At 37.6% G+C, this 71,768-nt stretch overlaps 5 protein-coding genes and 1 long non-coding RNA gene across 11 annotated transcripts; all 6 read left to right on the top strand.

The window, feature by feature from the left end:
• The first annotated feature begins 5,064 nt into the window (after window positions 1-5,064).
• LOC113354477 lies at window positions 5,065-8,559 on the top strand. 3 transcript variants are annotated; one of them, XR_003361900.1, is made up of 6 exons: window positions 5,065-6,145; window positions 6,242-6,501; window positions 6,608-6,820; window positions 6,965-7,126; window positions 7,670-7,769; window positions 8,036-8,559. XR_003361900.1 is itself a non-coding variant. In XM_026597801.1 (4 exons), exons 2-4 carry the CDS (start codon window positions 6,470-6,472, stop codon window positions 8,244-8,246), a joined length of 456 nt encoding a protein of 151 aa, XP_026453586.1. In that variant the 5' UTR covers window positions 5,065-6,145; window positions 6,242-6,469; the 3' UTR covers window positions 8,247-8,559. The 3 variants fall into 3 exon arrangements, 1 of the variants encoding a protein (XP_026453586.1); XR_003361899.1 differs by lacking the exon at window positions 7,670-7,769; XM_026597801.1 differs by lacking the exons at window positions 6,965-7,126; window positions 7,670-7,769.
• Window positions 8,560-9,922: 1,363 nt separating this feature from the next.
• LOC113350384 (probable fatty acyl-CoA reductase 5) lies at window positions 9,923-13,080 on the top strand. 2 transcript variants are annotated; one of them, XM_026594507.1, is made up of 10 exons: window positions 9,923-10,039; window positions 10,166-10,269; window positions 10,394-10,596; window positions 10,689-10,789; window positions 11,049-11,247; window positions 11,332-11,496; window positions 11,837-11,918; window positions 12,050-12,334; window positions 12,495-12,562; window positions 12,637-13,080. In XM_026594507.1, the coding sequence occupies exons 1-10, from the start codon at window positions 9,961-9,963 to the stop codon at window positions 12,812-12,814; spliced, it is 1,464 nt and encodes a 487-aa protein (XP_026450292.1). In that variant the 5' UTR covers window positions 9,923-9,960; the 3' UTR covers window positions 12,815-13,080. The 2 variants fall into 2 exon arrangements, with proteins under 2 accessions (XP_026450292.1, XP_026450293.1); XM_026594508.1 differs by lacking the exon at window positions 11,332-11,496.
• Window positions 13,081-23,885: 10,805 nt separating this feature from the next.
• LOC113354475 lies at window positions 23,886-26,422 on the top strand. Of its 3 annotated transcripts, none has more exons than XR_003361898.1 (6): window positions 23,886-24,324; window positions 24,429-24,515; window positions 24,706-24,738; window positions 24,900-24,961; window positions 25,062-25,147; window positions 26,127-26,422. It is a non-coding gene; the product is annotated as an uncharacterized LOC113354475 (long non-coding RNA). The 3 variants fall into 3 exon arrangements; XR_003361896.1 differs by having other exon boundaries at window positions 24,706-24,813; XR_003361897.1 differs by lacking the exon at window positions 24,706-24,738.
• Window positions 26,423-51,914: 25,492 nt separating this feature from the next.
• Window positions 51,915-54,812, top strand: LOC113354474 (phosphoenolpyruvate carboxylase 2-like). The gene has a single exon (XM_026597800.1). The coding sequence runs from the start codon at window positions 51,915-51,917 to the stop codon at window positions 54,810-54,812; it is 2,898 nt and encodes a 965-aa protein (XP_026453585.1).
• Window positions 54,813-55,666: 854 nt separating this feature from the next.
• LOC113354473 (endo-1,3;1,4-beta-D-glucanase-like) lies at window positions 55,667-57,926 on the top strand. The gene is made up of 7 exons (XM_026597799.1): window positions 55,667-55,969; window positions 56,529-56,550; window positions 56,649-56,766; window positions 56,841-56,931; window positions 57,097-57,186; window positions 57,365-57,465; window positions 57,605-57,926. The coding sequence occupies exons 1-7, from the start codon at window positions 55,762-55,764 to the stop codon at window positions 57,746-57,748; spliced, it is 774 nt and encodes a 257-aa protein (XP_026453584.1). The 5' UTR covers window positions 55,667-55,761; the 3' UTR covers window positions 57,749-57,926.
• Window positions 57,927-58,808: 882 nt separating this feature from the next.
• Window positions 58,809-59,800, top strand: LOC113354472 (putative germin-like protein 2-1). Its single transcript, XM_026597798.1, has 2 exons — window positions 58,809-59,007; window positions 59,133-59,800. Exons 1-2 carry the CDS (start codon window positions 58,878-58,880, stop codon window positions 59,681-59,683), a joined length of 681 nt encoding a protein of 226 aa, XP_026453583.1. The 5' UTR covers window positions 58,809-58,877; the 3' UTR covers window positions 59,684-59,800.
• Window positions 59,801-71,768: the final 11,968 nt, after the last annotated feature.

Raw genomic sequence — 71,768 nt, 5'->3', positions numbered from 1 at the left:
TTTTTATTTTAATTTTTTAGGGTTTTATCCTTTAACAGAAACCACCACCACCACCAGAATATAGGTCTGGGTTTGTGTTTTTGTTCCCTCAAAATTGATTTATTTGGGGTGTTTTTCTTCAGTAGATGCTATCACCATCATCTCCATAATGTAGTTGTATAAAAGTTAATCAGGTAATATTTTTCCCAATTGCAGAATTAGTTCTTTTGTATAAAGGTAATTTTGATTTTTTTCATCTGATTTCTCTGATTTTTTTTCGTCAGATTTATCTGATTTGTTTTTTTTTTCGTGATTGATGGTCAATAATTATAAACTGGTAAAACTTGTTTTTGCATAGTGTTAAGCATACTGCAGAGAGTCTTCCTCAAGACTCTCAACTCAGTCAGTCAGTAACCAAAAGTGACAGCACTAGTCAATAGGCTTTTAAGCCGGTCTTCTTGTTAGCTAGAAACTAGTTCAAGTCTTTCAGTTTGTAAAACAACTTTTGATTTATTCTGTAACTGTATTTGAGTTTATCTCTAAATATAAATAAGAGTTTTATCTCCACAAGTATTCTTGGAAGATATTCACCAAACATCATTCTGACTTGGTATCAGCCTTCGATCCAGTCGCTTCCGTACATATCAATCACCTACCAAAACCAAACAAAAAAAAAAAAGAAAGCTGCGATCCACACTCCATAAATGGCAGATACAACAACTACTCTCAGAAATGTTCAGATACATCATCTTGTCACCTTGAAGCACACAGAGACTAATCATCATCTGTGGAAGGCACAATTTAGACCCATCCTTAAAGGGTATGATCTGTCAGGTTTTGTTGATGGCACAAAACCAAGACCACCACCTACTCTTCCTGAATCTGAAGATGTAAATCCAGCATTCACAGCTTATGAATCCCAAGATTCATTGATCGTTGGTTGGATGAATTCAACTCTTACACCTGAAGTTCTTAGTGTTGTCTCAGAACTAACTACTGCCAAGGAAATCTGGAATAAACTTGAAGCTGAATATGCACCAAAAACATTTTCTCATCAGAGTTGTCTCAAGAAGCAACTCCACTGCATGACCAAAGGTAACAAATCCTTAAAAACTTATCTCAATGATGCAAAACATTTGTTTGACCAGCTAGCTGCTTCTGGCTATATTGTGTCAACTGAAGAAAAGAAACAGTGCATAAGCAATGGCTTGAATCAAACCTATGATCCAATCGTCACTGCTCTTAGCACTGTTGAAGGGATGGACATCCAGGCCTACACCTCACATCTGCTCTCCTTTGAAATGCGGGTTGAACAACAACTTGCACAAATTCAAGCTCCGATTGCAAACTTTGTTGCTTCTAGTTCCACCATGACTACTAAGAATGAACCACGACGGTTCAACAACCAGAATCGTGGACCACCTCCTCCAAATAACAATCGTCGCCAAATGCAGCCCAACAGAAATCCAGCTAATGGAGAAGTCACCTGTCAGATCTGTAAAAAGAGAAATCACACTGCAGATCGTTGTTGGTTTCGTTATGACCAACAAAAAGTTACTCAACATAAGCCTCCAACAACATACCTTGCTTTTCCTGGTGACTCTTCAAGCGCTCAATGGGTCACAGACTCTGGTGCAACTCATCACTTGACTGCTGATTTCAAGAGCTTATGTATTCCACATGAGTATGATGGCACTGATACAGTTAAAGTTGGTAATGGTAATACTTTGCAGATTGCTCATATTGGCAATGCTGTCTTTACTTCTAACAATAGGAAGTTCTGTCTGAATAATGTTTATCATGTGCCGAAAATAAAAACAAATCTATTATCTGTTCATCAATTTTGTAAGGATAATAATGTTTGTTTTGAGTTTCACACAGATTTCTTTGTTGTGAAGGACAATACCACGGGAGCTTTGCTGCTAAAGGGGAGGAATGAGAATGGACTGTACGTGTTAGATGGAGTGGGGGACTTAAATAAACAAGCAACTTCCTTTTTCTCCTGCAAGTATCCCTATCTGGCATCAGCGGGTTGGCCATCCTATGTTGAGCACAGTTTCTAAGATAGTTAATAAATTTTCCCTACCCTATTTGAATAAACATTTTGGTTTCTGTCACTCCTGTCACATGAGCAAGAGTAAGCGTTTACCTTTTTCTCGTAGTGCAGCTGAATATGCACCACTAAGTCTTGTAGTTTCAGACATATGGGTTTCTCCAAAATTTTCAAGAACTGGATATCGTTATTATTTGTTAATTATGGATGCTTTCTCTCATTATACCTGGGTTTTTCCAATGATAAAAAGATCTGATGTGTCTCTTATTTTCACTCTGTTTCATAAGCAAGTTGAGAATTTAACTGGTATAAAATCAAAGTTTTTCAGTCTGATAATGCTCTTGAATACCGAAAACTCACTTCCTACCTAAACAATTCAGGTATACAACATCGATTTTCTTGTCCTCATACTTCTCCTCAGAATGGTCTTGCTGAGCGTAGAATAAGACATGTTACTGAAAGTGGTTTAGCACTATTGTTTCATGCTAAACTTCCATCAGAATTTTGGTCTGACGCCTTCACCACAGCTTGTTATTTAATTAATAGATTACCAAAGTCGTCTGAAGAAGGAAAAACTCCTCTAGAGCTTCTCTACAACAAAAAGCCAGATTATTCTTTCCTTAGAGTCTTTGGTTGCTTAGCCTACCCATGTCTCAGACCTTATAATTCCCACAAACTAGAGCCTAGGTCTTTACCATGCATTTTCTTGGGGTATAGCCCATCTCATAAAGGTTATACGTGCCTTCACGTTCCTACAAATAAGGTGTATATTTCTAGACATGTTAGGTTTGAGGAATCGACATTTCCATTCTCTCCTTCTCCACGACAATCTCCTGAGGTGAGTTCTCCAACTCAATTTACTAGCACTGAGATTTTAAGTTCTCCTGTGTTTCGGTCATCCCCTGCTGTTACTGTGCAGCAGCCGCAGACGTTGGAGCCTATTTTACAAGCATCTGCATCTTCAGAAGCATGTTCTCCTGGTCACAACAGTGTGTCTCCGCTGCCTTCAGATCTTTCATCTAATATGCAGACGTCTATGTCTACTGCATCACCTGATATGCTGTCCCAAAATTTAACGCAGCAGCAAGGCCATCAGATGATTACTAGAGCAAAGGCAGGAATAACTAAACCAATACAAAAACTGTGTCTCTCTGCTTCAAAACACCCGCTGTGTGCTGCTGACTTCATGGAACCGACATGCTACTCCAAGGCTTGTACAATTCCGGAGTGGAAAATGGCCATGGACACTCAGATTAATGCATTACTCAAGAATGGCACATACTCTCTGGTGCCATATGAAGCTGGTATGAACGTAGTTGGCTCTAAGTGGGTTTTTCGTGTTAAACATAATCCTGATGGCTCTATTCAACGTTATAAGGCTCGTTTGGTTGCTAAGGGTTTCAACCAGCAGGAGGGTTTAGATTATGGAGAAACTTTCTCACCTGTCATTAAACCTTGCACTATACGTATAGTCCTCTCTATTGCAGTTAATAACAAGTGGAACCTACGTCAGTTAGATGTTGAAAATGCATTTCTGCATGGTGTTCTTGATGAGGACGTGTATATGAAGCAGCCTTATGGATATGTTGATCCAAACTACCCAACTCAAGTCTGTAAGTTGCATAAGTACTTGTATGGACTTAAACAGGCTCCACGTGCGTGGTTTTCACGTCTCAGCAATCATCTTCTCAAAATGGGGTTTACTGCGTCCATTGCAGACTCCTCATTGTTTATAAAAAAATCTGGAGCTTCTGTTGCTTATGTGCTGATCTATGTGGATGATATCATTGTTACGGGCTCGGACTCGACGATGGTGGATAATTTGATTTCAGATTTGGGCTCTGAGTTTGCTGTAAAGGATATGGGAGATTTATCTTATTTTCTGGGTGTTGAAGTCTTACACCAGGGGAAATCCTTAGTCTTTTCACAAAGGAAATATGTCTCTGATCTACTGCGGCGCACAAATCTAGATGGCATCAAACCAGTGAACACTCCTCTGGCAGCCAACGTTAAGATACAGAAGGTTGGTTCTGAAAAGTTTTCAGATCCTACACTCTATCGCAGTGTTGTTGGTGCACTGCAGTATCTTCATATTACACGTCCAGACATCTCTGTAGCTGTCAATAAAGCTTGTCAGTATATGCATGAGCCTTATATAGAACATTGGGAGCTGGTTAAACGTATCTTGCTCTATCTGAAGCACTCCATAGACTATGGGCTGTTTTTTACACCTGGTGGTGATTATACACTACATGCATACAGTGATGCAGACTGGGCAGGAAGTTTAGATGACAGGAGATCCACTTCTGGCTACTGTATCTACTTTGGAGGAAATCTTGTTTCTTGGAATGCACGGAAGCAGAAAACTGTTTCAAAATCATCCACTGAGGCGGAATATCGAGGTGTTGCAATAGCTACCTCTGAGCTTATATGGATTCAGTCTTTACTTGTTGGGTTAGGTGTAGCAACTCCAACACCTTCTCTCTGGTGTGACAACATTGGAGCAACGTATCTTGCTGCTAATCCTATTTTCCATGCTCGTACGAAGCACATTGAGATTGACTATCAATTTTTCCGAGAAAGAGTTGCCCGCAAGCAATTACATGTTATGTTTGTCAGCAGTCGTGATCAACTAGCTGATATCTTCACTAAAGGGTTATCCTCTCCAAGATTTCAGTTCATCAGACACAAGTTGCACATTCGTCAACTCCAGTACAACTTGAGGGACGGTGTTAAGCATACTGCAGAGAGTCTTCCTCAAGACTCTCAACTCAGTCAGTCAGTAACCAAAAGTGACAGCACTAGTCAATAGGCTTTTAAGCCGGTCTTCTTGTTAGCTAGAAACTAGTTCAAGTCTTTCATTTTGTAAAACAACTTTTGATTTATTCTGTAACTGTATTTGAGTTTATCTCTAAATATAAATAAGAGTTTTATCTCCACAAGTATTCTGTGGAAGATATTCACCAAACATCATTCTGACTTTTTTCATCTGAAATCTCTGATTTTTTTTCGTCAGATTTATCTGATTTGTTTTTTTTTTCGTGATTGATGGTCAATAATTATAAACTGGTAAAACTTGTTTTTGCATAGATCGAATGAATTTGTTTGATTCGATTCACGATTAGAGATCAAATGAGGTTGTTTAATTTGATTCACGATTTTAAATTTATTTATGACTACGGAGCTAGGGATTTGGATAGATTTTTTTAATCTTTTGTTTCACTGGTTTCTAGGGTTTGTGGGTTCTTAGATTTTTGAACTTAGCTCATCTGCTTATGATCCTTGTTATAGATTCAGATCTTGGGTTCACGTTATGCAGCTAGTTTCGTTTTCAGATTTGAAAATTTATCTGCTTATGACCCTTTAAGTCTATTTATGAGAATGAATCAAATATTTGTAGATTGAAATTTCAGTGTCTGGTTGATTAAAGATTAGCTAGTTGTTTATGAAGGTGGACTAGAACTAGCTATTCTTGTGTTATGCAGCTAGTTAGTTTTGCTGTACTTTGATTTGTATATGTAGTTGTTATGCTCGTTCATTGTTTTGGAATTGTTCAAAGTGTACTGAAATATATAGACTCAATGATATAGTGTTTCCTGGTTTGCCATGTGATCATTGCTAACTTCAACAGCATAAAATCACCATACATTATCTGATGCGCAAGAACTGATTACATGTAGGAAGGGGATTAGAACATGGTAGAAAGAAAGAGAAGTCTAATGCGCAAGAACTGATTACATGTAGGAGGGGGATTATATAACATGGTATAAAGAAAGAGAAGTATTATGTAGAAGTGTTGAGGTTTGAGAGGGAACTTAATAACAAGAAGTTAGATTAATCATTTACTTTAAGCTCATAACATTTTAAAAACTGAGAAAACACTAACTTGTTAGTTAATGAATGACCTGAAAAATTGGTATTGACTTCTTTCGATACATACACATTGGCTTCTGATTTGCACCTCAGTAGCAAGATATGCAGGGAATTTCATTTTTTAATCTTTTTAAACCTCAGTGCTTTTGTTTCTTATCCAGAGAAACTGTGATAAGATCTATGATACAACGAAGTTTGATGGATAAATTCACATACTCGTTATTTCTGCATTACCCTATAGTGAGTGTTTGTAGTTTGGTTTGTCAGTATACATTTTGCTTCTATGGTCTCAATGTACATAAAGAGTTTACATTTTACCGTTCTTGTAATGTGCAGCATCGATGGGGGTTGAATAAAAATGAGTTTCTATCAAAGAAGAGAAAGTTGATCTGTCGGCTCCACCAGGTTTTGTCTTACTTACATCCGTCATTCTAAAGAAGATGGATAAAGGTGAAGTTTTGATGAGTAATATGGTCTTTGCGGGTGCAAATGAGTGTTTGAGGCTTAAGAGATCTCTTAGCTACAGACCATGGGTACACTACAGTAAATTAGGTGATAACTCGGATGAGGAATCTACAGATCGACAACCTCGTTAGGTTCATCCTTGTACTGAAATTTCGAAAAATCTAACTGGCCTTCACATAATGAAATTCACTATAATCACATATTTGTGATCTGAATATTTTTTTTCTTTATTGTCAGCATCTTCCTCCGAGGCCAAGCCTTCCTAAAGGTGTTCTTCGTGGGTGTTTTAAGTGTACTAATTGCGAAAAGGTTAAGTGATGGTGTCCGAGTCATTCTCTCCTTTGCTCATTTATGTCTTAATTATGATGAGACGTTTATGATGTTAAATTATGATGTTAATGGTGTCTTTAAACAAGTCACGGCAAAGTGGCGTCCAGAAGCTACACAAAGGTATTTCCTTGAGGATGCACCTGTTTTCTATCCATTTTACAGAAATCGTATCCATTATTTTTTCTTCATTTACTATTTCATGTCATCAGAGAATGCTATGTTGTACAAGTTTGGGTTTCTGATCATTCAAAACTCTATTTGCAGGAGTTTAACGATACACTTAAATATATAGACAACATACGTTCAAAATCAGAGCCATATAGAATTTGCATAATAGTTCCTTCCTCTTCATGGAGACCTCACTGCCCTCTTAAAGAAAACAGTGTATGAGAGACTCAACTGACTAGGAAGATACAACTACATCTGGTACGTGTACATGATATGCTTACTGCTATGTCCCTCATGTAGTATACGTTCCAATTGTAGAGCAGTATGAAAAACTGATTGTAGATATTGATGAACTCATACATATACATACATGTATTCCTTGCATAGATGAAACATACTTTCTTTTGCATGTTACTGAAATTTCTTTCATTTGGTTATCATTCTTTAGAAATTTTTTATATGCTAGCTTAGGTCTAATCATTTTTCTCATTCTATAATCTTGTTGATGAACATTAAGTTTAGTGACCTTATAAAGCAGTACCTCTCAGCATCTATTAGTGTTTCGTACATACCCAAAGATTACAGTTAGTAGTAAACTCACATGACCTAAATGCATACATATTACATTCACAGATATTGATATCACGAAGTTTTTGTTGTAAGGAATAACCAATTACTCCTATGAATAATTACTTAATTAGCTTTGTTACATCGCGAGAGTTGTACTGTTGCTCATTAAACCTTTCTCATGGAATGGGTATCAGTGATGTTGCCTTTTAAATGATTAATCTTCCTTTCCAGATGTGAAATTTTAATTCTACCCTTGCTAAGGGTACTTGAATATGGGTACTTGAACATGTTTGTTTGCTAATACGACATACTTCCCTCGTTCCCTTGGCAGGTTAGTGAACCTCCATCTTATGACCAGCTATTATTTCGTATCTTTAGATTTCTTTGTTGAGCTGCATTTTATTTAATCTTTGTGTTGTCATATGGACATAGTAGTCATATTAGTATGATCGTTATATATGATTAACTTGATTTCTCTTAGTTTTGATAAACTAAACGATGGACAATGAACTGAGTACAAACTATGCTTGTAAAGTCTTGCATAACAGGGTTCTCTATGGACAATGAACTGAGTATTATCAATTCTCTTTGTTGTAGGTTTGCACCCAGAGGTCATGGAAACGTCCATATGGTGTTGGTCTGCTTGTTGCAGGGTTGGATGAATCAGGAGAACAACTCTACTACAATTTCTCAAGTGGGAACTACTTCGAATACCATGCCTTTGCTATTGGGGCTCGCTCACAATCTTCTAAAACTTGTTTGGAACGCAAATTTGAGTCCTTTGCCAACTCTACCCGTGATGATCTGATCAAAGATGCACTCTTTGCAATCAAGGAAACTTTACAAGGAGATAAGCTAACAAGCTCAATCTGCATTGTTGCTGTTGTTGGTCTAGAACACTGGTTGAAGTGTAATTACGACCCATCATCGTCATCACCAAAAACTTCGTATATTTGCACGTATATAGGTGTATAAGTGGCAGCGTCATGCATATATATATGCCTGAAATGGAGGTGAGAAAAGAGTTGCGAGTACTGTTGAGTAGCTGGTTGTATTTGAACTAAGAATGAAATGTTGAACTAAAATATGTGGCCATTAATTTGAGTTGCTGCATGGCTTTGCGGGAGTTATCTACGTTCCATAATGAAAAAACTTTTGTTTAAGGTAGCTTTTCAAATTGTTGTTTTTAAAAGTTTGTTGATTGTATTTTCCGTTAATCCAAATATATGAAAGAAGCTTGTGTGTGATACCTACGGTTACAACTAACAATCAATAACAACAGTTCACTGTGTTTGTATCACAAGTTCAACTTTAGCTAATAAGTGACTGACTAGTAGCTAGATTGATTGGTAAAGCACTTAAAATGCAATAGAACCTTCTAAGAATCTACACGTATATATTTTTTATGCATAACATCAGATCAGGGTTCAATATCTATGGGTAAGAAAAGTACGATCCTTGGGCTGCTGAATGGTTACTCAACATTATCACTGAAGCAGACAGGGTTTCAGGTAAACCAAGTCACCGGACAAATTCATGGGGTAGGGATTCTTCGATTTTGATCATTGGGAGCAGAAATAATCGAGGCAGATTCCTTGCAATCGATTGGTTTACGGGTAATCCAGGGGACAAACCTCATCATCAGGTCATTCCTAAAGGCTACAACAGAGGGGAAAGTTGATAGAGCGCACCATTGAACTTTTGTTCTTGATTCCCTGACTTAAAATATCTTGCATGAAACAAACAACCTCATGATCCAAGAGCTGCCATGTGATGTGACCCCACGATTACCCCGATATGTAAATTTTCCTAAGAACAAATCTCATACAGTATAACTTTACAATTAACCTTCACAGTTTTTTAACATACACGGAAAAATACAAACAAAAACCTAAGGAAAAGCTCTGACTTCCATTAATTTGCTAATTCTCCCATAGAGAAGTCTTTTTCTAATAGTTGGCATGACTAACCTTGCAGTTGTTATGTCTACACTTAGTAAGTGGAGTAAACTAAGAAAAATTCAAGAAATACAAACAAAGTGGAGTACACTAAGAAAAATTCAAGAAATACAAACATTATAAATGGCATCATCTTGTGATAGTCGCCCAATTGCTTTGCTGGTGAGGAAAATTTCTACAGAAACTTACTTAAGATTATTCAAGCCGGATCAACTATTAGACCAAGAAATGTCCTTTTAATGTTGTTTGCGGCTGAATCCAACCAACAAATAAATTTATTTGAAACTTTCAGTGACCTTCATTATATCTCCATATTACCACTTAAAAATATATGGTCCAAAATAGTTTAAATACATACCCTCCCGCATAGACTATGCGGCATAGTGTTTGTAGGTTGTAGCTGTGTCAAATCGTGAAGAGCTAATCCAAAAAAACATGGTCCTTTGCTAATGACGTACAATTATTAATAGGGGTAGCTCTCATATTTTTGCTATAAATATATAGCTACATTTATTTTTAAGTTTTAAGAGTAGAAAACTTAGGTTAACTAAAAAATATTAAACAATGAAATTGAATGGAATTGCTCAATCATTTGAGAACAAGATCATCTTTGTCACCGGTTCTACTGGGTTTCTATCAAAATGTATGTAATTAATAAACAATCATCAACGCAACAATTTTTAACAGGCAGTGTGTCTTTTATGTTTTCATCTGTTATTCTTTATCTTCTTAATCATATCCTTAAGCTTTGATCAAATTGTGTATGCAGTGTTTGTGGAGAAGTTACTTAGGGTTCAACCTAATGTGAAACATTTGTTTCTTCTTTTAAGAGCTGCTGATGCATCATCTCCTACTCAGCGTCTGAATAAGGATGTGTGTACAAAATTCAATTGATTAACATTGGTTTTCCTTTACTAATAGATGATTGTTAGTATTAGTCAATAAACTAAGTAAATTAACTTAATGAATATAACGTTAGCTTGATTTGGTTTTGCAGGTGACAGGGAAGGAGTTATTCAGAGTGTTAAGAAATAAACATGGTGTTGGGTTCCAATCATTTATATCCAAAAAGGTGACACCAATTTTTGGAGATGTCAGTTTAGAAAACTTAGGAATTACACATCCTGATTTGGAAACTAAGATGCATAAAAACATCAATATTGTTGTCAATTTTGCTGCAACCACAAATTTCATTGAAAGGTATATATTCGTTAACGAATTCTTTTGGAGTAGGCACAAACTCGTGTACATGTCGATCATGCTGACTTTTGTTCCCTAATATTATTGATTAGGTACGATGTGGCCTTGGCAGTGAACACAATGGGAGCTAAGCATGTTTTGGATTTTGCAGAAAAGTGTGAGAACCTAGAGATCGTTCTTCATGTATCTACAGGTAAACTTTTGTATAATGCAAATGTATTTATGTCTCGGGATCCACTTTTGTGGAAATTAATTTGTGAGAACCGCATGCATTTTTCGTATGACGCTTATCAAAATAATAGTATCTTGTACACGTTATTTTTATTTTATTTTATTTTATTTTATAAGTTCTTGTACACGTTTTCCAAAAATCGCCAATACGTAATACCGCCTATTCTTGCACGTTTAAAACTAAACTATGCACGTGGCTATGATTGTTGATGGTTGTATAGCTTTTGTATGTACTGGAGAGACTACACCTGGAGTTATACTAGAGAAACCTCTGTGTAAAACACTGAAAGAATCCTCAAACTTCCTGAAAATTATTCACGAAGAAAAGAAGTTGATTCAATGCAGATTGGATAAACTCAAAAGTGAACAAGTCTCGAAGAAAGAAGAAACTGCAGCACTGAAAGAACTTGGACTTGAAAGGTAGGTAAAGAGTACTGATTTAACTTTATAAACAAATTTGAGATTACTTGGTCCACAACGTTTCTTTCATGGTGTTGTGAACAGAGCTAAATTATATGGATGGACAAACGCATACTCGTTTACAAAGGCATTGGGAGAAATTATACTTGGTGGACGTTTAAAAAGAAATTTTCCTCTTATTATTGTAAGGCCTACAGCAGTAACTGGTACTTACAAAGAACCATTTCCTGGATGGATAGAAGGTTTCAAGTATGTCAAGTTAACACTATACACTCTACCTTAACCTTATGGATAGAATGGCACCCTTCTAAGCTCTATTAAACCTGTTGATAGTAATACATTCCCATCAATGAAGTGAATTCAGATTCAAACGGAATTAGAATACCAACAATGCAAACCATTTGGAACCAGCCATTTTCCCTAGATACCCGTGATCTAACCAATAAATATGATAAACCTACGTTTTCCTTCACTTTTATTATTTTATTCACCAAGATGTAAAAGTCCAACATTTTTTTTTCCAAACTGATCAATTCAGCTGATGATGAACCTGAACCATAAGCATTATTTATTGCATTTAATTCTGCAGAACAATCGACCCCATGGTAATTAGCGTTGGCAGAGGGAAGTTACCTTGTTTTCTTGGGGACTCTGAATCATTCTCGGACATTGTAAGTTTAGCCTAATTAGCTCCGGTGAAAGCAGATCAAATCGTACTTTACAGTTTTTTTTCCCCTTTTTTCCTTAATCAGATCCAATGGTCAAATTATTAACGAAAACTCTTTATAATTTAATAAAACAGATCCCAGGAGATATGGTGGTGAATGCTATAATAGTAGCAATAGTGTATGCAAAAACCAACTTTCGTATTTACTCTGATGGTGACAACAATATTATCTACCATATAGGTAGTTCTGCACATAGAGAGCCAACGAGGATGGTTAAACTATTAGAATACGCTTACGATTATTTCAGCAAGAATCCATTGATAGGTGGAGATATTGATGAAATTGTTAAGCCTGTTTACTTCCCTACCATGTCTAGCTTCCAACGGCACATCTATAACAATTACGTGGTATCTATGAAGGTAAGTAAATAAAAACTATTAATCTATGAATAGGTTATATCAACACTAGAATCAATTTTGTTCAGGATGAGACAATTAAACTAATGCCTTTTCTTTCTTTTGTTTTTTTATTTGATGCAAACTAATGCCTTTTCTTCTTCTTCCTTCTTTTCTTGCGAAGGAGCAAAAAGTTCGATCTGCAAAACGGTTAGCTGAAATTTATGAACCTTTTGTACTCTTCAAAGGAACGTAAGTAATTTATAATTCAAATTGATATTCGGATATTTATTGGTGTTGTAATCTCTGAATTTTTTGGCTTGTAGTTTTAGTACTTCGGCCGTTGATCAATTGAGAGGGTGGACGAAAAAACTTGGAGATGCAGAGTTATTTGATTTCAACCCGGAACACATAGAATGGAAAGATTATATGATGAATATCCATATTCCCGGTCTCGTGAAATATGTTGTTAAACCACAGGTGGGACATATTAGCAAGTTATAAGTTCAATCGAAATCAAATTATGATGCTATGCTAAAGCGTCAAAATACGAAGACCAATAAATAAGTGGGTTGATTACAGTATACAGCGACATCTTTTCCTTTTATTCTTACTGTCAGTTTACTTACTTAAGATTGTAATACGTGGTGTTCATCCATGCGTTGATCGTCCTGTAATCACCGACACTAGTCTCAGTAAATAAATAATCTGTGTCTGTACTCTGTACTACTCTTTCTTATAAAATGAAACTATAACTTCCTTGTCTGTCACTAAAATCATCATAAACAGAAAAAGAAAATGAAAACTAGAAATACCGATGTCTTGATATCATTTTTGGAAATTACTGACATTATTTTCTAGAAGTTTAAACCAATAGTTTTTGGCACCATGTAACCACTTGCTAAGCAAAACTATTATATCACCCGATTTCCGTGTAATTTGGTACACCTACAACAATCTTGCTAGCATACCAAAATAAAAAAATTAAAAAAAAACACAACTATTTTAATGTAGACTAGCTAGTTTTGTACTTAGCCATGGTACTCGTGCGCACCATTAGTTAACTTTGGAGTAAATGTGATGCAGGCTTTGTTCCCAATCAACTGCTGTAGTATCTGTGCTTTGATCTGCAGTCACTTTGAATTCAGGTTTAGAGAGAAGTTTGGTGTCTGTTTTCATAGTTTTCACACCTGCAGTATATTGCAAACCGCCGGCATTGGTTGCAGTGTAGAGCTTTCTTCTACATAGAGTGTATTTTAGTTTGCAGGCCCGATTCTTTTGTGTGGAGGCTTGGTTTGATCTTGATGTAACTTGTTCTTGGCTCGGGTTTTCTTTTAATATAACCTTTTCATTCGAAAAAGAAACTTGGAAGTAAATGTAAATGTAGGTGGTGAATACGTGAGCATTAGCTTATACAGACTCGATCAATTTGGAAGTTAAATTCCACGAACACTTGACATACGTGATCATTAGCATATATCCCACGCATGGGCTCTAATCTCTTATTTACGTTTACGTATATATAAATTTTCCTTAACTTGATTGACATCGTTTACAAAACTGCAATTGTATTATCAACCCGAATAAGATGTCTTCTGAATTCATCACAGGAAAGGTAGTCGGAGAACTAACAAAATCTGATGATCTCAAAGCTATTGCAATGATGCAACCTTCGCGTGTTATCGTTGATGATATCAAGGATATGTAAATGTCACGAGTTGGTTTCTTTCTGTTAATCTCGTCTTTGATGAGTTTCACCTCTGATTGTCTTTGAAGATGTTTCTCGCATATGTTTCTTCTTTTGTTTTAGTAATTAATTCCCGAACGAGTATGAACGTTCGTTTTACAAGTTATCCGATTTTTGCAGAAATCAAGGTACCCATTTCTATTCTAGGAGCTAAACTCGACAACTAGTCTCCAGCATTTTAAAAAAAATAAAATGAAGAAGTTTAAAAAACCCGAGATAATCAAAATTATACACATGTTGTATGTATCTGATGATGCATGACTGCAAAAACTGTTGTATATATTATCAGACTCTCAGCATGTTGTACGATGAGATTTATTCGAATTAATCAGAGGAGGTTGTGTTTTGCTTACAGGTAGACAGCATTGTGAAGACATTTAAAGGGGTTGATCACGGCTGGACTTTGAAATATGACATCGGAAATAAAGAAGCTGTCAAGCAAGCTGAAAAGGCTCATGAATACACGTTAAAATGGCTCTCTAAGTATGTCAAGTGTTAGTCGTGATGACGTTTATTCCCACAGCTACTAGCCACTATCGGTTTGTTATGGTTGTTTAAGGCTATATTCTAGTCAGTCGCACAGTATCATATTTGTATATTTCATCATATGCTTCTCGACATTACTGTTCAAAATTTCACTCAGCGATGGATCAATAAATCCGATGTTTTTATTCAATCACGGATGAATAAATCAAGCCAATGTCTATAATGGTATTAATACTCATAAAATTCGTATAAAAAAACTCTTATCTCTCTGCTTCTCTCCGTGAAACTAACCCTGCTTTTTCCTCCATGTGACTGAAGCAGTGTTTGAACGACCAGTCGACCATATTCTTGGTTTCGGGAAATATTGTTCGTAACCAACCTTCTGCAACTCATCTCAAGACCATAAACCTCATATATTCCACTTTATCTTTGTTACGCATAAACAAATTGATAGAAGTTACATATGAATATGAACATCAACATCCTATCTATATACCTATGGGTACCAGCTAACAATCAATAACAACAGCTCACCTTTGTTTGATATCACAATTTGAACTTTAGTTAATCAGTGGTTCACTAGTAGATTGTAGGTAAAGCAAAATGCAATAAAACCTTAAAAGAACCTATATACATATATATTTTATGTATAGTATCAGATCATTTTTGCAGGAGAAAATTATTGGAGTAGGGAAGCGATTAGTAATAGCAAGAAAAAATTATGGCAAGAGTTTTAATTTTGTTAGGCTTTTTGTGAGTTATTAGGGCTATTCCTATGGAAACTGTCAAATAATTTCTTTTGTCAGGTAGATGGGAAAACTCACTTTTCCACTATGGCTATTCAGTTGGGGGTCTAAAATGAGATGTGCGCTCGAACAAGTCCCGCCGACTACTGATTTTTAATCATCAACTGTACAAATTTGTATTAAAATAATAATAATATGTATAGAAGTTGTAGGTACAGAAAAACTACTCGTCACGTGGTCAAACGAGATGGCACGAAATGGACGAATGAATCTCACCAAAGGATCCTTCAACTAATCTCAAAAATGAATGACAGTGATAAGTTAAATCAGCTGTCAGATAAGTCAAATCAGCTGTCAGAGTTACTTTTACGAATATAGGATCTGTGAAGTATGGATTCTTTCCTGTGAAGATAGATCCGCGAAATACATGATAAGAAGACACATCTCGAGATAATCAGAAGGCGAGATAAAGATGACTGAATGAGGTGATAGTTAACGAAGTGAGTAATAGCCCTAGACGAAGATAAATTATTGAGCAAGAAACCAGGACACTTGTAGCGACAAATTACCGAAATTATCGGCGAAAGAGATGGGAAAATTTTATTGAAAACGATTTGGGCGAAGTGTAAAGTAGACTCATGTGAATTGTGTGATTTCTGGCGAAGTAAAATGAGTTGTACTCCATTATGTAGTTTTCCTATAAATAGAGACCTTAGATGATTGTAAAAGGGGTTCGATAATTTTTAATGGGAGAGGTTATGTTGATAGGAAGCAAGTGAGAGTTCTGGTGAGTTCATATACCTTGTAATATCATCATCATCATAGATTCAATAAAGAATAACTTTGATTTATTCTCTTAAACATGTCATGGGATTGTTGTAATTATTATCTCGGGTGTACCAATGGATTTCCAGTCACTACACCATATTTTGCATTTAGTAACTTTCATTTCTGTCACTAAATGGGGTTGTAACACAAATCTACCATTACAAAAGGGGGTGTAGCAAATTTTCGTAACAAACATGTTACCGTTACTAATCTGTGGTTGTAACAGCTTTCGTAACAAAATCAAGCCGTTACGAAATGAAAATTAGTAACCAAGGTCAGACCGTTCTAAAGAGAGGGAGTTGAAGTTGTTCTTGAGTTTTGTTATTAAATTTTTTTAACGAGTTATTCCTCACGAAAAGTATGGTTTTACAAATCTTAGAAGTTTTGTTTGTATCTGAGATCTAAGAGATAGAGTAATCTTTGAGTTTTATCTTGAAAATTTCATTGAAATTTTAAAAGGAAAATTTATCTTAGGGTTCATAGCAAAGATAACTTAACTTCATTAGTTAAGGATCATAAACAACTCGGTGAATCAAGAGTTAATTCGTAAGTATCAGTTGAAGCTGATTAATGGCAAGAGTACTGAATCGAGCAAAACACATAATAGCAGCAAGAAAAAGCAAACGTTTAGAAGCAAGAAGAGGAGGAAGAATGAAGATAGGAGAAACATCATCTGCAGTAGGAAGGTGTGGTATGACTGGGCAGCAGAACGGTGGTCCTGCCGGAAACAACTTTCTCGAAGGATCGGTCCATACTACTGATACCGAGACTGTTGTAGGAGAAGAACCAGTTCATGAGGAAAGGGAATAAAATATCAATGAACAAAATATGACCTTGGAGCAATTAAGGGAGACACTTCGTCAGGAAAGAGAAAGAGAAAGGGATTTGGTGGAGCAACGAACAAGACTCGCAAGACAGAAAGCTACTTTAATGCAGGAAAATTGTCAACTCAATGAAGAAATAACAATCAATGACTCATGAGCAGGAGATTCATACTCAAGGACGAGAATAAGTTCATCAGCGAGGAGGAATTTACATATGAGAGATGATGTACTCGAAAATAATGAAGATGAGGAAAAAAGAGACGAAGAAAGAAGAGAACGAATGAGGAGACGCCGAAGAGAGAATAACGAAGAAAAAGAGATGATGAGAGCGTTGGAAGAAACTAGATGGGAGGATCAGAGGAGAAGATTCGAAGAAGAAAGAAGACGCGAAGAAGAAAGGATATACGAGGAAGAAAGAAGACACGAAGACGAAAGAAGACACGAAGAAGAAATAATAAGTGTACGCGAGGAAGGCGGTGGAAATTTGAATCAAGCAGTTTTTAAACGAATTGCGAGATATGAGGACGCTGATAAATAATTTGAGAAGAGGAGAAAGGGTACAATTAGCAGAAGCAATAGAGGAGGCTGATAAATCCCCATTTACTTACGAAGTATTGCATGTGGGAATCCATGAAAGATGCATGTTGCCAACCTTTGGAAGCATATTCAGCGGAACAGAAAGTGCAGTACAACATTTGAAGCAGTGCACTTTATCATTGATGAAGTGGGGACGAAATAATGCGATGATGTGTAAGTATTTTCCTGCGAATTTGACGGGAGAAGCATTGGCTTGGTTTGATGGATTACCATAAAGATCTATTTCCTCATTCAGTGATTTGCAGAGGATATTACTGATAACTTATATCAGTAATAATATGATAAGACCAGGAATCAAAACCTTGTTTAACCTAAGACGAAGACCTGGAGAAAGTTTGCTAAGTCTGGTGACTAGATGGAGGATTGTATGTAGTGAGCTCGCTGGAAGAGTAGATGAGAAGAATTTTATTTTGGATTTTGTAAACGCCCTGATCCCGACTGATCTCTTTTACACCAAAATATTCATAATCATAAACTCATTATATTTGAATGAATTGAGGGAGTATCAAGAAGAGTACATAGATCTAAAGGAAAAGCAAAAGGAGGTTAACGAAACACAAATCCCATCAAAAGAAGGAGCTTGGCGCCTTTTACCCCGAATGGCGCATGCAGTAGAAAGCGACTCGAAGATAGACCCTATATTCGTCCGCATGTACGAAACCATGCCAAAGAATTTAGGAAAGTTAAGAGAAATCCAAGAGGATTATGTAGCCCTGGAAGAACTTCAAGACGGTACTTATGAAAATTGGTGAAAAGAACCATTAGGCGCCAACCCAAGGAGCAGGGCGATCCAACAACGGGTCAACCCAGTTCGATAAACATTGGACTGGGGTATGGAAAGGGCGAGACCAGGCCCAGCAAAAGAAGGGAAAGTTCGTAGACCCAGTCTACACGAAGCTAAAAACTCCCATATCCGAGATACTCAAGAAGATCGACGGAAAACATAAAAATCACTTATCCGTGGAACAGAGGTCAGCAGCCAGAGCGGGCCAAAAATAAAACTGACTTCTGCGAGTTCCATCAATTCCATAGCCACACGACAGACTCGTGTAGAGACTCGAAGAAGATGGTACAAGATATGACGATGAAGGCAAGCTTCAAGAGTACATCGCACAACCAGTGATCCCACTCGCAGCTGGAGCACCCATACATCATGTGGAGATCCCTCGTGAGGCGCAGTATCTAGGGTGCAATACAATATCGCACTCGGCAATCGTTGCCCCCACACCTGAAGCAAATATTACAAGATGAATTCACAAGCGAAACTTCGAAGGTGATGAAGTTTTCAGTGTATCTAGAGAACCCCTGATTGGGGAGTGGATAAAATTACCTATCAGCTTTTCATCCACGGAGGTACCTGATGGAGGACAAAACCACAACGACCCACTAGTGGTCACGATGGCCATAGCTCTTCCTGAATGCGAAGGCGAGGAAGAAAGACCAAAGGCGTTCCCTTGGGCAATGCCCAAAATTATACTCGACGGAGGTAGTTCCGTCGAGATCCTGTTTTATGAAACATTTAAACAGATGGGCCTTAGAGACGATTGCCTAATACCCTCTACCTACAACATATTTGGCTTTAACGGCTCCTCAACCCGCCCAAGGGGCGAGGTGACATTAGAAATCCTTGTGGGAAAAATCCTCACCTTAACTACTTTCTGCGTGGTAGATGTACTATCGCCCTACACAGCTATTGTCGGGCGATCCAGGGTCCATGGGATCAAAGGAGTGGCCTAGACCTACCATCAAAGGCTAAGATTCCCTACGCCCGAAGGAGTTGCAGAAATTATTGGAGACTCTGGAGAGGCAAAATACAGCTACAAGATGGACGTCCAGAACGGCGAAAATAAGGTAAACTCCCAAAGGCACAAGCAAGGAGGTCCAGAAATGACAATAATTTGGTTGAAATTCATGACAACATAACAATAACTAATGCGCCAAAATGCTCGGACGATGCTCCAGCCTCGTGCAACGCTATAACCTCGGGGTCGCCTACTTGGCCATTATCGCAATCACAGAACCTCCCCGATGAGGTTGAACACGAATCTAACCTCCAATCAGAGGATGAAACCGCCCTTATCCTAAAAGAAAAGGAAGAAGGCACCATCGAAGGAAACACGGGAGAACGCCAAAACCATTTGAGAACTGGTACAGAGCATAAGGTGACACTAATGCACCAACAAGCTGTCTGTAAGAAATTGGGCCACATACACCTATGACGAATCATGCCACAGCCAACGATATTTGACATAACTAGGATGTCAGAGATAGATGGAGGCAAGCGAACCAGCATTGACACCAGCGAACTTGCGGGGACCTCTTCACGAAATAGTCCACAAAAACTCAACCGACTCACAAATGACGCATCAACAGGTGAACTGCTATCCCTGATGGATAGATATTCGGGTTACAGATCTCCAACTAGCAAGGATAGAATGCAAGAACATCTTTGGCCTTACAAAGGAAAATGCCTAGAGTAAGCAACGATGATGAACCTAGAGCAAGACGAGTTTGGTAGACGAAGGCGTACTCCCTTGGAATTTTCAAGCTTAGTACTGAGCCCTTGGCCATTAACCAAGAGTTGAACCAACATCGTTGAGACCCTTCGGGGTGACACATGACAACGAGCTACTATACAATATCACTTTGCAATACGGGCAGAAAACACAACCCACAGGCACGACCCGGACCATCACGTCACTAACAAACTCGTGGGTCAGGACATTCGAACCACCACCGCACCAGATAGCGGAAACAGCGCCCAAAGGGCCATTAACAAAGTAATCTCTCATATGACCCGGACAAATACATACGCACGGGGAGCCAGTAGATGCGATCGGCTACGCAATATACCATGGGCCAGTCGGACTATCCATAGATCGATGACTGAAATGACCCCGATCGTTCTCACCTCAGCTACAGAAGCGATCGCAACAGCTGAGGCAACAATCCAAATAGATGAGGCCTCAACCCTAGGAAGAAAACCACCTCGGAGACGGCGCCCTTGAAGCCAACCAATCCTGAGGAGAACCCATATTTGGTCCCTCAAAGGGTTAACAACTGTCACTGGAGGTATACCCGAGGACACAACAAGTATGCCCATCAGAAACAATTTGACTCAGCCAGCAAAACTCTGCATGAGATCCTACCATGCCACTACGAGTCGTAGGAACCGATTCCCAATCGAAGAGGAGCCTGCGCGATCATTGCCGAGGCATATGATGAAGCACACAAGCTTCCCAAACTTATTAGGGAAGCAATAACGCACACATAACATGCTAAGTACCCAGATCAACACAAAGCCCATGTAGGCTGACGCTCAGAAGGTCAACATATGAGAATAGTGCCTAATCCCTACTTGTAAACAGGTCATGAAACCTCCCTCAAATGTACTAAGGGTTCACCAAACCCTCTTTTGAAGATAATAAAATTACCCCTTTTGGGTATTCTCAAACATCTGACCACTCAAAGGGAAAGTATAACCTAAACTGGACACTATTAAAAAGCCCACAAAGGAACGAAGGAGAAAGGAAGGTCTGCTATATTTGAATCCCAACACTGTAAGAGATGACCTATCCAATTAAGGAATTGATCACTCCTAGTTTATGTCACCCATGGTTGGACCAAGAATATACACCAAAATCCTTTAAAACAAGCAACACGAGACTATAAAAGGATAAAAGAAAGAAATCACTAGCCATGTTGTTAGATAAGTTAATGGGAAATATCAAAAGAGCCTCCCACATTTGAGGACTTCCCAAAGATAAAAAAAGTATTTTCGTCTCGCAAGGAGCACGAGAAACAACCAAACAACGCTTACTAATACACCCTCGGACGATAACCAGAGGTCAAAAGAAGAAAATTCAAAGTCCTTAAAAGGCAACACCTACATGTACAAGAGGGCAGGAAAGATCAAGTCTGTCCATCATCAGGAGCGCCTTGATCAGTGTCCATATGATCCTCGGCATCAGGAGTCTCTTACTCAGGCTCGGGCTCGACGAATGGTGGTGGGATCGCAACATTAGCAGCAGCAGCTACAGCAACCTGTTGACGCTCACGAAGCACATCGGCTTTACAGACCTTTGTGACCAAAGCCTTGCACTCCGCGCGAAGTTTGCTTAACTTTTCATTCTTATCGGTGCGCTCAGCTTCCAACTCTTCTTCATGTTGATTCACCGACTCATTTAGCTCCTCATCAAGACTATGCCTAGCAGCTCTCTCTTGCACCAATATCTTCTCCAACTCTGCACTTCGCTTACGAGCCGCTGCAAGCAAAACAAACGGAGACGGTCAGTTTGATAGAAATATCATGAAGGATAGATACGTAAACAACGAATATTTTCATCGATCAACCTTCATTCTCAAATAAAACGGCAGCTAAATTTTGTTCTAATTGAATCTTTTCGGTGTCTAGAGCAGTAATCCTTGCTTCAGCAGGAGTTATAGCCGCATCACCAGTAGGGCATGATAACATATGTCTATCACGCTCCCTCTCAAGTGAGATAAAATTCCGCTTGAGTTGCCTCAATGCCTCCCTATCATCCTCGGCTTGCGCCAATTAAGGCAAATGATTGGTATGCCATTCAATAAGTTCATCTTTCTGAAGTCGAAGGAGCTTTATATCGTCCGAGCATTCCACTGCCACCTTCTTAGCCTTATCCAACAGCCCACGGAGCTCCACAATGCGATCCCGATGTACATTTACATCCTCCTGAAGTTTTGCATTATCTTGCTCCAAGGAGTCAATCTTACATTGACGCGCACTCACATCGAGTTTAAGACTGATACGTTTTCTAGCATGCCTATGACTAGCATTATCTATCTGCTCCTCCAACCGTTTGACCATGGCTACCACTAGAGGGTCTAGTTCAGAAGTCTAAACCTACTATGACGACATAAAAACTTAAACGAAGGAACAAATAAATACCTTCTAATTCTCTCTTATCCTGGCGAACAGACAAGGCTTTCTGCTTAGCCATCGTCACGGCATAACGAAGATTCTGAACCTCTTGTTCAAAATCCCTGGATCGCTTCCTAGCGACACGAGTAGTCCTCAAATTATTGCTCTTGTACATCGGACAACAACACCAGTCAAAACTGGGGCACTCAGAAACTTAAAAACAATACAAAAACAAAAGGTGTACAATACATACCGCATGCACGAGATGCTGCTGAGTAGACTTAGGTAAAGAAGTCATGATATGAGCTTGGTCGTCCTCGCTCAGTCGAGCATACTGGTCCGAGCACAACATCTTCATCGCCTCGGACCTTCCAAACACGGTGGAAGACGAACTAGAGGGACCCACTGGAGCAGAAGGAAAGCCGCTCGCAAAATTGTTTGGTACACCGGGAGTACCTATACTCGGAACTACTGGAAGAACACCACCAACATTAACATCATCATCAATCCGAGCACTCGTATCGAGAAGAGCACCCTTGTCAGCGGGATCACTCGCCTGGGGCAGACTCACTTCCTATCCAAAAGCACCACCATCGAGATTGACGGGATCATCAAAGCTTGGTCAAAATCATCAAAGAATGCATCAGTAAGGTCCAAAACTTCATTTTCACCAAATAGCGCACCAACATCCACCTCCATGGCAGGCTCTGCCACATTGGTCGAAGCATTAGATGGCCCAGAACCATCAGCAACCCTTCTCATCTGCCAAAAACATGAAATCATCAGCTGCTAAGGCATACAACAGGGGCAAGGTATGTATATATACTTCAAAATATTAAAACAGTATTTTATACCTTAGCATCCTTAATAGCCCGATCAGACTGAGAAGAACGCCTATGAGAAATGACCCATTTAAGCTCCCAAGGCTTGTAGGAGGGCAGATGGGCGTGCATCTCAGGAAGGCCGGGAAGAACATTGCCAAGTTCATCCCAACCAAAAATGTAAGGCCCCACAATCCGAATAGGAGCAACAAGCCACTTGGCATCATGAGTCTTACGAAGAGAACGCTGAGTAGAAATAGGAGGATCTAAATCGGTCATAAGCGGAGGACCTCGGATAGCTCTCCGAGATCTAGAAATCCCAACTCCAAAACCGTCAAAGGTATCGCACTGTTGACACCAATAGTTCTCCACAAAAATATCAGAGTTGTACAAATCCGTCTGAGAAGGAACGAACTGATTCAACTCGTGCACTAGTGGAAAATGGCATTTTAAAGTCTGCTTGGGATTTATGATTAAGACTACCCTGGGCTTACTTTATAATTTGGGCTTCCGAAGGTAATAATTTTGCACGGAAAAGCAAATCTAGCTTACGTGGAAGTCGTAATATAGGTTAGTAGTTCGGTAAAGAATTAGAGTTTCTATAAGGAGTATAGTTAAGTCTGCCGGTGTAAATAGTTTCTCTGGTCCGAACTTCCGAGGTTTCCTTATATTTTCCTTCCTTTATTATCACTTCTTTCTCAGATATCTCTTTCCATCTCATTTCCTATTCCTAAACGAGTGAAAAACCAAATAAAAATCTCAATCTCGGTTTCTCATCGTCTTCTCTTGTCTTTCTTATACTCAGATTCATCATTGAAACCCTCCATGAAAACTCTGCACTTGTTTACATCGATTAAGATTTGAATCACCAGTTGCAATCTGAAAATACCGTTGGTAATGCAAGAGCAGGATCAAATAATTTTAAATCAGATGTTCTATGACCTTTTAGATTCAACTCAAGACTTTCAATACAAGATGTTGAATCTATTGAATCTAACAATTAAGCTACTGAACAAGATGTTGAAGGAGGAGAAATTATTATTATTATAGATCACAATCTAAGAAGTGGGTTCTTTTCCTCTTTAATTTTGTTATGCAAATCCTAATTCTTTCATTTAGATTTTGTGTAGATTGTAACTGATGTACTTTTTTGTGTTTATCATTCGTAGGTTAAGATGTCTATCTGTAAAGGGAATCCTAAAAAAGTCCAGTTTGGATGGTGGTGAAAAGATTAACAACTCCCAACAACTTCTAAGGTATTCAAGCATTATTGCTTCATATGATTTCAATTTCTTAATTTAGGGTTTATTTAATCTTAACAGTGTTTGCTTATTTGGAGTTGAAATACATGGATTTGGATATTTTTTAATTGATTTTAATCATGTATATTGTCACTGGTAATTCAATTTTGGTATTGGTTATTTTCTGTTTTTCTCATTTTTTCAGTTATGGAATTTCTTGAATGGATGAAAGTTGCTTGTAAGGGGTTCTCCTGCCATTTATGTGTACTTTATGTTTTTCTTGTTGTTGATGTGTGGTTATGCTCCAACGGTGGTATATATTCTGTCATCTGTGGTATGTTTGATGGTTGCTCTCATGTTTCAAAAGTTAGTCTTTGAATTGTATTGTTTGGATTTTAGGTTCTTTAAGGAAGCTAGTGTGGAAGAATGAGAAGATGCTGAAATACTTAACCGAATATCAGGTGTTTGTTTAATTACTTAAGTTGGAATATTTTTTTGCAAGATTATTCTGTTTTCGGGTAAGATTTAGCTAATGAATGATGTTGTTTTGCTAATTGTTAGAATAAAAAAGGGGGTAAAGTCAAGCTACAATCTATGATGATACCATGTCTGAATCCGATCAACTGAGAAAGGGAAAGCGTTGTAAGGTAACTCCTCGTTCTCAAATTCATATATATGTTCCAAATGTTTTTTTTTCTTTCCATGTTGTACTTGAACTTAGCTTTTATATACTTAGTGCTATTTGTATCCCTTGTACGGTCACTGATTAGTAATGAGTGTGGACAATTTTTTTGACTCTGCTGTGTGGCTTGTTTACCATGTTTGTTTACATCTTCCAGTAGTTTGATACTACTTGTCGAGATGATAGGCCCCCATGTTTACTCTCGTATCTCTTAATTATTATTATTATTGTGTAGATTTAGTTTCTTACGCTAGATAGTAAGATACGACAAATGAGAATACATTTTCTTCCATTGATGAATAGGGGTTCAACATTTTGCCTTCCTAAAGCAGGTGAATTTTGTTCAATTGGTAGTATTTTAGGCATCCAACTCCAACATAAGAAAGAGTAGATTCATGCTAAAGATTTTTTGTACCATTTGAGGATTATGTGTTTTATATAACCAATCATAAGAAAGAGTAGCATTTCTGGCTCAAGTGCAGATTGTCAGCTAATCTATATTTTTTGTGGGAGGATCTGTCTTCTGCTCCAACATGAGCCATAGTTCCTTCCTGTTGTATTTCGTTTCCATTTAAATTATATTACTTCCTGTTGTTCTCTTGCCTTGGATGTATAATACTGTAAGTGCTAATACTATAAGTTCAACATTAGTAACTGTATTTATATCCCTTTTGATGACCATTTAAGTTGATCATAATCATGTTTAGGTCATGAAATTTCCATTGGTGATTTTCATGTTTATTTTTCAGTTTCCTTGGTTTGGTTAGTATAGTTTCTCTTCACAAGGTATCTTTCCTCGGCTTTGTTCATTTAAATATTTTTCAGGTTAGATTTATTATTTGTGTGCTGTCAATCATTTGAATAAGTTCTTGTTATAGGCTTGTAGGATTTATGTAAATGGTGAAATTGATTCATTTATGTTGTCTCTCATGTGAGATGTACAGGTAATCATGGATTACATGCTAACAAACCCGAGTGACACGGCAACTTGAATGTTGATTAACATCTTTCATACAAATACAGAGGTTGAGCTTGTTGGGTGCTTAATGGACCTGATTAGAGACAGTTTGTTAATAAATGAAGGCATAGATAGTGAAGTCCCTCCTTAACTTAGTGTAGATTTTCTGGTTTATTAGCTTGGAACAGGAATATGAAATTAAGTAGATGAAGTTTTGAGATTTGGAAAAAGTATTTTAGACTGTTGGCGCTTTTTAATGCAAATTTCGTTTTGATTTACTGTCAATTTAGTTTTTTTTGATCGGTGCAGCTTAATCAGCTTTGAAATAAATTAATTTTTTGATCAATAAAACCGTGATGCAGTTGAATCAGCTTAATTTGGATTCAGCTGGATCACTTCCAAATTTTTTTTATAAAATATGTTCAATATAAAAGTCTGTTTCTGTCAGCCTATCAGTTGACTGTCCAAGATAGACGTTTTCTAATAGATTCCAGGGGTCCCAGAAGCAGTCTTTTCGAGAATTAAGACTACAAATTTCGGGCCCCCAGAAACAGACGTTTCTGGTAGACTTATTTTTTCAATTTTCCACTAGTGGTGCTCGGTAACCTTACCCTGACTTCGATGAGAACACTCTCGGGCGATCCTATAAAAATTATCATTGGGCTGAAATATAGCTCGCTGAGGGTCAAGATTACACAATACCTCGTATTGGAAAGGATCCAGCGGACAGTACAGAGGAAGACGAGGGCCCGCATCGAGTTGGCCCACTGCCACAATGATCTCGTTGGACCACAAGGGTTCTCTGTAAAAAGGCTCTTCGAAAGAACACCAAACTGACCCTCAGGAGTAGCAAAAGAGATCTGAAACTTTTGAAGACGATGTCTAACCCTCACCGATTCCATAAAATCATCATCAGAAATACCGGTGGAACAGTCGGAGCATGGATTTCTCATCGGACCTTTCCCGGTATTGCTAAAAAAGCAAATAGAAGGAAGGAGTTAATACAATTGCAAATAAAGAAAAGAGAAATCAAAAAAGGTGGACAAAAACAAATAATGACGGTTCTCAGAAACTTCACAGACGAAGAATAATGGAGGAAATCATCAAAACAATCATGATGATCACAAAACCCAACAAAAATAAATCAATGAAAAGAACCATTGATCCAGACAAGTATAACAGACACACAGTTCAAAGTAATGGTGTAAAACTACCGGAGAAAACAAAAGGAAAAGTAAAACCAGGGGACCATACCGTCTTGAAGAGCGAGATGGAGAGTTTCTCCCAGACATAATAAACCTCTTTATAGGAGACAAGAAGTTAAGAAGGAACAGTAAGAGACAAAGGAGAGAAAGAATGAAAAAGTTCTGAACTCTGAAAACAGATAATAAAGGCGACATTCTGTCCTCCCAAAAGATTTTATAAGAAACCAAGGGATAACCAACCGACGCCTCAAATCCAACTGGTAAAAGCGCACTAAAATTGCAGATGTGGCGGAAATCGCGGACGTGGCGAAAAGGAAAGGATAGTTACGAAGTTTTCTTCCCATCATGCCATCGGCAAGTTGAAAAGAAAAGGAGAAAAATGTGAGGGTAAAATACCCGATGTCCACGTGTCAACATCCTAAGGGATGAACCCATGATAAGATAGGAGCATTGAATCATCCTCTAAAAAGGTGAGTTTGTCTGAATCGAGACGCCTGCTACAACGTCACATGAATGAAGCATGTAAGGAGTAGTCTAATCCGCTCAGAAGGTCAAGTCTAAAAAGAAGGACCGCATTTAATGAAGGATAAGGGCAAGATGTGGGCAGATCTATATCGTGACAGAAGACTCAGACGATCTATACTGCAACCCAGAAGTGAAAGAGCACGAGGTTCTCCAAAGAAGGGTCGCACGATATGGAGGAGAGCGAGACAACTCGGAGGGAGAACCAAGCAAGTCATCAGGAGGGATAGTATAGAACCAGTCTGAAGCAGCGAAGGCGATTTACGATGGACCTAACAGTTCGGATAAACAAGCCTCCACGAGTCTAATTCCCCTATAAATACCAGTCCATGTAGAAGGATATGGACAACTTATGTATTATTAAATGGTCTTTCTACAAAGAGTTCCTGAGAGAGATCTAGACAGAGAAGAGTAAGAAATCTAAGTGATATTTGCAGCTCCTTCAAGGGTAAGACCTTATAATCAATAAAGAACACATTTTCTTTCCCGTGGATGTAGGTCTTCATGGCCGAACCACGTTATATGCTTGTGTTAATCTTTACTTTTCATGCTCTTTTCATCTTGTTCATCTTGAATCTTGTATAGTTTAGTAGTTTATAGCCTTTAGATCTATATGGGTGTAGTCCTCAGAAAAGATGCAACTACACAACTAATATCGCACAGGAGGTGTGGGGATTAAGTTTCCCAGTTGATAGAGTTCTCCCTTATATAGTCTTTCAAATCAGGGTTTGCAATTAATATTAGATTGGTAACAAAGCATTCAATATTCACCGTTAGATGAAAACCTGATTAGATTCAAGCTAATATCGTTCAACCGTTAGATCGAAAACTTAGATTGTTACACGCAAATGAAATGTACTATTTTGGGTTTATGTAACCGTACCCAAACATGAACATTTGTTAGTTCAACAATAGTTAACCAATGGTTAGCCATATGATCACTTCATATCAACCATGTTCTTCTCACCATAACTAGTTCAAATGACTCAAATGAACTAGTTAGAGAGTTTTTCAATTGCAAGGAAATCTTATGTAACTACATAAGACACAATGGAAGCAAAAATGATTTGATTCACTCGAATCGGTTCATGAACTATATATCCATGTTTTGCATTTAGCATTCCTTAGTTAATATAAATAAGTTCACAAACAATCGTCTTTAGATATAACCAGCTTAAGTTCGCAGACTTAAGTTTCCGGAAGGAGTTCTCAAACTCCAGCAGATTTTCTCGAGTCGAGAACTTCCGCCAGTTCGCGGACTAGGTTCGCGGTCTGAGTTCGTGGACTGAGTTCACGGCTCTTGTTCCGGTTCTCTTGATCAACAAAGTTCGTAAACTTCGGTTCAAGGAAAAAGGACTTATACATATATGTATTTCCACACAATGTTTATATCCATCATTTTTTATATAATCTAAACTCTCATTTCAATCATCGAAACATTTTTAGAGGACGTTATATTGTTGTTATTCACAAACCATTTTTCGTCAAAATAATTTTCAATGTGATTGAAACATAACATGACTTTCGTCACTAGGTAAAGATGAACTTGGACAAAGCGAAAGCTTACCAACACATATTTCGAGAAATAGATAGGCGAGATAAACTCGGCTCGAAATAGCAAATGTTTATAATCAACGTCTATATAGCAAAACGACTTTTGTCTCAAGATAGGAGATAGAGTAGATATACTTTTGAGTGATAGATACGTTCAAGTATCCACATACCTTTTAGTCGATGAAGATCCACCAGTTCCTTGAGTAGTCCTTCGTCTTATATGATGATCGCCATGTAGTTCTTGAGCTCAACTATACTTTCTATTCTAGTCCGAGACTTAGCTATAGTAGACTAGAAATCAAGACTTATAGTTTTGATCACTAACATTGACAAACATGCTTGAGATAGCAACGCATACGAGTTCGACCGAGAAATGCTCTAACAAATACAACCGTAGAAAAGGTATGGGAGGCAATTGTATTGACTGAAGAAATTCCTATTCCTCTGAATATGGGGATGGAACCGCCACCGGGGAGAAGGATTCATGAGTTTTGCAGAAATCACGGGCACCATACTAATGACTGTAGAAACGCCCGAAGAATGATACTTTGTCTGATAGAGCAAGGAAAGTTAGCCCATTTCTTGGAAAATCAGGGACCACTACCCCCACCTCCACTTCGTGAAAATAATCAAACCAACAAGCTACACCAGTTTACCGTGTCAAAATAGATAGAGGGGCACAAAGGTTGAATTGCAATTCAATAATACGTTCTGCAAAAAGCATTGAGAATTTCCATGATAATGTATTAAGAAGAGTATACAAGAGAGATTTCAATGGGAACAAAATATTTAGTGTTGCGAAGAAAGGACTATTGGAGGAATGGAAAAAGAGGGAAATCACATTTTCAGCTATGGATGCGCCTAAAGGAGGAACTTTACATACAGATTTGTTGGTTATAACCCTTACTTTCGGCAAACATTCGCGATGGGAAGATGATCCTACTAGGGACAGGAAGACTTGGGCGATGGATCGGATATTAGTGGATACAGGGAGTTCGGCTGATATTTTGTTTTATCATGCATTCAAGACCATGGGATATAAATACTTTGATCTGTACCATCTACTGACAATATATATGGATTCAATGGAGTGGCTTCGAGACCAAAGGGTGAATTGATTGTAAAATCTTCGCGAGAGAGTTGGAAACGGAGGTCACCATTTGTGTGGTTAATGTAGATTCACCTTATAACCCCCTTATAGGTAGGCCCTGGGTGCATAGCATAAAAGGGGTTGCATCAACATTTCATCAGGAAATTCGATTCCCAATGCCAAGCGGAATAGGCGAGATAAAAGGAGATTTGAAGGATCCGAGAGAATGCAGTGAAAAATATGTTCACAACTACGAAGAAAAACTAAAGAATAAGAAAAACAGAAGAAGAGAGTGTTAGAAGAAAAGAAGGAAGAAGAATTGATGATATACATGGACGAAGCAAAAGAGGGATTGGCTATACCAAGAGAGATTCTTGAAATTGAAGAAGATTCCTTACAGCAAGTAAAGGAACCATATCCATTTGATGAATCAATCATGAAATTCGCAGGAGTAAAGTCCATGAAGGAAATAAACTTGAGAAGCGAAGAAAAGCAGAAAATAGTGAAAATTTGAACGAAGATGGAGATGAACAAAGAGAACAACTGTCTTTTGTGAACATCCTTAAAATCTAGTTTATATCAAAAATGTTTTCTATAATTGTGAAGTATACTGACAAATGAATAAAGGGAAAAAATATGTATTGAAGTATCTTTTAAAAATATTCAAAAGGAAAATATCTATTTGGGCAAAATAATACCTCTTCAGCAGGCATGTAAGACCTCACTAGGAGGCTGATAAGACCCACGAAATAAAATAAGAACTTAAACCCTTCGCCTATGAAGGTTGGGGACTCATGGTGTGCACCTTAGTTCGGACGAAAGTGTAAGAGGCACATATGTAAGTCCTAAATCACGTCATGTTGAACAATTCCCAGAGATATAATTAGGGGCAATAATAAGACATATCCGCCAGTCCCTTTTATGACGGCCTTCGGTAAGGAGTGCAGAAATAGGACTAGGGCGCCGACGTACTCGGTTGAGTTGCGGGTTCCTGGGACGTTTGAAGCGTTACCGGCCATGACCGTATGGCAAGTCCTGGCTACGATGCACTCGGTCCCAAAGAAACCCCACATAGGGTGTGACTTCGTAACCATAAGCCACATCAGCGAAGGGATAAGAAGTCACGAAAAACAACTGATTGTTGTAATAACCAGATGGGAAGAGCTCAAAATGCATGTTAGGGGAAACTTTCTTGAAGGGGCAGTCAGGGGGAATATAAAGGGACGACACCCTCCAGATTAGGGAGTTGTGTAACCAACCAGACGGCAATATCACGTGGATATTATTCACGGGAATAACTAGGCATGTCGTATTGTTGAGAAATCACCTGAAGAGGTAAGAACATGATAGCTAAGACGAGGTTGATGGATCATTATTCGTGAGAATAACGAGCGCCTGAGACTTCTTCGGGAAAATGAAGACCCCGGAAAAACAGGGTGAGGCGCAATAAGACCTTGAAATAACAATTCATACCATCAATAAAAGAGTATAAGAAAAAATTCGAACAAGAGGCAAAACTCACAATACCAAAAATGAACACGAAAGGCACATTTATGAAACAAAGTCAAGAGGAAAAATTCTTATGAATAATGCATCATTACTATAGAATAACAATTGATGTTGCAGGAAAATTCCAAATGACGAATTATGAAAAACAAGCTGCAGAACCACACGCAAAAGGCAGTATAATCGACCACACATTGAACTGATGCAACGAAGGAGATAGGTAATAAACGAATAAATACAGGTATGCTTCGGAACTACTCAAAATAATAAGAGGCAAGAATATACTTTTAAATTTCTATTCTTTTGAGTATTTCCTTCGCGAAGATTCTCATTCATTAAAAGCAAAAAACAGAGGCAAGTATATACTAGAGATAGGAGTAGTATTTTTTAATTTCAAGAATGAGACTAACCTCGCAAGTTTAATTCTAAATCGCATATAGAGATAGATAGATCCTAAAATATTAAATCACTTCGGATGTCAAGCCATGATCATACGAGAAATATCCTAGCCATACTAACTATGTTTGTAGGGCCAAAATATCCCACTACACATTTTGTTAGTGCGCGAGATTCATTCATTTTCCTTAGCGCGCATCATTCATACATTTTCTTAGCGCGCGATAGAACGTAGCAAGAGCGTGCTAAGACGTAGTACGAGCGTGCTAAGACGTAGCACGAGCATCCTGAGACGTAGCACATGCGAGAAGATCCAATATGAGCGTGCGAGAATAACGCACGCCAGATTCGAAAATAGGGGATTTATTAGTTGTACTCCACTACATGTTAGCTTTCATCCACTATGTAAACACCTATATAAAGAGAAAGGAAGGAGAGAGAAAATATAAATAATTCTAAAGGGAGAGACACATTTTGTATAGAGAGACTTCATTTTCTTTATCATCTTCTTCCCCAAAAACTAGATCTAGAGATCTCCAAATACTCATTAATGGAGTCTCAATGTAACACTCATGTAATTCCAATAATCACTAGTGAAGAACCATGGATGTAGATCACATTGATCGAACCATGTAAAAAATCCTTGTGTCCATTTACAATTTTAGTATTCTTATCATCATTTTCATATTCAATATGTTTAGATCTATAGAAATCATTAAGGGGAGTTAGTTGTGGGATTTCTCACAACTACATTTTGGCGCTAGAAACAGGGAGAGAGTAAAGGATTTTATCCTACCTGCAACAAATCTTACCATATCTACAAAGTTCAGAGGAAAAAATCAAAGTTTCAGTGGAAGTTTTTCATATTCAGGAGAAAGAGCAAGAGGCAAATCTTTGAAGAAAACAATGGAAAGGCGAAGATAAAGATAAGTGGTAGACGCTGTGATTTCTGTCACAAGCAAATACTAGCACAGATGGTTCGGTGCGGTTCTTCGCAAGGAGCAGGTCATGGGATAAATTCTTGACTCTTGCACATTTGTTTTTGTTACGCGAAATTTATACATAATTGCCTCTCGCACAGTTGGTCTTTAATTATTTCGCTCGCACACTTGGTCTTTGATTATTTCGCATGAGAGGGTTAGCACGGTTCGCACAGTTGGTCTTTGATTACTTCACACAGTCTTTGATTATTTCGTATGAGAGGTTCGCACAGTTGGTATGGTGCGAGAAAATTCAAGAGGCAGGTCAAGGGTTCAAGTCTCTCTTCTCACACTTCTTTTTGCTGCACGACGTTCATACATTTCAAGGAATTTATTCACTTCTTTGACAACAACAACAACAACTCACATAAAAGCTAAGTACCACTTCCTTAAACATTTTACTTTACTTGGAAAAAATAACAAGTTTTTGATTTGGTTTACAAGCGCGATACAATCGCACAATTACAAAAAATCGAGAAAAATCTCACATATATCAAACTTTAATATTTCTCTTGGATATTTGCTTTGCTTCAAATGACATGGTATTTAACATGGAGAATAGTAGGAGGCATAATAAGACCTATACAATAGACAAAATAAGACCTCATTAGGATCATTTCCATATGAAGTATTTATCAAATGAGACGAAACAAGTCATACAAAGGAGATGAGACAAACAAAACGATTTGAAATCGGACATAAATGAAATTTTTTGACATTTGAAATATTGAATACTAATTTAAATTCTTATTTGTATTACAGCATAGCATGAGGCAGAGAATATGGAGTATTTACCTCATTTGATTTGTTCGCATACTTCTTATTCGCATTCGAGGACGAATACTTCTTATACTTCTCAAAGGATACTTCATACTTCTTATACTTCAAGGGTTGATACTTCATGCATACTTCGCAAAGCTTCGGAACTTCACAAAAGAATAGAGGCAAGTATGTACTTTTCAAGAAAAGTATTCTTTCGCATAGTTCCTTCAACAACAAAGATCAAAGGCTACCCCAACATCACGCATCTCGCTCCAACAACTACAACAAGGCGGGTTTTTCCTTAAAGATCGCTCTTCAAGAAATATTCAAGAAAAAAGAGGCATCATTCATACATTTTCTTATCGCGCGAGAGAACGTAGCACGAGCGTGCTAAGACGAAGTACGAGCGTGCTAAGACGTAGCACGAGCATGCTAAGACGTAGCACATGCGAGAAGATCCAATATGAGTGTGCTAGAATAACGCACGCCAGATCCGAAAATAGGGGCTTTATTAACTGTACTCCACTACATGTTAGTTGTCATCCACTATGTAAACACCTATATAAAGAGAAAGGCATGAGAGAGAAAAGAGAAATAATTGTAAAGGGAGAGACACATTTTGTAGAGAGATACTTCATTTTCTTTATCATCTTCTTCCCCAAAAACTAGATCTAGAGAGCTCCAAATACTCATTAATGGAGTCTTAATGTAATACTCATGTAATTCCAACAATCATTAGTGAAGAACCATGGATGTAGATCACATTGATCGAACCATGTAAAAAATCCTTGTGTCCATTTACAATTTTAGTATTCTTATCATCATTTTCATATTCAATATGTTTAGATCTATAGAAATCATTAAGGGGAGTTAGTTGTGGGATTTCTCACAACTACAATGTTTATCTCAAGTGTACAATAGAAATTCTGAAACAGATAAAGAAGTCGAAAGATGATATATTAAAGTGCAAAAGGATCCAAAGTGTCTTACCCCCAAGCTTGGGAGCGCCCAGTTAAGAAAGTGTTAAAAGGAAGCAAAATGTCAAGAACAAAGGAACCAACAAGATGCAAAGAAGAGAATCAAGACTGAAGAGATAGTTGTTGAAGAGGAACAACGCCAGTAGCTTCCATTTCGACACCATCATCACCATGAGATTGATTGGGAGAATTTTCCTAGGATGAAGGTTCATTAGCTTACTTCGAAGTAACAAAATATTTATCCTATGGAACTTCAACCTCAACTTCACCATCACCATCAGTCTTCTCGACACCCTCTTCGTCATCAGATAGAGTTTTCTCGTCGTCGGATGGTTCATCTTCGGAGAATTGTTCGAAATCGAGAGTTTCACGAGGTATTCCATGCTTATCATAAAAATCATCAAAGAACTTTTTCCTATAAGTTTCAGCATTTTTCCGAGTCAGCTTCGCGACTTTAGCAGCATCCCTCTCCATTTTACCCATATCCTCATTTAAACACTTGACTTCTTCTTTGAGCCTGAAAATTTCCTTGACATAACCATATTTCTGACTCTGCAGGCAATGAAATAAGAACATAACGAAAACGGGTCAAAAGCAAGGAATGAACACATAAAAGTAAAGAGACTTACTGTGAAGGTCTCCAACCTCCTTTTCCCATTTGTTCACAGAGTTCCTATCTTTAGAAAGTTCCTTTTCTAGTTCAAGAATGCGGGTTTTAGCATTCTTTAACCTCTCATAAGACGTTCTAGTCTCTACAAGATTGACAAGATAGCGATTGAACTCCAACGAGGAATTGGGAAAAAGTAAGATACGATTCCACCAAAATAGAAAAGAGAAGAAGGATGAAATTTTACCAAGCCCATTAAAGCAGCGTGTTGATTAATAGAAAAAGCCATATAAGCATCCTCCATCGTAGACGGATCAAGTATAATGAAAGAATAGGTACAAAATGATACCATAGATCCAACGGCAGGAGATCTGATAGCCTCATTTTGTTGAGCAGAGGTATATATATCATTCAGGAAGTCAAGATCAGGGAGACAAATAGGATCTTCAACTTCGCAAATCTTTTGCTTCTCTTTATCAAGATCATTATGTAAAACACGAAATCAGACGATCAGGAAGAGAGAATCACAAAGTAAAAGCAGATGAACATACCTGACCAGAACCAGGAAATTCAGCGATCTGGTCGTGCTTCTTAAGACGAGTCTTGATCAAGCCGGCAAGAGGAATGGGATACTGAGACGTATAAACGCGATAAGAGACGTTAAGTAGGACAAAATAAAACATGAAGAAATGAAAATTACCTTGGGGGATATCTCATACCATTTAAGTCTCCAAGTTCCATAAGCAGCAAGCCAACCATGCTTAGAAAGAGGACATGTGCGAGGTCGACCTTCGGCGTCCAATCCCCAAACCCAGGGACCATCGAGAATGAGATGGTACATCAATCCAATCTTCGTCATTAGAGAAATGAAGGGTGTAGGAGTAGAATATCGCACATATAAATAAGTATGCGAAGTAAGGTATCTGATGTAAGCGAGGACTATCGCACATGGCAAAGCTGAAGTGACGTATTGGATGATGTCAACAAGATCACGAGTAAAGTGTGATGTTTTATGCAAGGTATAGTCTGTGCGAGAATGAGTGATTGTAAATGAGCGAATGTATCGCACAGTGATTCCGAAAATAGTGGATCTCTTATCTGTCATCCACTTTGAGGAATCGCTATATAAAGGAAGCAAGTCCTCACATAGAAGGAGAGATCTTTTAGTGTGTATTAGACAAGAAACTAGGAGAGAGAAAGTCTGTTTGGAGAGGAAGTAAAGTCATTGTTATCCATTGTATCCAATTATAATCCTTTAAAGTTAATAAAGAATTCATTATGATTACTTGAGAAATAATGTAGATACATTGGAGTGTAGTTGTAAGTTTTCCTGCAACTACATTTTTGGCGCTAGGAACAGCTTTAGGTTATAAATCCTGGTAGTAAATTCGTAGAATCTTGGAAAAAGTAAGATCTGGAAATTGAAGATGGCAAGACTTGGATCTACTATTGAACAGGGAACAACAGCCAGAAGGAGCAATAGAATTGCTGAGAGAAGAAGAATTAGAAATCTTGATCAAGAGCGGAATAATGATATTGATTATGATAGAGTGAGCGTTCATACTTCGCAAACAAGTTCAACTAAAGAGGAAATACAAAGAACTTGGGATACAGGAAGAATTGAGGGGAATGATGAGAATAAGACACTTGCAGAGCTTAGACAAAGATTGATTACAGAACGACAAAGAGAAGGTGAAGAGCATGCAAATTTGATACATCAGAATGATGAATTAAGAGAAGAGAATCTTAGATTGCAAGAGCATAGATCGAGAAGTGCCACACGATCCAGGTCGAGATCAAGCAGGAGTTCATCAAGGCAAAGTCGATCCAATCAAGAAGATACTAGGCGAAGACAACGCATGAAAGCAATTGAAGAAAACTTGCAAGTAGATGATAATCCACAATACCAACAAAGAAGAAGGGATGTATCTCAATATTTGGGAACTAATCGATATGAGCATCCGCGTGAACTTCTACATCGCACACATAATAATTTCGAAAGAGAAGAAGAGGATCTGAGGCAAGGACAGATGATATTGGATGGAAGAGAAATGTTGAGAGCATAGGATGAACGCGAAAGGGAAGCTACACGTGTGAGGAACGAAAGAGACAGACAAAAAAGAAGGGAAGAAATTGAAGAGAGAGAATTGCAAGAAGCATTACGTCAAAATAACCATGATAATCGAGTAAGGCAGCGCGAACGTCATCGCATGAATGATATAGAGCAAGGATGGGTTGCAGTACAAGAAAGAGAAATATCAAGACATCGACATGATCGCACAGGTGAAGAGGAACAACATGATAGAGCACAGATTGAAACGAACACTGACAGGCGTAGGAGAAGGAGGAATATGAGATACAAGAAGCAATACGTCAGAATAATCATGAGAATAGACTGACGCAAGCAAGATTAAAAAGACCTATGCGCGAAGATATATATCAAAGCTTCAGTGAAGAAATTCTTAAAGAAATGGCAGAATTAAGAGAAATGATGAATGTGAAAAGAAATGGTGGAAGGAGACAATTAGAGGAAGCAGTGGAGGAAGCTGGGACAACTCCCTCTACAAAAAATATTCAAAGGGAAGTGATACCGCCTAAGTGCAGTTTACCAACATTCACTAGCATATTTGATGGAAGCGCATGTGCAATACAACATGTGAAAGCTTACACACGATCTCTGTTGCAGTGGGAAAACAATGATGCAGTAATGTGTAAATATTTCGCTGCGAGCCTGGAAGGGGAAGCTCTGAAATGGTTTAAAGGACTGCCAATAGAATCCATTGGATCATTCCACCACTTACAGAACGTCTTTTTAGGACAATATATCAGCAATAATATGTCAAGACCAGGGGTTGAGACTACATTTGGACTTCGCAGAAGAACAAATGAGAGTTTGCGTCATCTGACAACACGCTGGAGAACCATGTATAGTAAAATGGGAATACGAGTGGATGAGAGACACCTTATTCTTGCATTTATTAATGCTCTTTTCGCTACAGATTTATTATATACGCAAATCTTTATGATAAATGATACATAACAATGTCAGAGTTGCGCGAATTTCAAGAGGAGTACATAGCACTTGAGGAAAAACAAAAAGATATGGAATCGTATCCAGTCGCAATACCTGATGCGAAAGGTGGAAATGCAAGTTTACTCCCAAGACTGACAAATGTTGTTGCGAGTACATCGCAGGGAAATCAAGGAAGAAACATTACAGAAATGGAACAAAAACTAATAGCCATGGGTAGTGCAGATCAAGCAGAATTTGACAAAGAATACAGAGACAGACAATTTCAAAATCATGGAGGTAGTAATAAAATGAAAAGAATGGATAATCCACCAGAAAGTTCAGGAGGTCAACAACCATATTATAATAAAAGACAAGGAACTAGAAGGATAGTATGGGAACAAATAAATCTTCCAAAGTTGAACACTACAGTAGATAAAGTCTGGGAAGCTGTCATTATAATGGAAGAAATCCCAGAACCACATAATATAGGAGATGAACCACCACCAGGGAGGAGGAGCAGAGAATTTTGTGTATATCATCGCTTTCATGGTCACACAACAAGTGCTTGCATAAATGTGAGGAAAATCATATTGCGAATGATTGAACAAGGAAAATTGGATCATTTCTTAGCACAACAACCAAAGAATTTACCACCACCACCACCAGGAGGAAATGTATATGCAAAGAAGAAAGGAAAGGATACATTTGTAATTGAAGTAGGCGCGAAAGCGAAGAACCTATATTGTAATTCAATTGTACATTCATTCAGAAGCATAGAAGACTTCCATGACAATGTCTTAAGAAGGGTTTATGCAAGAGATGTTGATGGAAGGCAAATTCTTAATCTTCCGAAAATATCACCATTGAAGGATTGGCAAAAATAGATTATCTCATTTAGTGCGGAAGAAACACCAGGGGGAGGGGAGTCGCATGAATGTCCATTAGTAGTGAGATTAGGAATTAATCCGAAGCCAAAAATAGAAGATGATGAAGAAGATGAAGCAAACACTTGGGGGATAAATAAAATACTTATAGATCCCAGAAGTTCTGTTGATATTCTCTTTTATTCTACATATAAAACCATGGGTGGAAGGGACGAAGAATTGATTCCTTCAACGTACAAAATTTATGGCTTCAATGGAACTGCGGACAAGCCAAAAGGTGAGGTGACTATGATAATTCTTCTTCAGAATATGCCTACAGATATTGTGTTCTGTGTTGTAGATGTCGAATCACCCTATAATGCTCTAATTGGAAGACCATGGCTGCATAGTATCTTGGGTGTGGCCTCAATATTTCATCAGTGCATAAAATTTCCCTTACCTCAGGGTATTGGTATTATAAGAGGAGACACAGTTGAAAGTAGAAATTGTCAAGAAATTGACATTGACAAGTGCGAAGAAAGAGAGAGTAAGCGAAGAAATTGGAAAAAACATGCTGCAGATAGTCAAAGAGCTGAGAGGTTAATGGTGGATACAGTATAGTTGAGAATTGGACAAACAGAAAAACAGAGTACTGAAACAGGGTTTAAAAAGTATGTGAAACCCTAATAGTTATCGCACAGAGAAGATTGAAAGGGGTATGCGAAATAGTATTCTGAACAATATCTGCGAGTTTAAAAAAATACAAAAAATGAAGGGGATAAATGAGTAATATGGAGAATGCAGATGTCTTTCTTTATGAGAAATAAGTTCATAAGAAATCTATGTACTAGAGTTATATAAACTCAAAATTTGAAAATGGAATGACAAATTCTAGTTTCATGAAGTGATACTATGTCGAGGAAAGAAAAATTAAAATCTTTATAATAAGACCTTAATAAAAGGCATCAGAAGTGATTTTAATCAGATTGGCTAGGAATTCGAATGTGGCGTGCAACCTAGTTCGCATACATGCAAGAGGCAAATAAGTAAAACCTATCACACGTCATAGTCGGAGAAACCTAGAAAGCATTACTCAAGGGAAAGCAACATCGACCCTGGAACTTGAGTCATGGAGATTTAGGGTGAGAACAAACGAAAATGCCCATCCGGGAGAGGTACCTTTAATTTTCAGTCTAAGATAATAATCTTAGATTGAGATACTAAGGTGAGAAAGTCTCTCCTAAGGAGTGCAGAAACTCGATCAGGGCGCCGAGGTACGAGGTTGAGTCAAGAGTGCCCGGGGCGTCTGGAGCGTACCTTGCCACTCTTGACAAGTCCTGACTATGATGCACTCAGTCCGAAGATACCCCACTTAGGGTGCGGTCTTGCAACCATAAACCTCATCGGTGTTGGGATGTGAGACTGCGAAATCAACCGGTTGCTGAATTAACCAGATGGGAAGAGCCATAACCTTAACCCGGTAGAGGTAAGCTTCCTTGAAGGGGCAATCAGGTGGAAGATAAGGACTACACCCTCCATTAGGGAGCTGAATTGTGTCAAAAGACATAAATGTCATAAGACTTTTTAGTCAAGGGAGTATTAAGACTTATCATATTTATGCGATAAAACCAGAAGAGTAAATAATACAAGAAAAAGATAAGATGAGATCAATGGGTAGCTACATTACAATTTAAAGACCGCCTGCGATCTCATCGCACGGAATTGAGACAAGATAAGACCTTTACATAGGAAGGCAAAATAAGACCTTGTGAGAAACATAAAATTTTATACTAATTTTGTTTTGCAGGAATTTACAGGGAAATAGGAATATTGCGAACGCATTCGCACCAAATGCATGAAGAACTATAAAATAGAATTAATCATAATAAGTCTATCAAGATGTGAAAATTAACAGAGGAACGAATGGGAATGCAAAGGGAATTTTATTTGCTCCATTTGATAGACTCATATACATGCGAGAGAATGATATTTTGGACGCGAATGCGAACAAAGGGAATTTATATTAAAGGAGTGAAAATTAATGCTCAAAAGGTGCATGCTTTCAAGGTTACATGAAAATATTCAGAAGGCAAAGAATTTACAAAGAATTTACAAAAAATGAAAATGATTGATCTCCATCTCGCTCAGCCTCAGAACCACTTATTTCTTCTTCAGATTCTTCATCTTCTCCCTCACTGTCTGAAATATCATAAATATGTTCATTATCAGGGATTTCAGGAAATTTATACTTTGTAAGAGGAATGTTATTCTCAGCACAGACTTTCTTAACAGCAGCTTCACGAGCACGATTAGCATCATTGCTATTGTTTGAGACCATGATGATGAAGTTTTTCTTCAATTGATGATACTTAGAGTTGCGAGCAAATAAATCTTTTTCTTCAGAAGCTAAGCGAGTTTCTAATTCTTTAATCTTCTGAGGATAATTCTTCTCATCTTCAGAAGCTAAGCGAGTTTCTAACTCTTCAATCTTCTGAAGATAATTCTTCTCCTTATCTGCGAAATATGAATAAGCAAGTTAGAATACATATATAAAAAAAAAGTGTCATTCTTAGAAAAAAGATAAGTATTAAAAGATCAATATTTGACCTTCATAAATGGAAACAATGTCTTTAACCAATGCGGAATGTTCAGCTTGAAGACTCACGTTTATGGCTAAGTCCTTTCTAGCATCATTCAGAATTCTAGCAGCCCAACTAAATTCATCTTCGCTTTCTATGAGAAGCTGAGAACGAATTAAATTTCTTTCTTCGACAAGTATGTTCTTTTCCCTCAAAGCTAAATCACATTCTTTTTGAACCTCAACAATGGATTCTTGGAATTTTTCTAGTGCTTTCCCACCCTTAAGAGTGATCTCGTCTTTCTCATCAATAAGCTTATTCTTCTTTGTTTCCAAAACTTGAATTTGTTCTTGGCTCTCATGAAGACGATGTTTAAAGTTATTAAATGTAGTCAATAAAGATCTACTGCTTTTTCTAAGAGCAGCATATTTCAGTCTTAATTCTTCCAAATTCAGATTTTCAAATCCTTGGTTGGGATAGTTATTTAAAAAAGAATTAAGGTGTTCTAAAAGGGTTTCACCATCAAGAAGATTGGCAGCCTCATCCGAAAGGTTATACAGGTCTGCGAATAACAAAATAAGAAATGTGAATTATCGCATAAAATAGAAGAACAAGGAAAATAAAGGTTACATACCAATGAGTTCATCATTTCTTTCTCGGGCTCTGCGAATCAAATCAGAATTGGTTGAATTCTCAGCTTTAAGCTTGGAATTTTCTTTCTCAAGTTTAGTAAGTCTCCTTTGGTAGTCCGAGGAGATTACATAATATAAACGGGCTCCCTGCGAGAACGAGAGGAAGTACTACTATCAGGAATAAAGCAAGATTAAAGAAAAAACAAAAGGTAAAATTGCAAATATTACCAAAGAGCCGATTGTGAATTGGAGGTTTGGATTTATCGCAGAGGCAGCTCCACGAAGAGATGGATCATCTAAAGTAGGAGCATCACATATTTTAGAAACCATTCCAAAAGCATGATTTAATTCTTCATTATCAACAGCAGTTAGGAGATTTCCAGCAAAAAGATTGGACAATTCTTTCAAAGAAGAAGGAATTGATGAATCATAAGAAACAGAGATATCATCCTCACTAGACTCCGAACTTGAAAAGGAATCGTATCTTTTACGCTTCCTAGAGAGATCATCCATTGTAGATGTCGTTTTTGATGAAGATTTAGACGTAGGCCTTTTAGGAATATACTTGCCTTTACTTGAAGTCTTATCACCTAAAGAATTAACCTATGCGAATAATCAAGATAAGAAACAGAGGCAACAATATTGTTAAAATGAAAAAGAATGTTTCTTACTTTATTATTCTGCGAAGCTGATGCATTGTGTGAAGTTTTGGCCCTCTTAGCAGTCTGCAAAAAGTGGTATTATTATGCGAAATTAAGAACATTTATACGACTATAAAAAATTGGAAGAAATTATGCGAGATTAAGAACATTTATGCGAAGCCGCATACCACTTTCTTTGTCTTAGCTTCGGAAAGCACAAACTTCCAAGGTTGGTAAGAAGAAAAATTTTCAAGAAGAGGAATATCAGAACCATCCTCAGCTCGAGTCATTAGATCTGCGAGCAGAATTGTTAGATTTGTCATTCCAATCAACATCTCGCATGATCCTATCATCTTCAGCGATACCATCTTTTCTTCTTAAGAGAACGACCCATTTAGTTAAATTTCTTTTCATAATTGCAACATAGTAATTTTTGAAGAAATTATCAAGAGTATATTCGGTAGAATAATTGACCTTATCTCGATGCGATTCGTTTCGCACCTCATAAGGATAAGAGGATTCTATCCCAGCTGCGCGACGAGAATATTCCAATGTTATTCTGATCGGATCACCACTTAGTTGGAATATTCCCCGTGCGAATCGATCATCAGTAAGAATTTCATAAAATAGGGGTATTTCGGGGTTAAACAAGGGAATTGGAAGAATGGAAAGTTGTCCCAATGAAATAATAACTCTTTGATTATTCCATTGATCGGAATTGATCAAATCAAGACTAAGTTTGGATGAATAGTCAGATGATGGGGGAAGAGAAAGTGAGTAACCTCTCGAATGGAATATATTCTTCAACCTATTGAATTATGTCTCCATCTTCTTGCTAGAAAGAGCCATTTTTAGAATGGGAATGGAAATGGGTAGAAAGAAATTGATTTAGCTTTGATCAGAGAAAGCAGTAGTAGAGAAGATGAAACAAGAAAGTAGAAAGAACGGATAAAAACAGGCGGTTAAAATGACGTGTCAGATAATAAGTGGTTAAAAATGCACGCGTAATTAAGGAAAACTGGAATTCCGGAGGAGTGTTGGCAAGATAGAATACGAAAAGATATACACATGCGATATTATAGGATGGAAATTTCTCATATCGCTCACTTCACAATGTAAGAGAAATGAGAAGAGGAAAAATGTAGGAGTGGAATATCGCACATATCAATAAGTATGCGACGTAAGGATTATCTGATGTAAGCGAGGACTATCGCACATGGCAAAGCTGAAGTGACGTATTGGATGATGTCAGCAAGATCACGAGTAAAGTGTGATGTTCTTATGCGAGGTATAGTCTGTGCGAGAATGAGTGATTGTAAATGAGCGAATGTATCGCACAGTGATTCCGAAAATAGTGGATCTCATAGCTGTCATCCACTATGAGGAATCGCTATATAAAGGAATGAAGTCATCACATAGAAGGAGAGATCTTTTAGTGTGTATTAGACAAGAAACTAGGAGAGAGAAAGTCTGTTTGGAGAGGAAGTAAATTCATTGTAAAGTCATTGGTATCCATTGTATCCAATTATAATCCTTTAAAGTTAATAAATAATTCATTATGATTAATTGAGAAATAATCTAGATACATTGGAGTGTAGTTGTAAGTTTTCCTCCAACTACAAAGGCGATCATTTTTCGTGTAGCCGACTGGATCCAAATCCAAAAGAAGAACTTTGGATAATTCCTCCGTTGGATTCCGAACAAAACAAAAACCCCATTCTTGAAACTTTCGCGTGTTCAGGGTTTTAACACCATAGTCTCTCGTGAAAGAATCAACAATATAGTCCCACGAAGTATAATCATTTGCCATCGAGGAATCAGAATGACCCTCACCTCTTGAACGACGAACAAACTCATTCGGGATACGAATTGGGTTCCCACTCAACTGAAAAACTCCCCGTTGAGTCCTGGATAGGTCTTCGTAAAAGAGGGGATTCGTCGGATCGTATAAAGGGAAGGTTAATCCATCCCTCAATTGTCCTAAGAAGATGATAACCCTAGTTGACGACCATATCTCGAGTTTAATCCAACGATAATTCAGTTCCATTTTTTTCAGGGCTGTGATCGGAGGATCAACAGAAAAGTCCATTGCCGGAGAAAGGGTAAGCCCCCTTTTACCCAATTCTCGTTGAAACTCTTCAAAACTCCATGAAGCAGAGGGAGAAGGAATTTTCCTATGAGCCATAAAATATGAACAAAAGGCGCAAAGAGGTTTAAAAAGAATAAAGAAGGAAGAAGGGATGAAGAAGAAGAGAAAATTAAAAAAAGAAAGGGGGTTAAGGCTGACCAAAGTATTTATAGTAGGATGAAGGACAACCGGCTAAGGCAGGTCGTAAAAACGATGGAAGAAGTGGAACCGTTTTTTGTGGTTACCAAGAAAACGAGGCGACGTGGAAGCGAGAACGACGGAGATGTGGCAGTTACGAATCCATTATGAGATTCTCTTTCCATCCTTACTCCTTGCAAATGGAGAACGACGGAGATGTGGCAGTTACGAATCCATTACGAGAAAAGGAAAAATGTAGGTATAGAAAACCAACTCGCCACGTGGTCAAACGAGATGGCACGAAATGAACGAATAAAAATGTCACCAAAAGATCCTTTAACTAACCTCAAAAATGAATGACAGTGATAAGTCAAATCAGCTGTTAGAGTTACTTTTACGAATATTGGATCTGCGAAGTATGGATTCTTTCCCGCGAAGATAGATCTGCGAAATACATGATAAGAAGAGACATCTCGAGATAATCAAAAGGCGAGATAAATATGACTGAATGAGGTGATAGTTAACGAAGTGAGTAATAGCCCTAGACGAAGATAAATTATTGAGCAAGAAACCGGGACAGCTGTACCGACAAATTACCGAAGTTATCGGCGAAAGAGATGGGAAAAATTTATTGAAAACGGTTTGGGCGAAGTATAAAGTAGAGTCATGTGAATTGTGTGATTTCTGGCGAAGTACAATGAGTTGTACTCCATTATGTAGTTTGCCTAGTGATCGTTGTCGTATGCGTCAAAAATAATTTCACTTTCCTAAAATATATGATAAGAAAGAGTTTGTTTCCACAGAGAGGCAATTGTAATTATTATGTATTCAATTTCCTAAAGTAACCAATTGGGGGATTTCTTATCTTTATGTAAGCAATAGAAGTAAATTAAAAGCAAAGTATATTGGAGAAATAATCAATAAAGAGAGATATTGGTCAAGAAGTTCATCTTCAATCTTAAACATGTGCTTGCATACATGATTAGAATTACAATTTAATCTTCATCATCAAAAGCCTAGAGTATCAAGAGAGCAAGATATTCCATTAATTTCCTAAGTTCATCAACACACACATTAGAGTTGCGTATGTGAATTCTACCTGAAGAATAACCTAACGCCTTGCGCTAATTAAGTTCAATTCTTAGGAGCATTAAGTTTTGAAAATAGGCTAATCAATGCAATTGTCATACATTGCGCATAACAATTCGGACAATGGTCAAACTCTACATATGATCACAAGAGTGTATCACTACAAACCGTGATCATATCATGCTACTTGTATTCAGGGTTATCGCTCGATGAAAAACCCTAAAATAGCTATGAACAAGGATGCAAGTCTAATTAATTGGCCACTTAACCAAACAAACACCTAATCCTATCACAATACTTCAATCATGTGATTATAAAAATAGTAGAAGTTCGAACGATAATCAAGAGAGAAAACTAATGCATCAAGCACAAGTTGTAGATATAGGACTACATCCTTAACCAAAAATGAATAAATTAGCTACTCATAGCTATGGAGTTCATGACAAATATATTAATTGAATAAAAGAAGATGAACATAAGCAAACCCTAGTAGAATAGCCGCTCTCCTCCAAAGCTCCAAATAGAATACGTCCTCTCTCCAAGTTGTAGAAAGACTTCTCCTTTTTAACTCCTCTTATTCCAAAATTAGGTCCAAGTCTTCAAAGTCCATTAGATAAAAATCCACCAAGCCCATATGTGAGAAAAAACCCATGTAGAAATTATCCCAAAAATATGTCGCCGAAAAACTGGGTCCACCACTGGAAATTTGCCGGAAAATGGCCGGAGAAGCATCTCAGGTAACCGGGAAAATCCACCCGGTCACCGGTCAACGTTTCAGATTGGTCAGGTCAACCGAGTCCACTCAGTCAAATCACTGAGTCAGAACGAGTTAATACCGATTCAGCTATCTGACTCGGCTAAGTTGGTCTGGCCAGGCCATTGCAGCTTGCACAGGCCATACTTCAGTCATGCACCATGATGGTTGAACATCCCGCGCATCCAGCACCTGTAACCGATTTCATTCATCATTATCACATCCTCCTGCAACACCCATTCCTGTAGCTTCACAACTGCAATTTCTCAGCTCCATTGAACCACTTTATTAGCACCTGCAATACGCAGCCATTTCTCCATTGTGCTCATTACATAGCATCGCCTAAGCTCATCCATATCTCCTTCCTGCAATTCATCTTACCACCATGAACATTCTCTGCCTCAAGCCAAAACCACAACTCCAACACACACTCATTACAAGCAAATGTTCACAGTTCAGTACCATCAAACTCAGACTAGCGACAACAGCATCTGTAGCTACAACTCTACTTTCCATCACTAGCAGAACACCCATTCTAGCTTTCTACAATCATCCAACTTGCAGCTCAGCTCAGCTCAGCATCACCAACACTGAACACCATTACTTGTAACACTGCACTTCTAATTCCACCAGCAGGCCTGTACATAATTTTGCAGCCATCTTGGCTTTTCCATTCTCTCCAATTCAACATCAGCTGCTTCTTTCACTTCCACATCTTGCTATACTAGCTCATTCCCAGGCAATCATTCACTGTATTACCACTGTCATATCCCCAATAGTTGCTCAGCCCCATTACTTGCAACTGCACCACTTACAGCTTTCTCTGCGTCCAACGTCTAAAACTGCAGCCATATTAGCTCAGCTACATCTTCTCAACCCAGCTGCCAACTGCTCAGACTCTAACCAACTGCAACCAACTACTCATTACCACTATGGCTGCAACACCATGGCATGTAGTAACACAACAGCACCACCAATTTTATGTACTTGTTCATCCCTGCACTGCAGCTGCTTCATACCCACTTAGCTGCCAACTGCAACTGCAACACAGTTCACCACTAGAGCTTCACCTCCATTCACAAGTGCAATTCAAATTTATCAGCAAAACTCATGGTCCATGCCAACTTCAGAAGCACCAGGACACTACCACTGCTCCCCTGTATTCAACCTTGTAACTGCATTCTCCACCATGAGTTCAATACCACCACTGCATCTTGAGCAACAACACCAAGGGCAACAGCTCAAATCTGCATTGCAGCATCAACAAACAATAACACTCAGATTCAGGCATTTAACAGCAACACCCATCATCTGTGGCTTATTTCCATTGTCACCATTAATCCTAGTCAACCCCATTAGCTTCACCATTTCAACCCATTCTCAGCTGTCACCAACAATTTCAAGCCATTACCACCTGCTGTTGCATCCATACACTCAACTCCATTTCCAGACCCATACCCTTGTTCTGCACCACCAGCAACTGTTGCAGCTCCTGCACCTGCTACCAGTTCGCTTCAAGTTACAACCAGCACCATTCTCCATTTTAAACATGGCTAGCTGCTACAGTCACAGATTATCTGCACTTCATCTCCCACATTTCTTAATTCTTCTTCTCTTGTTCATCACTGTAGCCTTAGCAACTGGCAATCAACTCACAGAAACAACCAACCCATTTCTTCTCTACATCAGATTCACGACAAAACCATCTCAAAGACAAACCCAATTTCAGATTCAAAACAAACCCTCATCATCATTTCAATTCCTGTCTGAACCTCTGTAAATCTCAGTCTCTAATTCCTCTTCTCGATTCTTCAATCAACACAGAACATCACAGGTTCACTCAACTCGAATACCCATTCTTCTGATTCTTCAACAGCCCAATCATCTCATTGTACTCTCCATTTCGATCTCAAATTCTCATTAAATCAAACCCTAATTCATCTCAGATGCCTTCTCTCAACCTCATAATACCAGAAGCAACAGCTCGTTTCACTACCACCAATTTCATCTCTGAATCACTCGATTTCTCTGAGTTTTAGCTGTGCCGCCATTGTTTTCTCAGGTGGAGAAGAGAAAGAAAAGCCAATTATGAGAAAATGATTTTTTCTCTGAAGTTTAGTCTTCTGTAAGAATTTAGGTTGGTTTTAACCACCCCAGCTCTGAGAACCCCAGAGTGTAAGCGCCCAACAGTTAGATTCAGGCCACCAAATGACAGCCCCTTATCCTCCAATGTGCTCCCGATAACGCTTGCCTGTGCAACGACGATTCCGCCCTCTTGCTCCAAATGAATGCTCTTTTCTTCTCTTGAATTCTTCCACCAACAGCAGCCGTCTCTTACTTCTCATATCTACTTCTTCTCTACAATTTCTCTTCATCACTAAAGCAATCGTGCTTTTCAGACATATATTTGCATCACTAAAGCTGACATGCTTTTCAGACAAAAATTAAGAAATAGAGGCAAATAATGAGAAATAGTTCGTCTCCAACAGCATTTGCATCTTTTTGTCTTGTTCTTCTTCTTTTGTTCCAAATGACTCCAAAGTACCTAAATACTCAAAAACAAACATAAGATACATAATTTACAAGAAAAACTTAGCAAAAAAAGCGTAAACAATAGATAAATATTAAGGTGTTTTAGACACCTATCACCTAGAGATCTTAGATGATTGGAAAAGGGGTTGGATAATTTGTAATGGGAGAGGTTATGTTGATAGGAAGCAAGTGAGAGTTCTGATGAGTTCATATACTTGTAATATCATCATCATACATTCAATAAAAAAGAACTTTGATTTATTCTCTTAAACATGTCTTAGAATTGTGGTAATTATCATCTTGGGTGTACTACTGGATTTCCAGTAGTTACAGAAATAAGTATCAATACTTCTTCATATAAAGGAGAATAACTTTGATGACATGGCGGCTCCAGAATAATCTTCATTTTTCTCCCAATTGGACTTTTGACGTGGAAAATCAGTTTTTGCTACTTTGTGTCTTATGGTTGTATTCGTTGGAATAGATATGTCCCTATGGAAGAGATCTATTCCGAGTTGTTCTATATTTGAAAAGACGTGTCTCCACTTGATGCAGCCGAATATATAAGAAGATATATATTCATTATGTGAATTAATGATATTCATTAGATTCATTCCGTTTCGGCCATATTTGTTGGCTTTAATCATTTTGCTGCGAAATGATGTTCTTGGTTGCAAGTTAATTCTTCGAAGGGTTTCTTCATAGACGACAATTATATGAATGAATGATATGTTCATTATATTCATTCCTACTCCGCCATATTTGTTGGCTTTAATCAGTTTGCTGCGCAGTATGTTCTTGGTTGCAAGTTAATTCTTCGGCTTTCCTTATCTATACAGATAAAGTAGTCGCTTTCGTTATCTACACAGATGTTTCACAATATCTGTAGAGTAGTGTCTTTTACACACCAGAAATTAACGCTGAAATACGTTTCCGCCTGCACGTTTGTTTGTACATGCACGAGTAAAAATGCGACATATTGGGCCTGATTGCTACTTGAACCTCCGCTGAACACTCATATCAGGTAGTTTGTGCCTCTCTTCGAGAGTAGATTAAATACTTCAAATCTTGAGAGCGTACTTCATACCCATTGTATTGCAGTATAAGGACATAACACAGGCAGCATTAGCAGGAGCCATCAGTATTGGAGAGTCGTGTACGGTGAGGAGGCTCGTCTATACAGCTTCCGTGGTTGCTGCGGCGGATTCAAAGATGTGGTTAATGAATCTTGCCCATTATTGTGGCTTCTGCTACTGCAATGAAGTGAAACGGAAAACTGGATACTTGATTCTTTTTCAAAGTTAAGCAAAATTGATAGAAGAAATTACAAAAGAAAATAAAAATGATTTTGGGGTTTGTTTAGTTTTATAAAGTGAAACGGAAAACTGATTAAAATATGAGCACACTTTGTTGACATGAAAGGCGATTTGGCAAGTCGTTCGTGTAAATAAGTATCTTACTCAGCTTAAATTACCATGACAACTATATCAGTTTAAGAATCCGTTTCCCTTTTTTTATGGAAAGAATCCGTTTCCTGATGTAATTAGTTTTATGCTAAACTAGTATCAAATATAATCAGTTTAAGAATCCATCTCTCTTTTTTTTATGGAAAAAATCCGTTTCCTGACATAACTAGTAGTATCAAATAATCACCATAAATACGCTCCAAACCAAGAATTTTATGTACAATTAAAATTAAAGAGAGCAGTTTGTGAGCTCAAAGAAAAGACCTATAAAAGTTTAAGGAAAGATAACATCGCCATCACCACAAGGTAGAGAAGAGAGGGAGAAACACAAACACCAAATATGGCTCGTAACTTAGAGGAACTAGCACCAATTGATGCTCGACTAAGGCTTTTAGTTCCTAGAAAAGTTTCAGAGGATGACAAACTTGTTGAATATGATGCTTTGCTTCTTGATAGATTTCTTAATATCCTTGAAGATTTGCATGGAGATGAAATCAAACAAACTGTTCAAGAGTTGTATGAGCATTCAGCAGAATACGAAGGAGGAAACCATGACCCTAAGAAGCTAGAAGACCTTGGGAATATACTAACAAATTTGGATCCTGGAGATTCAATTGTAGTTGCTAAATCATTCTCACACATGCTTAACTTGGCTAACTTAGCTGAGGAAGTTCAGATTGCTAATCGTAGAAGAATTAAGCTTAAGAAGGGGGATTTTGGAGATGAGAATTCAGCAACAACTGAATCAGATATCGAAGAGACTCTCAAGAGACTTGTCACACAAATGGGAAAATCCCCTGAAGAGGTTTTTGATGCTCTCAAGAACCAGACTGTTGATCTTGTGTTTACTGCTCATCCTACTCAATCCGTCCGAAGATCTTTGCTTCAGAAGCATGCAAGGATTCGTGATTGTTTGGCGCAGTTATATGCAAAAGACATTACTCCTGATGATAAGCATGAACTCGATGAGGCACTTCAGAGAGAGATTCAGGCAGCGTTTCGAACTGATGAAATCCGTAGGACACCTCCTACTCCTCAAGATGAGATGAGGGCAGGAATGAGCTACTTCTATGAGACAATCTGGAAGGGTGTCCCAAAATTCTTGCGTCGCCTTGACACAGCGTTGAAGAATTTAGGGATAAACGATCGGGTTCCTTACAACGCACCACTCATTCAGTTCTCTTCCTGGATGGGCGGAGACCGGGATGGAAATCCAAGGGTTACTCCGGAAGTCACCAGAGATGTGTGCTTATTGGCTAGAATGATGGCTTCCAACTTGTATTACTCCCAGATAGAAGACCTCATGTTTGAGTTGTCTATGTGGCGTTGTAGCGATGAACTCCGTGTACGTGCAGATGAGCTCCACAGGTCCTCAAAGAAAGAATCCAAACACTACTTAGAGTTTTGGAAAAAAGTTCCTCCCAGTGAACCGTATCGTGTTATACTTAGTGATGTGAGGGATAAGCTGTATCAGACTCGTGAACGCTCTCGACATTTACTATCCAATGAGATTTCAGATGTTCCAGAGGAGGAAACATATACAAATCTCGAGCAGTTCCTAGAGCCTCTCGAGCTTTGTTACAGATCCCTTTGCTCTTGTGGTGATCGAGCAATTGCTGATGGTAGCCTTCTTGATTTCTTACGCCAAGTTTTTACTTTTGGTCTCTCACTCGTGAGACTTGATATTCGGCAAGAATCAGATAGGCACACTGCTGTCATGGATGCAATCACAAATCACCTGGGAATTGGCTCCTACAAAGAGTGGTCCGAGGAACGCCGCCAAGAGTGGCTCCTTTCTGAACTCGGTGGAAAACGACCACTTTTTGGCCCCGATCTTCCAAAAACAGAAGAAATCGCTGATGTGTTGGACACTTTCCATGTCCTATCAGAAATCCCTTCTGACAGCTTTGGTGCGTACATTATCTCAATGGCCACATCCCCATCAGATGTATTGGCTGTAGAGATCCTACAACGTGAATGTCACGTGAAGAATCCCTTGGGAGTTGTACCGTTATTTGAAAAACTTGCGGATCTAGAAGCTGCTCCTGCTGCCATGGCTCGTCTCTTCTCTGTAGAATGGTACAGGAATAGAATCGAAGGGAAACAAGAAGTCATGATTGGTTATTCTGATTCTGGAAAAGATGCTGGTCGATTCTCTGCAGCTTGGCAGTTGTATAAAGCTCAAGAAGACCTCGTAAAGGTTGCAAAGCAATTCGCAGTGAAGTTGACAATGTTTCACGGCCGAGGTGGGACTGTTGGAAGAGGAGGTGGTCCCACCCATCTCGCTATCCTGTCTCAACCCCCAGATACTATTCAAGGTTCATTACGTGTCACAGTCCAAGGAGAAGTGATAGAGCAATCTTTTGGGGAAGAACACTTGTGTTTTAGAACACTTCAGCGTTACACTGCTGCTACTCTCGAGCATGGTATGAATCCACCTGTCTCACCAAAGCCGGAGTGGCGTGCACTTATGGATGAGATGGCCATCGTTTCAACAGAGAAGTATCGTTCTATTGTCTTCCGAGAACCTCGATTCGTTGAATACTTCCGCCTGGCAACACCAGAGCTTGAGTTTGGTAGGATGAACATTGGGAGTCGTCCATCAAAAAGAAAGCCGAGTGGGGGGATTGAGTCTTTACGTGCAATCCCGTGGATCTTTGCATGGACCCAAACAAGGTTTCATCTTCCTGTGTGGCTTGGGTTTGGAGCTGCATTTAAACATGTCATTGAGAAAGACATTAGAAACCTCCATATGCTCCAAGAGATGTACAACCAGTGGCCTTTTCTCAGAGTCACAATCGACTTGGTTGAAATGGTGTTTGCCAAAGGAGACCCTGGTATAGCCGCTTTATATGACAAGTTGCTAGTGTCGGAGGATCTTTGGTCTTTCGGACAGCAATTGCGAGCTGATTACGAAGAAACCAAAAGCTATCTCCTCAAGATTGCAGGCCACGTGGATCTTCTTGAAGGAAACCCATACCTGAAACAGAGACTCCGACTTCGTCATTCATACATAACAACCCTAAATGTTTGCCAGGCCTACACACTGAAACGGATCCGAGACCTTAACAACCATGTTACATTGAGGCCTCACCTTTCGAGAGAGATTACAGAGTCAAACAAGCCGGCTGCTGAATTGGTGAAGCTTAATCCAACAAGTGAATATGCTCCAGGACTGGAGGACACCCTCATCCTAACCATGAAAGGTATTGCTGCGGGTATGCAAAACACTGGTTGAAGTGTAATTACGACCCATCATCGTCATCATAAAAAAATTCATATATTTGCACGTATATAGGGTATATATGCCTGAAATGGAGGTGTTATGAGTAGTTGGTTTTAGGTTTCGATATCTGCGTGCATGCAGCCTGTATATGAACTAAGAATGAAATGTTGAACTAAAATATGTGGGCATTAAATTTGAGTTGCTGCATGGCTTTGCGGAAGTTATGGCTATTACTGATCTGATTATCTATGTTCCATTATGAATAAAACTTTTGTTTAAGGTACATGCTGATTGTATTTTCGGCTAGTCCAAAAATATGAAAGAAGCTTGTTTGTGTTTTGCATATAGTAACGTACATGCTGAGTCATCTCCCATACTGCAAAATAGTTAATCGGAAGTATCTTACAATCTGAATTTGGATCTAAATCATCATGATCGTAGTCAGATTACCTTGTAATTGAATAAGCCAAATCAGACATAAAATTTGTTGTACAAGAAACTATTTTTTCTTGGGGCTTAAAATTAAATCGTCAAAAAAGAAAAAGAACCCTCGTGAAAGGGAAATTTAGAAGCAAAATGACCAAGCAACGAATTAACTTAATTTAAGCTAGACTAATTTTTATACTTAGCCATGGTAGTCGTGCTGGTAGTTGTGCGCACGATTAATGAACCTGGAAAGTGATATCCAAGTGGTGTGAATACGTGAGCATTAGCATAGACTCGATCAACTCGATTAGTTAAGTTCCACCAACATGTGTAACCTTCTCAGCACCCACGCATGGGCTCTAATTAATCTCTTAATCAACTTAATTAGGTACTATATTTTTTTCTAATCCAAGTCAACTGTAGAGGCGTTTGTTGTGCATAATAATAATATCAATCACATTATTTTGTCAGATTAATTTTGCAGGAGAAGAATATTGGAAGAGGGAAGTGATCTGTAATAGAGAAAAAAAAAATCATGGCAAGAGCTCTAATTTTGTTGGTTCTTTTCGCTTTTGTTGTTGATGGAATAATCGCAGGAGATCATCATTGTTGTACTAAGAACCCACCAGCTCTTAATTCAAGTTCTGGTTATGGACATGTCGAAGAAATTGGAGGTCTTAAGGCTTATGTTTCTGGTTCTTTGGATTCAAAGCTTGGAATTCTTCTTGTTTCTGACTTTTTCGGTAACTACTCGATCACTTTGGTTAATTCTCTTGTCCTCTCAATCTCTAATGCTATTTTCCTATTCCCATTACGATTGTGTATAAATTAACTTTTAATAAATGCGTTAAAATTTTCTCATTTTGAATTGTTCCTTGCTATTAATGGTGTTTGGTTGACAAGGTTTGATTTGATTCATTTGACATCTTGGTATTGATATATGTGGGTCAATTTTACGAATTTGATTGGGACCTTAAATATTAGAACATTAAACTGTTCATTATTTGATTTTTCTTTGCGTCAAAACTGAGTGATTTAAATCACAATATTTGATACTGTCTTGGCACACTGTAGGATTGGTTGAAGTGACCTCAGTTGGCCTTCACCGCTTCTTTATCCTTTTTTTCGTTTATGTTTGAATGTAAATGTGGTTGTCAGTAAATCTCCCTTATATGCCCATCTATTTTAGCAAATCTTCGTGTAGCTTTTCATTTTTGATTCTCTATATTGTTTGCGCGCAGTTGTGGATATAAATGTTATTCATTCTTTTCTCTAATTGCTTTCCTCGATTTTGTTTTGTAGGATATGAAGCGCCAAATTTGAGGTATACCGAATTCCTTGATAAATATAATACTTTGCTGCCCAATCTAATCACAACATATATTTATGTAGTTAATTTATTGATGTTGTTTTACATAAAAGAAACCTGGCAGACAAAGTTGCAGCAGCTGGATATTATGTTGTAGTTCCAGATTTCTTTCATGGAGATCCTTTTACTCCTGGCGAGGATGTACTAACCTGGCTTCAGTCTCATGGAACGGTTAGTTTGTTTCACCAAGTTCATATTTACTGCATCAAAAATGTATTCAAATCATTGTCTTGTGAAATTTGCAGGATAAGGGAGCTGTAGAAGCTAAACAAGTTATTAAAGCTATAAAATCTAAGGGAATATCCGCCGTTGGAGCTGCAGGAATGTGCTGGGGTGGTAAGTGCCATGGTTCATCTTTATGTATGAAGTTGTTCAGTATTTTGATGTGATTTAAATCGTCTCAAAAACCTGTTGCATTTGTTGTTCTTTATTTCATTCACATCCTTAAAAAAAATTGTATTCTCCACTTTAATATGATGTTGTCTTTTGAATTCGGCTCAGGAAAGGTAGTCGGAGAACTAGCCAAGTCTTATGATCTCAAAGCTATTGTGATGATGCACCCTTCGCGTGTTACGGTTGACGATATCAAGGGTAAATAAAAGTCACGAGCGGGTTTCTTTTTAGAACTCCAGTTAATTGGGTCATTATGTTTATACCTTTGATTGTTTGCGAAGATGTTTCTCGCATATGTTTCTTCTTTTGTTTTAGTAATTACTGTACAAGTATGAACATTAGTTTTACAACAAGTATTGAACTTCCAATCTTTCAGAAATCAAGGTGCCCATTTCCATTCTAGGAGCTGAACTCGACAAGCAGTCTCCACCAGCACTTTTGAGACAATTTGAAGAAGTTTTATCAACAAAACCCGAGGTAATTAATTTTATCATATACATACATTTAATGTATGATGTTGCACATGACTGCAAAAATGGTTGTATCATCCTCTCAGAATGTCATATGATGATTTTTTTTTTCGAATTGAACAGAGCTGGCTATGTTTTGTTTACAGGTTGACAGCTTTGTGAAGATCTTTAAAGGGGTTGATCACGGTTGGACTTTGAGATACGACATCGGAAATAAAGTAGCTGTTAAGCAAGCTGAAAAGGCTCATCATTACATGTTAAAATGGCTCTCTAAGTATGTCAAGTGTTAGTCGGGATGACGTTAATTCCCACAGCTACCAGACCCTATTTGTTTGTTGTGTTTGTTTAAGGCTATATATTCTAATCAGTCGCACAGTATCATATTTGTATTATCATTTATTTTATGCTTCTCGGTATTAATGTTTTAAAATTTCACTCAGCGATGAATTAATAAAGCCAATGTTTCTATGATGGCATTGCTTTTCTAATTCATATCAACCAATTCCCTAAGACCAACCGGCTTCTTCAATCCTGTTACTGTTACTGAAGCAGTCTTCGAGTGACCATATTCTTAGTTTAGGCGAAGATTGTAACCAACCTTCTGCAACTCATCTCAAGACCCTAAACCTCATATTTTCCACTTTATCTGTTTTACTTACGCATAAGCAAATTGATACAAGTTACATATGAATATGAACATTCACTTCTGAGATATACCGTTAAGCAGTCTTCATACCTACGAGTACCAACTAACAACCTCTTGATCCAAGGATTGCCTCGTGGTCTAATGGATAAAATTGTTCATTAAAGACTGTTTCATCTACATCTTTGTTGGCAACGTACTCCTTGTATAACATTTAGAACTTTCACCTTCGCATTTGAGAATGTCTGACTTTCCTTAACTTGCTAATTCTTCCCATAGAGAAGTCTTCTTCCAATAATTTTCATGACTAACAATAGGATAAGGCTTGCAGTTTTAAAGAACATATATACCTAATATGGATCCTTGTCATGATGGCAAGTGGAGTAATCAAAGAACAATTCAAGAAATACAAACATTATATGTGGCATGATTTTAGTTAGTCGCCCAATTGCTTAATTAGCTGTTGGGGCAATTCTCCAGAAAATTAAGATTATTAGAGCCAAATCAATGATAAGATGAAGAACTTTCCTTGTAATTGTTGTTGGGAGACTAATTCAACCAGCACAAATAAATTTGAAACCTTCACTGCTCTTTATTAAATACCCTGTGTTCACTTTTTTAATATATTGCCAGACCAAGTAACTGTCCTTTTCTATAAGTAGCAGCACATGATTTGCTAAGTTCTCATCATCACCTAAGCTAAAAACTTAATTTGCTCATTCTAAAAACAACAAAACTTGAGTTAAACTTCTTTTTGTCAGAGAAAGATCAAGAAAATGAAAAGCTTCATGGGGCATCTGATTGTAGCTGCAGTCTTTCTGGCATCGGTTTCTTCCATTGTCAATGCTAACGATCCAGGCTCCGTACAAGACTTTTGTGTTGCAGCTAGAAATCCAAATTCTGCTGGTATTTTTAGATTATCTAAAATTTGTTTCCTTTTTATAACATGTTTTGTTTAACTTTTTTTTTTCCTGTTATTCAAACCCTAATATCTATGACTTACTCAACGTAACTGCTTCTTTTGTCTGCAGTGTTCGTCAACGGTCAATTTTGCAAAGATCCAAAGCTGGCTGTGGCAGAAGATTTCTTTCTCGCAGCATTCAATAAGCCTGGAGTCATTACGAGCCCACAAGGTTCCATAGTAAAACCCGCTAATGTTGCTCAAATTCCTGGACTTAACACTCTTGGTATCTCTATGGTGCGTATTGACTATGCTCCCTATGGAGGTATGAATCCTCCACATACCCACCCGAGGGCCACCGAAATTTTGGTCGTCTTGGAAGGTACTCTTGATGTTGGATTTGTCACATCGAATCCCGAAAACAAACTCATCGCAAAGACCCTTCAAAAGGGAGATGTGTTTGTATTCCCCATCGGCCTCATTCATGCCCAAGTTAATGTTGGAAAGACCCCAGCTGTTGCTATTGCTGCTCTAAGCAGTCAAAACCCTGGTGTGATCACAATTGCTAATGCTGTTTTTGGTTCTAAACCATTCATTCCTACTGATATCCTCGCCAAGGCTTTTCAAGTTGACAATAACATTATTGACCATCTCCAGGCTCAGTTTCCGAAGCAGGCTTGAAGAATTTGCGTGATAACAACTGTTTAATTTGTATGTGTATTGAAGAATAAACCCAAATGATGCAACCTAAAACATCGCCTTCATTTATTTTATTTTGCTCTATTTGAAAATTGTGATTCCAGTTTTATTTTCTTTCATTGATACTTTTTTATTATTGATTATATTTTCCATTTATTTATTTATTTATTGTGAAGGAATAAGGGGTTCCAAAAATCCCAAGAACAAACTTTATCAGATTACATCATTAAAACTGAGGTTAAAAGAAACAGGGCAGGAATTCGAGTTCCACTAGCCTGTCGAGTTTTCATGCATAGCAAATTGACATAATGCATGAACAATGAAATCTAAATGTTTAGGAACCGAAACTAGCTTAACATAACATTTCTTTCAAGTTCTCTAAAAAAAGTTCCCTTATTCTGAATGCCTTGTATTTTTGGGATTGCTTTTGTCCGTACAACTGCTTTTTCGTCTATATTCAACTGCATTTTTCCCTTCTGAAAACCAATTTCAAAAGGGTTATTCCTACTTGGCTGGTGAAAAAATTCAAAATTAAATGTCAATAATCTATTGTTCAAAATCAAATAACTGCAAAATAATTGTCAAAGATTATTTCACAGCTTTTCTTTGCGGGAGCCCCAGGTCGTTCGTATCCTTCTTATGCAGCATCTATTCTAGGAGCTGAACTCGACAAGCAGTCTCCACCAGCACCTTTTTGGTTTTTTTTTTTTTTTTTTTTTTTATGAGAAGAAAAATTTATTAAAGAGAGGAGATGTTACATAGGTCCACCAAACGTAGACAGGGAAATGAAAAAACAAAACAAGATGCAGATGTCTTAGAAGAACACAGTCTCCGAATTGATGACAATTGATGACAGTATTTGCAAAATTTAAATGCACCCTATTCCCATTAGCATTAGCCCATGACAACACAAGAGACTTTGCATCAGTTTCCAGGTCTAACTCTGTCTTGAAAATATAATTTTCCTCAAAGATTCGTCAATTCCTTTCTCTCCAAAGCACCCAAATAACTGTCTTGAAAATATAATTTGATCCTAGGAAACCATGTTTCACATTTGTTTAAAGGAAGTATATTCATGAACTTGTTTCGTAAATCGAAAGGGAAATTAATAGGATTATTGGTCCGTCTATTCATTGGAAATCTTTGGATGACCAATATGTGTGAGTTAGTAGAACCGATCTTAACTCAGGTTATGTACTTTGTATAACTAATCACAATACCTAGACTTATGATTTGGTAAGACTGGTTTTGGTAACTGGTGTAACCTATCCTAAGTAATCACCATGTGATGGTATGATCGATCCTTGTAAATTGTGTGACCGGTCTTAGTAATTGGTGTGACCGATCATGAGTGTGTGTGCCCGATCCTTGTAATTGGTGTAACTGGTCCTGGTAACTGGTGTGACCGATCACAAGTAATACCATGTGTAGATGAAACAGATCCTTGTAACTAGTATAAATGATCCTAGTGACTGGTATAACCGATCACAAGTATTTCGATATTTAGGTATAACCGATCCTAGTGATTGGTAGAACCGATTGAACCCATGTATGTGATTTGGTATGATCAATCACATAGTAGTCTTGGAAAACAGGCAAACCAATTCTAAACTTGTTTGGAAGTGTGGTATAACCGATTCCAAGAATGCAAATCCATGTAAATATGAAATAAGTGAAAATGCGGGGGTCTAACAACCACAACCCAACAATTCGTTTGGAAATATGAGAGGACTTACTCCAATACACTTTCTAGAGAATCAACTAGACAGTCAGACTCAATATAGAGTAAAGTATATCAAAGAGTTATAATATCTCTGTTTCACAATGTAATCAGCAAATCAAACAGATAGAAATCCGTGAGCCTAATTATTATGTGAAACAACTTAAACGGTACCAAAGACCAATGTTCAAGTGTCAATCAATGTAAATCAACAACCAAAGGTTGGATATTCTAATTGATTGATCTTAACGCACAACCTGTGATATTTCAATTATATAACAAAATATAATGCGGAAAAGAAATAACACAAACACCAGAATTTTATTAACGAGGACACCGCAAAAGCAGAAATACCCCAGGACCTAGTCTAGATTAAACACCACATTGTATGAAGCCGCCACAGACTCTATCCTACTACCAATTAACTTCGGACTGGACTGTAATTAATTGAAAGGGATGTGAAAGTAGAACCAAAATTAGGTTTATGTATTTAGTGTTCCTGAGGTTTTTATTTCAGTGTTCATAATCATCATATCCGGAAGCCATATCAAAATATGTAAAAGAAACCATTAATAATAATATTTAAAAAAAAACGATGATGAATTAAAAGGAGAGAAGTAGAACATGGATAGGAGAGGAAGAAGGCTGCAGAGAGAAAAAACCCCACTGAACATCTATTACGCCTACTGCCCCCATTTGTGGCATCCACTGTCTAATGGCACAAAAACTATCGATCTAGCATGGTCTTTCACTTCAAAACAGACTGGGAACCTACATTAAACATTTCATGTTTGTTTAAACATTAAAATAATTAAACATAAGGAACTACATCACCTTGGAGCATTAATCGTGTTCTTAATTTGGAGCATTAACTCTTGCCTTTGTGTTATACAATTTCTTAAATGTATATTCATAATTAGTTTTGTCCACTCCTCCTGTGAACATCACAGTATCAGCAGTAAGCCCAATCATCGTACTCATACTGACAATAAAAAATAGACTTAATTAATCATTTGGGTCCAAGTGAACACATAATTCGCATAATTGGCTTCTCATCGAAGTAACAAATGTGTTGGCATCATTTGGGTCAAAGTGAACACGTAATTCGCTTCTCATCCACGTAACAAATGTGTTAGCAGTTTCTCAAGGAGCTTTTGGTAAACAAATGTATACCATATACCTTATTTTCGACCAAGAGATTAGTGTAACATTTTGGGACTGCCGTTATTTTGAGTTTCAAATATACCTGCTTTTCTGCCAAGAAATTATCACTGTAACATTTTGGGACTGCCACTGCTTTGAGTTTCAAATAGAAGGCCTCGACATCCGGTATCATCTATTATTTGGATGGTATGAAATTTAATCAGTCAAAACACCTGCCAAATATGGGGAAAGAGAAAGTCTGGTGCCAATGAAAAACAAAGAGTTAATGTATAAGTACTGAGACTGCAACATAGACGGGAAAATATGCTTGTATGCAAACGGATCCTGCACTTGTACTAATTCAAATTAGCATCCAAAAATCAACCAAAGCAAATGGTATCGTTTCATAGAATGGCATGCCGTCAGTTATCTAAAGAATCAACCATCAAAGTGTAAAGTCTCAAATTTATTATACTTGTAACTAGTTTAGTTTTACTATTTAATCTTACCATCCTACAAATATCCTACAAATTAAACCACCTAAACAGATTGGACCTAACCACTGTAATTTTGTGTCAAGATTAAGGGATGTTATTGGGACGAATCCAGTTCCATAAAGAAGAATCACAGGGCATCTAACGAATGCAAATGAGGGGGACTCACCAGGTTGAATTTCAAGTGATGTCTGTCTATACATATCTCCAAATCAATTGAAGGCCAAATAACATATAAAAGATCTCCAATCGGGTTTACTTTACCACTTTATACAGAATTTAGAATTGAAAAATTGAAAAGCAGAGAAGTAAAGAGAAAATTGATATACCTTAAAAGACATATCTTCAATGAATCAACACACCAATGACCTAATATTGAAAACAAAGAAACAACCAAAAATTACTCATATTATATCACCAAAATAAAATTAGGGATTAAAAGTTGGATAAAATAAATTAGGGTCCTTTTTGAAACCTACCCCAAAAACGAAAATCGGAGATATCATCGGGGATTCTTCAAATTTCGCTTCAAAGACCTGGCGAAGAGATTGCAGTCGAACCAAAAAAAACTCCTTCACCTAATTCTTAAAGAAACTTAAATTGAGCCTAATACATCTAATTATACTTCAATCAAGAGCAAACCCATCATAATTTGATCAAATTATAAACTCATCTAATTATACAGAGTTAATTAAAGAAATCCTAAATTACCTGGTTTTGTGATTCTTCATCAGAATGGTTCCCTAACTTCAATTTATAACAGCAACGGGTTTTCCTTCTTCTTTCTTCTCTCGTCGAAGATGTAGAGACGATTTTTGGGTACGGCTTGAGAGATTTGGATCGCGAGAAGGTTTTTCTTCTTCGGCTTTTTTATGTTTTCGTTTTCGATTTTTTTTTCGCGGGTATAAATAAATAAAAAAATTCTTTATTTTGTGAGAAAAAAGCCTTGTTTTTCTCTCCTTTAAGGAAAAGTGAAACGGAGCAGTTCTGTTTGAGGGTGAGGGTCACCGTTCAACGTGGAGCCTAAAAAGCTTAGGATTTTAAAGAAATTAGATAATAAAAAATAATTAATAAGAAAAGTAGCACAATTTAATCATCATTATTTAAAATATGGATAAAGGGCAAATTAAGTTATTTCAGCATAGCTCTATTTTGTTTTAATCATAAAAAACCACCAACGAAGGTTATTTCAAATTAGACGTTTTAAATAAGTTTTAGTTTTCAAATTGGAATCGAAATTTCTTGATAATCTTTTGAGTATCGTAATGATGATTTGATTTGGAGAGAAAATGTAAAATTGAAAAACACCGTTAGTTCAATTTCCACCAACATCATAGTCTTGAAGTTTTGGTTTGATACTCTAAACTTGTTCGATGAAAAGTGTAAGTTGTTTATTATTCTTAAAGGGTAAAATGCACTCCAATAATTCAATGGAAATTATATATAAAACTTAGTAGCTTCTCATGTTGTTTTCATTATTAGTTAATTTATTGACAATTTAACATACACAAAATTGGTTAATAAGACCAAAATCAACAAGTCCTGGGTGAAATGGACCGTTAGATTTTGATACTATTTAAATGGACAAAAATGTAAAAATAGGCAGGATGTAACCAGTTTCATCGTGCCCATTTTCAAATATTTTTTCTTATTTTTAATTTACACAGGATGTATCCAGTTTCATCCTTACTATTTTTTTGGCTATTTCAACCAAACTATTTTTTACTCGTCCATTTGAACCGTGATTTAAAAATATTTGGACAAATGACCCTTTTCCGTTTAACATACAATAACAATGACAAAAACACAACAGTATGGGAAAGACACAAATTTATCAAGTCATGATCGGTTTGCCCTATATTTCGCTCTCCTTAGTTTTCGTCTCAAATATCTTTCGAGCTAAAGCAAAGCAATTATGATGTTAATGGCAATTTATCTGGTTAGGGCCGTTAGGCTAATGAAGTCTCGCGAGCTTGGGAACTATCAAAGTTCCTATTACTTTAATTTTTTGTTTGGTAGGCAAAGTTTCTATTACTATTACCAATACCTGTGTTACTAGTTATGTGGGTGCAAAATACCGCACACCTCATCGTAAGGCGAATAAATCATTTAATAGCGGGCGAATATCACGCATTCACTATATTTCTGCTGACGGATTGGATGACTTCACCAAGTCACACCAAAAGTGTGAAGATCGGCACGGAAATTAAAATGAGAGCGCGGCAACTATAATCAAGGGAGACTATAACGTCCTCCCAGATCCGAAAATAGGGGCTTTATTAGCTGTCCTCCACTATGTAACCCTTATAAAAGAGACCAGAAGCCATTGTAATGGGAGAGATCTTTTTGAGAGCTGAGATAAGAATTTTAGGAGAGAGAAAGTTGTTTAGCTCCCAAGTTAGGGTTTTCATATATTGTATTTGTTCTATCTTTTAATTAAATGATTTAGTGCTTTCCCCAATAATGTCTTAGATTCATCTTGAATACTTACTTGGGTGTTAGTTGTATGGTTTTCTGCGACTACATTTTGGCGCTAGAAACAGCTTGGATGAAGAAGAGGATGATCCCTGCCTGTGAAGTCATTTAAAAAGGAATAGATATTGTTTCAAGATTTTTCGAGGTTTCAAGTGTTTTACCAGATTCAAAAGGAGTTTTGGAAGATTTTTGATCATCGAGGCCTTTATTACAGTTTTTAAGATCTGATTTTGAAATCTTGTTATAGTTTCTGGATCCTATTATCATTTCAGGAAAGAACATCAACAAATAGAAATGGAGTCATCTAGGAGAGAACAAAGCAAGGAAGAACAAACAGTACCAGAACGAGAAATAAAAAGTATTACACCAACGAAAGGAAGCAGACGTATACAGTGTAATTCTATAACAAAATCGATTACGAGTGTAGCAGATTTTGATGCAGGGATTACAGGAAGGATCCACAAACGTGACTATGAAGGAAGGAAGATTATTACTGTAGACAAAGTATCTCCCTTGAAGGAATGGCGAAAACATCGGATCATATTCGGGGCAGAGGATATATCGGAAGAAAGCTTAAAACGAACAAATCCCCTAGTAGTCACTTTAAACAAAGGATAAGGAAGATAGAAACTACATTTCATCCGCAGATAGAAATAGAGCTACAAAAGATGCTAGATGCGGGAATAATAAGGCCAGAAAAATACCCAGTATGGATAGAAAACATGGTGGTAGTACCAAAGAAGAACAAAGGGATACGAATTTGCATAGATTTCAGCGATCTAAACAAGGCTTGTCCAAAGGACAGTTTCCCACTTACAGACATACCACAAATAGTAGAACGGGCATCAGGAAACGAAAGATTATCATTAATGGATGGATATTCAGTCTATAGCCAAATTGCGTTGGCAGAAGAAGATCAGGAACACACTCGGCTTACTTCGCGCCAAGAGGGATGTACTGTTATACAAGAATGCCATTTGGTTTGAAAAATGCAGGTGCAACATATCAGAGGATAGTGGAGAAAATATTTGCAAAATGGGTGCATACAACCTTGGAGGTCTGTTAGAGCATAGCTCGGTCGACCTCGCATGCGTCGCTATATCAAGCATGTTTGTCAATGTTAGTGATCAAAACTATGAGTCTTGATTTCTAGTCTATTATAGCTAAGTCTCGGACTAGGATAGAAAAGTGTAGTTGAGCTCAAGGACTTCATGGTGATTCATCATACACCGACGAAGATCTACACAAGGAACCGTGGAACTTCATCAACAAAAAGGTATGTGGAGACTTGAACTTATCTATCACTCAAAAGTCTATCTATTTTATCTCCTACTTCTTATGAGACAAAAAGTTGTATGTTATATAGACTGGATCATACACATTTGACATTTCGAGCTGAGTATTCACTACTTATCTTTTTCTCGAAATCGTGTGTTGTTAAAGCGTTTCGCTTTGATCAAGTTTATCTTCACCTAGTGACGAAAGTAATGAAAAGTTTTAATTACTTTGAGAATTGCTCTGACGTGAAAAGGTCTGTGAATAACGGCTATATAACGTCCTCTGAGAATGTCTCAATGATTGGAATGAGAGTTTAGATTACATAACCATGTATTCCTTAATCCGAAGTTTTTCGAACTTTGTTGATTGAGATAAACCAGAGGAATTGGCTTTGCCAAGTCCGCGAACCCAGTTCGCGAACTAACGGAAGTTCTCTTACCGAGAATTTCTGCTGGGATTTTCCAAAAACTCGTTTGCGTGTTTAGTCCGCGAACTGGCGGAAGCCTCTTTGCCGAGATTTTCTGTTGAGTTTGGAAAACTATGTCGGTTGCCTTAAGTCCGCGAACTTGTTTGTGATCTTAAGTGGTTATGATCTAAAGATGTGCTCGGAAAATGAAACTTAAATTACTAAGGAATGCTTTATGCAAACCGTGGATATAAAGTTCATGAGCCGATTCATCGAATCGAATCATCTTTGTTTCAATTGTGTCTTGTGTAGTTACATAAGATCTCATAGCAATTGAACAACTCTCTAACTAGTTCATTTGAGTCAATTGAACTAGTTATGGTGAAGAAGAACTAGGTTAATATGAAATGCTCATATGGTTAACCTTTCGGGTTACTATGTTGAACAAATATACACGTACACGTTTGGGCATGGTTTTCACATACCCTGTAAACGTCTACCCAAGTGTGTGTGAAAAGCTAAGTTTTCGATCTAACGGTTGAGAAATATTAACTTGAATCTTAATCAGGTTTTCATCTAACGGTGAAAACAGATTGCTTTGTAACTAAGGAAAAATACTGATTTGAAGGCTATATAAAGGAGACATCTAGCATTGTGCAAAACTAATCCCCACACGTCAGTGTGATACTAGTGCGCTCGCTAGAGTCGATTCTCCTTTAACTTTGGTTTTCTTCTCTAAAACTAGGTTAACTACTTAAAGACTTCATTGGGATTGTGAAGCCAGACTGGTACTACTTTTATCGTAGTTGTGTGATCAGATCTTGCATCTTCTATCGCACGAGTACAATCTATTGATTGGCTTGAGATCATGAGAGTTCTCCGATAGGCAAGATAAAGAAGTCACAAACATCTTCGTCTCACTGTTTGTGATTCCTCGAAAAACTGCTTGTGTAGTCAAGAAGGATTGTTGAGAGGTGATTGATTAATCTAGGCTGTTCTTCGGGAATATAAGACTGGATTATCAATTGGTTCCTGTTCACCTTGATTTTATATCTTAAGACGGAACAAAACCTAGGGTTTTTCTGTGCGAGACAGATTTATCCTTTGATAGACTTTTCTGTGTGAGATAGATTTGTTCATTATCAAATCTGCGATTTTGGGTTGCAGCAACTCTTAGTTGTGGGTGAGATCAGCTAAGGGAATCAAGTGTGCAGTATCCTGCTGGGATCAGAGGCGTAGGAGTACAACTGTACCTTGAATCGGTGGGAGACTGATTGGGGTTAAACTATAGTCCAGTCCGAAGTTAGCTTGGAGTAGGCTAGTGTCTGTAGAGGCTTAATACAGTGTGTATTAAATCTGGACTAGGTCCCGGGGTTTTTCTGCATTTTCAGTTTTCTCGTTAACAAAACTTCTGGTGTCTGTGTTATTTCTTTTCCGCATTATATTTTATATAATTGAAATAATATAGGTTGTGCGTTAGGATCATCGGTTGGAAATCCAACCATTGGTTGTTGATTGATCCTTGGATATTGGTATTTGGTACCGTCCAAGTTATTCCTTGTGTTTTATCAAAGACTCGCTATTGCTTTAGCTTGAGTAAATCAAAACAAGTGAGAGATATTGACTCCTTGAGATACTTTAATCTAGATTGAGTCTGACTGTCTAGTTGATTCTCTAGCAAAGTATTTCGGAGTTAGTCCATACAGATTGCTAAGCATAATATTGGGTGGTGTTGTTAGACCCCCGCTTTTTCAATTGGTATCAGAACAGGAAAACACGTTTAAGACCTAAAAAGTCTGTGTTTGTAGCGATCTGACTCTATGGACAGAGGTGCTATCTCTATTAACGTACCACCAGTCTTTGATGGCTCAAACCACTAAGCATGGAAAGTTGTAATGTGTGCTTATCTTCAAGCATGTGATTTTCAGACCTGGGTATGTATTTTTAAAGGCTATAATCCTCCGGTTAATACAAAATACGATGTATCTATACCAAAGGATGTTGGTAGTTATAGTCCTGAAGAATATCTTGGTGCAATGCAAAACTCTTTTGGATTAAATGCTATCAGACAGGTCGTTACCCTAGATCTTCAGTACTATGTGGCTACCTGCACTAAGTTTAACGAAGCCTGGGATATCTTAGAAACTGTATTTGAAGACAAGAGATATGTTTCTAAGAAACATGCCATCAATGGAGGAAACAACTTCAACACTCCTTCCACGAATACCTCTTGTGGACAGGTGACAATTCGTGATCCAAATTTTGTTCAAACCTTTGCATTCAACGTTGTTTCCGAGACAAGTAAATCCTCTAACTTATCTTGGGATGATGAGTGTTGTTCATCTGGTTATCGGTTCAATAAACCGTTGTTAACAGAAAGGATCAAGGATTTTATAAAGAGGAGCGTTAGATATGATAAACATCCCCTGTCAGCTATTGCTTCTAAAGATTCTATGGAAGATAAATCTCTTTGTGTCGACGTCTTGAATACGTCTGTTGGATGTGAATCTACATCTCTCGCGGCAGAAACCTCCATACACTCAAAATCTGATTCAGAAATTGAGTCTGACACAGAGATTTTCGATTTCTTGAACAAAGAGGTCCTTCAAGAAAATCTTCAATTAAAAGCTTTATTGAAGAAACTGGAATCTTTAATCCAAGTGAAAGATCTTGAGATAGATTGTCTTAATGATCAACTCACCAGGACTATTTTTCTAAAGAAAAAAGAGATTAATACTCTCAAAGATGATCTTCAACGATTATCTGTAAATTTTGATAAAATCTCAGCAATGTTATTTGGTCAGAAATCCTTTGGAAACACTAATAGTTTAGGACTTAAGAGCAAGACTGCAGGTATCGTCAACTATGTTCCTAAATGTCTTCGGAAAACAAAGGATGAAAGTTGTGATAAACAGAAGGCACTTCAATAATACAAAGGATCGCCGGTTTGTTCGTTTTGTGGAAATGCAATCATGTTCAAAACACGTGTTGGAGGTTCAACATGCAAAAGTTGAATCTGGATAATCAAAGGTCGTGCAAAACCAATGCTTCCAGAATCAGAAGGAGGAGGAAACCTGTTTTTGCAACAAGCCTTGACAAGCAAGGGGAGCATCTAGCTCACTTTGTCTCTGGTTGAGCTCCGAGACGTCTGCATACTCATTCTTAGATTGAGAGGTTGAGGCTCTGCATCTTGTGACTCAAGTATGTATCTATGTTTGTTAAGAAAATATCCTACTAACGATATTGATTTTGGATCCTTAAACTGTGGAAGACTGTGTCAAGGATTAGGGTTTGACACTTATAAATCTTCTTATCTTCTTCTTTCTTCTCATACGTTTTCATGGCTCCTGTAACTAGAGGCGCTTCTAAAAGTAATGCAGTAGAAGTAGTCAAAGTATATCTGTGCAAAAGAATTATTTCCTCAAGGATGATAAATAAGAAGTCTACAATCATTAGAAAAAGTTCTTCCTCTAACTGTCTCTATTCTGTTTGTCGTGTTGATAATCATTTTAGAGAAATGGTGAAAGACTTCATCAGCAAGAGAAATGATTTAAAATCTCGAATCATTTCCTTTGTGGAAGAAATAACTCACTATGAACAAAGGTTGTATCTAACCAAGAATACCTTGTGTGATCTAAAAAGGGAACTGAGTGAGTTAACTGATATTTCTGAAGATTTAGAGGAATTGAACGATCCCATAATCAATGGGTTTTTCAATAACAAGAATGATTTCTGTGTAGATGCCCTGAGAAAGATCTACAATACCTAGTAAGTCTTCTTTTGAATTAGTTGGAAGAATAACTAGCGTTTTGAATAGCGACGATTGTGACTACACATAGCTATTTTTGTTTTCATCTTCTTATGTTATTTTTTAGGTTTATTGGTTTTTAAATTGTAAAAATATTTGGAGGATGATATTATTGCAGTATTAATCTGTTTTGAAGTATTGCAATATTTTTATGGGATATGTATTGTTTGCGTCTGTGAACTTGAAGGTCCCATATTGTGTCAAAAGTAAAGTTGTTCATAAACTGATATTCGTATTGATGAAAGGACGAATGGACTTTTGACAATTACAAAAGTTATGCCTATGCAGTCATTTATTTGATGGAAAATAGGATGAAATCTTTTGTTTGACAAGGATAAATTCTATTATGTCGTTATGAAAATAGTGATGGAAAATAGAATAGATCCTTGTATGTTATCCACGGTATTTGATCTTCATTGATCCATTTTGTTATGTTTTACCGTGAAGGATCCATTGTGTATCTTATGTTGAGCACCTTACAACTATGTCGATTAATATTGGCCTTGTTGGTTGTTCCATGAGATGCTATACGTTGAGCATTCTTGAACCAAATTAATCATCTTGATTGGTTATTTAGTTATTTGCTCTGAAAGTCTTCTTTTGTCGAGCAAAATCTTTTGACAATTAAATTGATTGCTTCGGTGATTATTTTGGTTGTATATTCCAATTAAATTAATTATAGGTTTTCTTGTAATTAATCTAGTTGAATTTTTCATATATTCCACAAGTTCTTGTGTTGAGTA

This window comes from Papaver somniferum, chromosome 2 (assembly GCF_003573695.1).
Source record: "Papaver somniferum cultivar HN1 chromosome 2, ASM357369v1, whole genome shotgun sequence".
Lineage (NCBI taxonomy): Eukaryota > Viridiplantae > Streptophyta > Magnoliopsida > Ranunculales > Papaveraceae > Papaver > Papaver somniferum.
Note: the sequence above shows the minus strand (reverse complement) of the source record. Positions and strands in the feature narration are given on the sequence as shown.

Bases quoted from the DNA above. Each gene is read 5' to 3' on its own strand.
- LOC113354474 (XM_026597800.1), top strand. From the start codon at position 51,915: ATGGCTCGTAACTTAGAGGAACTAGCACCAATTGATGCTCGACTAAGG.
- LOC113354472 (XM_026597798.1), top strand. From the start codon at position 58,878: ATGAAAAGCTTCATGGGGCATCTGATTGTAGCTGCAGTCTTTCTGGCA. The intron at 59,008-59,132 runs GTATTTTTAGAT...TTTTGTCTGCAG, and splicing joins TAGAAATCCAAATTCTGCTG to TGTTCGTCAACGGTCAATTT.
- LOC113354477 (XM_026597801.1), top strand. From the start codon at position 6,470: ATGAGGAATCTACAGATCGACAACCTCGTTAG. The intron at 6,502-6,607 runs GTTCATCCTTGT...CTTTATTGTCAG, and splicing joins CAGATCGACAACCTCGTTAG to CATCTTCCTCCGAGGCCAAG. The intron at 6,821-8,035 runs GTATTTCCTTGA...TCTTTGTTGTAG, and splicing joins CGTCCAGAAGCTACACAAAG to GTTTGCACCCAGAGGTCATG.
- LOC113350384 (XM_026594507.1), top strand. From the start codon at position 9,961: ATGAAATTGAATGGAATTGCTCAATCATTTGAGAACAAGATCATCTTT. The intron at 11,497-11,836 runs GTATGTCAAGTT...TTAATTCTGCAG, and splicing joins GGATGGATAGAAGGTTTCAA to AACAATCGACCCCATGGTAA. The intron at 12,335-12,494 runs GTAAGTAAATAA...TTTCTTGCGAAG, and splicing joins ATTACGTGGTATCTATGAAG to GAGCAAAAAGTTCGATCTGC.
- LOC113354473 (XM_026597799.1), top strand. From the start codon at position 55,762: ATGGCAAGAGCTCTAATTTTGTTGGTTCTTTTCGCTTTTGTTGTTGAT. The intron at 56,551-56,648 runs GTATACCGAATT...TTTACATAAAAG, and splicing joins TATGAAGCGCCAAATTTGAG to AAACCTGGCAGACAAAGTTG. The intron at 56,767-56,840 runs GTTAGTTTGTTT...TGAAATTTGCAG, and splicing joins GGCTTCAGTCTCATGGAACG to GATAAGGGAGCTGTAGAAGC.